At 39.9% G+C, this 71,060-nt stretch overlaps 4 protein-coding genes and 1 long non-coding RNA gene across 16 annotated transcripts in view; all 5 read right to left on the minus strand.

Moving 5' to 3' along the window:
* The window catches only part of LOC130438473 (protocadherin alpha-8-like), a 2,486-nt gene extending 1,096 nt beyond the window's left edge, over positions 1 to 1,390 (minus strand). Inside the window, exon 1 of the mRNA XM_056770404.1 lies at positions 1 to 1,390. This exon is cut by the window's left edge and continues 1,096 nt beyond it. Coding sequence (XP_056626382.1) covers positions 1 to 1,304 — 1,304 coding nt within the window. The 5' untranslated portion in view covers positions 1,305 to 1,390.
* A 3,925-nt stretch (positions 1,391 to 5,315) lies between these two features.
* On the minus strand, positions 5,316 to 31,248 carry LOC130437540 (protocadherin alpha-C2-like). Of its 11 annotated transcripts, none has more exons than XM_056768873.1 (3): positions 28,718 to 31,248; positions 9,418 to 9,453; positions 5,316 to 8,121 (listed from the first exon to the last, which is right to left on the minus strand). In XM_056768873.1, the coding sequence occupies exons 1-2, from the start codon at positions 31,103 to 31,105 to the stop codon at positions 9,442 to 9,444; spliced, it is 2,400 nt and encodes a 799-aa protein (XP_056624851.1). In that variant the 5' UTR covers positions 31,106 to 31,248; the 3' UTR covers positions 5,316 to 8,121; positions 9,418 to 9,441. The 11 variants fall into 11 exon arrangements, with proteins under 11 accessions (XP_056624851.1, XP_056624846.1, XP_056624842.1 ...); XM_056768868.1 differs by lacking the exon at positions 28,718 to 31,248 and adding an exon at positions 22,751 to 25,245; XM_056768867.1 differs by lacking the exon at positions 28,718 to 31,248 and adding an exon at positions 19,902 to 22,727 and having other exon boundaries at positions 6,604 to 8,121.
* Positions 25,178 to 28,319, minus strand: LOC130437539 (protocadherin beta-6-like). Its single transcript, XM_056768862.1, has 2 exons — positions 25,769 to 28,319; positions 25,178 to 25,285 (listed from the first exon to the last, which is right to left on the minus strand). Exons 1-2 carry the CDS (start codon positions 28,172 to 28,174, stop codon positions 25,193 to 25,195), a joined length of 2,499 nt encoding a protein of 832 aa, XP_056624840.1. The 5' UTR covers positions 28,175 to 28,319; the 3' UTR covers positions 25,178 to 25,192.
* A 4,010-nt stretch (positions 31,249 to 35,258) lies between the features above and the next one.
* si:ch73-233f7.1 (uncharacterized protein LOC100537710 homolog) lies at positions 35,259 to 42,716 on the minus strand. Of its 2 annotated transcripts, XM_056770211.1 has the most exons (5): positions 40,187 to 42,716; positions 39,980 to 40,093; positions 38,038 to 38,096; positions 37,562 to 37,677; positions 35,259 to 36,722 (listed from the first exon to the last, which is right to left on the minus strand). In XM_056770211.1, the coding sequence occupies exons 1-5, from the start codon at positions 42,497 to 42,499 to the stop codon at positions 36,388 to 36,390; spliced, it is 2,937 nt and encodes a 978-aa protein (XP_056626189.1). In that variant the 5' UTR covers positions 42,500 to 42,716; the 3' UTR covers positions 35,259 to 36,387. The 2 variants fall into 2 exon arrangements, with proteins under 2 accessions (XP_056626189.1, XP_056626188.1); XM_056770210.1 differs by having other exon boundaries at positions 39,980 to 42,716.
* Positions 42,717 to 61,882: 19,166 nt separating this feature from the next.
* On the minus strand, positions 61,883 to 66,313 carry LOC130438438 (uncharacterized). Its single transcript, XR_008909334.1, has 4 exons — positions 66,192 to 66,313; positions 65,972 to 66,114; positions 64,805 to 64,898; positions 61,883 to 62,198 (listed from the first exon to the last, which is right to left on the minus strand). It is a non-coding gene; the product is annotated as an uncharacterized LOC130438438 (long non-coding RNA).
* Positions 66,314 to 71,060: the final 4,747 nt, after the last annotated feature.

The following is a 71,060-nucleotide window of genomic DNA, read 5'->3' on the forward strand; positions in this document are numbered from 1 at the left end:
GGCTGGCCGAGATCTGTGGCTGTTATCGTGACATCATATTGAGACACGAGTTCTCTGTCTAACTTTTCTTTCGTCACTAGAGAGTACATAGTTTCCTTGAAGGACGGCTTTAATTCAAAAGGCACATTATCAGACAGCCTACAAACAACTTTGCCATTAATGTCAGAGTCTTTATCCGTAATGCTAACAAGCGAAATGACCGTACCTGGCTTAGAATCTTCAGGAACTATGTCAGACAAAGAGGTAACATCTATCTCAGGACTATTATCATTTTTATCAATTATTTTGATGACAACTCTACATATGCTTGCCTTTGGTGGCTGGCCTTTATCTGATGCCATAATACCGAATCTATAAAAATCACTTTTCTCAAAATCCACGTTGCCTTTTACCCTGATTACTCCAGTGCTGTCCAATTCAAATGTTTCAAAAACCATTTTTTCGTTATTTTTTACAAATGAATAAACTACTTCGCCATTCTGACCTTCATCCAAATCAGTGGCATTTAATTCAATGACAAGAGTACCGAATGGTGCGTTTTCTTCCAAAGATACAGAATAAAGCTCTTGACTGAATTTTGGCCTGTTGTCATTGTCATCAAGCACTGTGACATTAATGATGATGCTCCCTGTTCGCGGTGGATTTCCACCGTCTATAGCCATCACTAGGAGATTGTGATTGACCTGACGCTCTCTATCAAGTAATTTTCGTAATTTTAAGATTGGGACTTTTTTCTCATCCCCATTTTCGCGAAGCTCAAGTTCAAAATACTCGGTATTGTTCAGTTTATATAATCGAACTGAATTTATCCCATAATCAGGGTCTTGCGCCTCCTGCAACTGAAAGTCCTCACCAGGTGGGGTCGATTCTGCTATTTCTAACACTAATTCTTTATCAGAAAAAGAAGGTGCATGGTCATTTACGTCGATTACATCAACTTCGACATAATGTACTTCAAGTGGATTTTCAACAACAGTTTTTAAACTTATCACACAAGCGACATGTCCGTCACACAGCTCCTCTCTGTCGATATGGCTATCCACATAAAGCACGCCATTGTTCTGATTTACCTTAAAAAGAGCGTCATTTGATCCTGAAACTATCCGGAAACGTCTGTCGATCAATGTACTGACATCAAGACTCAAATCCTTAGCAATATTTCCCACAATAGATCCCTTTTTGATCTCCTCTGGAATCGTGTATTTTATCTGAGCAGAAACCTGAAGTCCGAGGCACATCAGGAGAGAGAAATAAAAAGCCATCCACCAGTACTCCCATGCGCGCCTTTGTCCTCCAGCATCCATTATTAAAACCTTCTATTGATGAAGAAGTATACTATTGAACTCTATACACAATTGGAGAACATCCTTAGCTAGAATCCACGACGACAAATCCCTTCTTTTTAAACGTGCTTGTTATCGTACACAGATTCTGAAACGTCTCTGCTCTTTATTCTGGGTTTATTCTAGCCCGACACAAACGGGGAGGGCCGTAATCAAAACAGTTTCCTTGTGTTATACTGACACCACGAGGTCCACTGCAGCGTAATGGGAAAACTTAAAAAAAACATTCGTTACTTCTTCTGTAAAAAATATATATACCGGAAGTGTTTAATTTACATTTACATTTACATTTACATTTACATTTACACATTTAGCAGACGCTTTTATCCAAAGCGACTTACAAAGAGTTTAGGAGCAATAAGCGATAGTTCATACAGGAGCCATAATACATTAGGTGCCAATACAAAGTTACTGGTTTCAACAAAAGCTAGACCACTACCTGTTGAGAGAAAGGTTTTTTTTCCTCATTTGTTTGTCAAGTATTCACAGAAGAGATGGGTTTTAAGTAGTTTTTAAATGTTGTGAGAGATGTGGTTGAACGGACAGAGATAGGAAGAATGTTCCACCAGGAAGGAGTTGTGAATGAGAAAGAGCGGGAGAGCGATTTACTGCCCTTATGGGAAGGCAATACAAGCCATCTACCAAATATGGCATTATTTTGTAATATTTTGAACGTTAACATTCGTTAATATAATATTTTTTGTGCCACGATGAAAACGATGAAACAAAACAACAAAATATCGCTTATAAATAATTATCTGTAGTATTTCCATTCCAAAAGATCAACTACATTTCGTTACACTGTACTTGTATATGTGTAATGACAATAAAGTTGAATCTAATCTAATCATCTAATCAAGAGTATATTTCAGCACCACTAACCTGGACAGCTCCAATGAAATAAATGACAACACTGAACAAGACTCTTTACCACGTGGGTGTTTTTATCTAAAATATTTTAGACAAAAAATGATTTAGGTGAAGTGAATATAATACAGTATAAACGAATTTACTGTGATCAACAACAACACTGTAAACAATCTTACCGCAACTCAAAAAATTCTAGTAATATTTATTTTGGCAGAATGTCAATTATCAAGGCAATACTAATATATTCCTTTCATTTTTAACCAGGACAAGTGAAAAAAATAAATGTTAAGTTGTTAAGGTCTGATAGTTTTATCAGTGAAAGCAATATGTGCCCACACATAAATAAGATTGGCATACAATTATCGATCATACATCATTTTTATCTGGATCACTAATGGGTTGCTGTAACTTGCCATAACTAAATGCTGAAATAAACTTATTTTGTTGAGGTAATGTAAAAACAGGACGCAACATATCGTATTGATCACACCATAAGCAGGGCATACTCTTCTAAATTAAAACCAAAAAATCCAAAACGTTCGTATTGCATTTATAGTATTATTATTGACATTCATTCGGAGGACTTCACAGTAGGCATATATGCATGATAAATATATGCATGACCATAACATGGCAGCTATCATATAAATATAAATAACCAGCTTTACCTCATACTACAATATACAAATCTTGAAAGTGGCCTTAGAAGTCGTATGCGGTCATCAACAACGTCATCGCTAACCTGGAAGTGAAGATAAAATCCAATTCGAGTCTTCTTAAAACCTTACAAATGTAAATTATAATTTACTAAAGCAGGATAGTTTAGGACAAATGCATAACAAACTAAATGCCTATGAATTAGCAACAACACACGTTAAAACATAAAAAGGGCCTACCCCGGAAGCAGAAATGAAACAGCATGGGGGGGGGGGGGTCGCTGTATAATAGTTTATAATTCTACATTAGGCTTGTTCGAGATGGCCAAATTCTGAGCAGAATCAATCATCGCAAGATGCATGCCGGTTAGAAACGTGTCACATCCACGTCCGCCTGACGTGTGCCAAAACACTTTCTCGGTGGCGAGGCGGCCTGGACGAGATCCTCAGATGAGCGAAGTTGCTTACCCCCGCCTGCGTTGATGAAAAGCACGATGGGAAACGACTTGCTGACGACACAGCTTCAATGCTCATTGGGCGAGAATGTCAGCTGATGTATTTTGTTTTAAGTGATCCATTAATAAGTCCATTAACCTTAAATTTTATTTGTGATTTGTTCGTGGAAAAAACACACCTAGGCTTTATGAATTCATCTGCGATAAAAAGCGATTTTCTTATTAAAGTATTACAAAAACTAGATGGTACACAGCTTACATTAAAAACATACATTTTAAGTATAACAAAAACCTAACAAAACAAGATGGTACACAGTTGACTTTAAAAAAAGTAAGAGCTAGGGTCTAAGACAAGAAAAAATAATAAAATATTACACCAACAAAACAACAAATAAGACAAAAAAAATCTAACATTTCAATCCATCCATATGAATAAATACAAAACAAGAAATATCATTTATATTATCGAACAAAATTCCTTAATTGCTTAAGACGCCTTAAAAACGTAAAAACAAAAGCATAAGTTACCCTGCTGAGATAGCAGCCTATAGGCAAAGATTTTAATAAAAGATTTTGCAAAAAATTATTTATTCACTTTCACTATTATAATCTAGGCTATCTATTTCCAAAGGTGATATTCTTTAAAATTCTAAATATGTTTTTTTTAATCAGACATCTCTAACTCTCACTTTAAAAAAAAGAATCTCAGCTATTTACACACAAAAGCAGAACAAAATGTGTGAGTGTATGTTATGTTCAATTTTATAGTGTACTTTGACAGGATACATTGAATCAACAAATTAAAAGACCTTTTGCTGGTCTTTGTTTTCTGTGAAACTCCTCTTTATCATGTTTCATACAAATGGGGCAGTTGTAGTCACTGAAAATGTTCTGATAATGTGGTGAGCAGTGACACCTTGTGGTTTAGTTACACAGATCACGTGATGACCTCGGCCCCACCCGCTCCTCTCTGTCTTTATTCCCCTTCCCACCACATCCTCCTTTGTGTGCGGATTCCAAGTTTTTCTCTTGTCTGTAAAAGCTGAAGCCTGAAAGGAACATAAAGGACACCAGGGGGCAGAGTGAAGTATCCCCAAGCTCATCTATCAAGGAGATTTTATCAAAATGAAAAAAGATTCAGCTTTTACTAAACAATATGTAAGGCATCTATATAAATCACTAAATGTTCAATACATATTTTGCATTTTAATTCTCACCAGTATTGCTCATGTTGTATTGTTTTTAATAAACGCAGTTATCCATTGACATAAATGTCTGCATTGCAAATGACTATAGACAGTGGAAGATATAGATTCTCATAGATTCATAGGCTATATTTGAGATGTCCGGATGCGGTGAGTTTTTTGTCTCTGCATCAGATTACAAGCTGCATCATGCACCCCCTACCCGCCTGCAACCCGTTTCCATGGCAACAGGCCTTCAGCGAGGTGGGTCTCTGTCTCTAGAGGGAAGGGGACACATTTCAGCCGAATATACCAGTGACAAAAAATCTCAGGAACAGCAGGTTCAGGTTTAATTCATCATCCCAATGATGAATGATGTGTTTTTTGTTTATTTTTATAAATCATGATTTTTCTTCAACACACCCCCACCATTTGTCTCTCACTCGGTTACAAAAGGAGACCGGCTCCCGTTGCCTAGAAACAGGCAGATAGCCTAATGTCATCAGTGTTTCAGAAAAGCGCTGATGTGATGTTAACAATGTTGTGGTTTATGAGAGATTAGTTAGAGTTAGAATAGTTAGAATTAGAGTTTCGTATTGGGCTAGCATTAACGTGTGAGGACCTGCATGGTAAAATGCTGACGTGTTTAGCTGAAAAGCTGTGTGTGTGCTGCAGCAGTTTAGATGGGTGCTGCAGTCTCTCTCTCTGCTGTAAGATGAGAAAGAGAGATCTGGGTCAAGAGGCAAATAAAGATAACAATTCTTCCTGTGTTCTGACACACATCATTTTCAAAGAAGCGGGCAGTAATCCAGTCAGTACAATATTTAATGCTTTATTATTTTCCAGATTGTACAGATGACATGTGCATGAATTACTCTCTGGTTAATGTGGTTGAATGTTGTTTAAGTGAAAAGGATCATAAGAAACGACACTGAATAACCATAACATGAATCTGATTGTATTTGGTTCACATCATATGCAGATCATATGCAGAGATGGTTCACATCATATGCAGAGATGACCTCATCATTACCCTCACCCACCCAGACAGAATCACGCTCACCCACAGACACAGCTGAAAATCATGCAAAGTAAGTGTATTTGTCTCAGATATGGTCCTTCTATATCCATAAAAAGCAAGAATATACTGAACAAACAATTGTTTTAGTGTTTACTCCACTGTGCTCAATCTACAGACTGATTGTTGCTCACATGTACCAAAAACATATCACATCTCATCACATGGAGAATGAGAAATCGCACACTTGAGGTTTATTCCATTGTTAACAATGCAGCACAAATATCAGCAGGTAATGATGAGCACAGAGAGTTTGGCAAGTTTCACACAGGCATATCAGATGTATTCAGCGGTGGAAAAGCAATTTATCTGCTTAAGAGAGTACAATTTATTAATTTAGGGATTATGTGCATTGTAATAATGGAAAAGAGGAAAGCGCCTTCTCAGAACTCACAACTAATTAAAATTATGAAATCCACTTCATTGGACAGAAGGGAATTAAAGCATGTGACAGTTCATAGAGCAAACTGTAACGGCTGTAGACCATATCACTATATTTAGTCCATTTTGATATTAGAAAATGAGGGTTTTGGGTAAATGAATCCTAGCAGTGACAGTGACCTACTTTTAACAGTGAGCAGTTGGCCCTCCCTCATGCTCTCTCACATGCAGTAAAAAAAAAAAAACACTCCAGCAGCAATCCATCTCTCTCTCCCTCTCTCTCTCTCCCTGACTGGTGTTTCACAACACTGTGGAACCGACAACATTAGCCAATGCTCTTACAGCTGTTATATTCTTAGGTCACACGTTATATTCAACAACTGTAAATATAAAGACATCTAATTTAAGTAAACCAACAATTGTCATCTAGTTAAAGAATTGTCTATCATGGGAAACAAACAGGCCAGTCTCTGCATTGACTCCATGAGAAGTCGACCTTACGATTTGCTGATCTGTGCTGCCTGAGAAAGTCGTCAAACCCTCAGAAAGCAGTGATGATGATGATTATTATTTTCCAAAAATGACATTTTAGAAAGGTAGTAAAATAACAATATCATAATGTTCATGACAAAAGAAAACATTTATATCCATTTATTGCACCACTGTAAAAAAAACGTATTTGAAGCAGCAGATCAAATCAGTACAATGGTTAACACCAGACTAAGAAAATAAAAAACAGTTTCACTGCTAAATGCAATGTACTTTTTGAACATTTTTGTATATACTATACCTTTTTTTAATTTAACTATCACATTCCCTAATATCAGATGAAAACTATTGAAATCGTCCCGCTTTAAAAGCAAAATCACCCAGCACCATAAACCTTCAACAAAACCACATTACACGCATCAGAATTAAATCTGCCTGGAAAGTAAAAGCTTTCAGATGGATTCACTACAGGACATGTGAATTAAACTTCAGGCCTTTTCAAATAGTGAACCAAGATAAAGTCATTTCGAGAATAGAATTTGCAAACACACCTTGACAGGTTCAGGCTTGAACACGTTTGGCTTCTTTAGTATTTAGTGAAGGCTGAAAAATAACTTTGGCTGTTTGTTAAACTGAACAGCAATTTTCGTCCTTTATGTTATCATCATTCAAAAGAGTGCTTTTTTTTTTTACAAATGTCAATGATGAGAAGCACCCTCATGAATGTACAAAAATTAAATACGTTCAGGCAGAAGAGTATGAAAAAATGGCCACTCATGACACTATGACATCATCAAGCTGAATTCCTAAATGTCAGCTGACAAAACAATGGAAGCAGTGGGTCAAAATGTGATGATGGAGGCAAATCATAACAGAAGAGCTCATAACAGTTCTCCGTGTAAGGGCATCATTCTTTAAATTCAAAAGAAATACTGACACAAGTAGCACCACAGACGTTATTACAACACTACAGACAAGAGCAGAGCATTTAAACAGCACCACAAGCTGATTGCTGTGACCTATTAAGTATATACTGAATAATACTTGATCCAAGCTAACACACATAAGAACTGCTTTATACAGGGAAAAATGCTTTTCAAGTCCAAACTCACTTGAAACTGTCATTGTCCGCTTTGTGCTTGGGTAATTTCACTTAATGTTCATTTCACTGAACTCCAATTCTCTCTAAGTGTCAATAAATTTAAGAATAATCTGAAGTTGAGCAGTATCATGCGAACACAAGCATTCTGATTTTACAGATTCTTTGATTAAGTAAGGAACTGTTCTGTTTGTATTTGTGGGATATATATGTGTGTTGTAAAAGCAAAAACGTCCACCTTTAGGGTTTGGGTTAGTAGTAATTATTGATGTCTCCTATTTTACCCATGTGTGTGTATGCTTACAGGCCCCATCCAAGTCCAATTCTGGTCGATCAGGTACGATGGTTTCTTTGTATCCACAGGCAAAAAAGTGTTATTCCTCCAGCCATGAGCTTCTTGGGCAAAGGAATTGAAAGCGAGGGCAATACTGCCAAACTCTCCAAACACTGGGAAGAAGATGCAAGTCATCGAGGGTCATTTTCATCTCGGTTGGATGGTGCAGGTGGGCAGACGGGAAGGCTGATACGGGTCCTCAGGTCGAACTGCTACTGGTGGTTGTGGATGCCTGTCAACGAGAAAGAAAACAGGAAAATAAGAGGCAGGACTTATGACATTCTTCTCTTTGTGACCAGTCTGAATCTGAACACGTCTCATGCAACCTGTCACTCAGATAAAAGGCTTCAAGCAAGACAGAAGGGGGGACCTTGGTTTGATTGACAGGTGGCGGAGGGTGGGTTTATCAATGAGAACCATGCTCAGATATTGGGAGGGGTTGATGGAGTGTTGAAAGGGCAAAGAGTGGGTGGCTGTTGTATTTTGTTCCCATCTCTTCAAATCATTTGTGAGAGGGGTATTGAGCAGAACGTGAACTGGAAACCCACCAGTCAATTTACCAACCATTCAAACACACAAGTTCCAACAAGTTGACAGACTGTCCAACAAACAGGCCGAGGAAGAGAGATAAATATTCAGTACACATCCATCATCAGAACCCACATCATGCAGTTGAGCCATATTTGCTAAAATCGTTTCAATTGTTTGTTGAAATAAGACACACATTTACTGGCCCTGAAGTTGTTCTAAACCAGACTTTTTGATGTCAAAATGTCCAAAAGTTTCTCATTTAAATAATGGAAATGAATTTCAATAAATGCTGTCGATTATATGTTCCCAGGAACAAACCCCAAATCTTTTGCATTGAAAATGTTCTCCCCATCATAAACCTTAAAACTAACCTGCACAGGAAATAGGCAAATGCAAAAGATTGTGAAGGGTTAGGATTCACTTTAACTCTATGCAAAGAAAAATAAACTTTATGTGTTTCACAGACTTAAGAAGGTCAAACAGTTTTTAAACAACATGAAGGCAGTAAATGATGAGAACATTTTGAGAATTAATTAATTTATTCATCTGGTCAGATTGATATGAGCAACATTCAAACCACCAGCGGCTGTCAATCAAACCACAGACATTGTTAGTGTCTTGTTTCTGCTGGTCACAGGTGTCTATGAAGGTTTGTGAGGCTGCAGACCATAAGCAATTAAAGTGGAAAGAAACATTTGTTTGAGAGATCTGAGTCTAACTGAAACTGCAAACTTTAATTCGGCCTGTACTGCCATGTTGCTGAATCGTATGCAATTGTATGCCTAAGGGGTTTTAAAAGCCTTTAGGAATAAAATAGATTTGGATTCAGTTGTATAAATTGGGTCCTTGGCTCCTCCTATAACAGTCAAACTCCACTGACAAAAAAACACCAACCACACAGAGAAACACAGAATCACACATATTTCAGTAAAGGTGAAAGGGCGCTTGGATCAGGCGCTCCAGAAATCGAGAGAATGGTGAAGTCAGATCTGCATACCTCCAGCGTGAGAAGGGACCTCGTTCATTTTGAGTACTTTAGAATGGAAACAAAAACAGAAGACATACAGTTTAATGTTTAGGTTATGACATAATCATCTATCACAAACTGAACCATGACATTTCACTGAAATGAGGATTTCGCACTATACTGTCAACAAAGTGTCATTTTTTAATGTCTCCCGCCGTGATGGGTGAATGAAGATCAACATTGAATAATCCCGTCACAAATAATATGAGAAAATATGTTTCATGATATTTTCCTCTAGCATTATGTCTGAAATATCACTGACACCAGGCACCTGCGAAACAAAATAATAATGTCAAAACATGACAAATGCATATTCATCACACATCTACTCATACAAATACTACATTATGTGTCTGCCTGGGAAGCAGAAAAATAAGAAATAAACCTAAAAAGGATAGAGAAACAAATAACAAGACTGAACATAGAAACTTATTTAGAGAGTAGATGTGTCCCTCTTCTGTACATCTGTCAACAACTTACCTGTCCTTGGTGCGACACTCTGACCATTAGCAAGATGTCATGAACCGCCACTTATCATTAAACAAACAAAACTTGTTACAAAAAACAGATATATAACTCAATAGAATAATAGTTTCAAATATGAAAAATACCATATCTGGCTAGTAAATCGTCATCCTCGGAATAATTTGAGTAAATACATTTTTAAAACTCAAAGACTAATTCTTCTAAATTCCATATGCCTGTGAAGTGATGTCAAACTCAATAATACATTGATATGGATCTAAAGGCTGAACCCGACAGTGAATCTGGACACTTTAGCCACACAAATGCTTGAATGCGGAGAACAAAACATCAAAATAAACTCCCGAACATTTGTTTTCGCATTTAAAACTTAAGAAAAATATAACTTATTTGATGTTCCATTGTCTAATGCAAAACTTAATATGACGTTCGGAGTAGTTTATGTGTTACAATGAATTTTGGAAAGATTCTAAATTGCTTCCTTGTATTCATAAATGTATTTATATCAAAATAATATATTTATATTTCAGGGACAACCGTAGCATTATTACAAAAATAGATTTAGCATGAGCTCATAATATTAAAATCCTTGTGAGCATCAGAACTAGGTGAAAAAGAAAATCAGTGAAGCAGGTCGACCTAAAGCAAGAAAGAGAAAGAGAGAGGGGCGACGTGTTACCTCCCTGCACAGATCTACACTCCACACACACACCAACACACACACACACTTCAGATCTCTCACTGTGGCAGCTGCTCCATGCAGATGAAAACTGAGAATAGATCAACAATGTAAAACAGAGTGCACTGTGGAATCATAAAAATAAGTGTTCGGAACAAAATTCTGACTGTATAGGAAAGTTCAGCTGAAAACACAAAAATCAGTGGTTTCAGAAAATCCAAAGAGCAGAAAATAACAAATATCCAAACATACTATAACAGTGACCCATAACTACTGAAGCAAAGTACAGAATTGAATACGACAAGCCAATACAAAGCTTGGAAGTTGGAAATATATAGCTATGAATGTGCACCCAAAGGCCACAATCTGAAGAGAAGATTTCATGAACAAGAACCATTTCATCGGCAAGTTCAAAACTAAAAACTCTGGTTTGAGTTCTTCGAAAGCCAACTTTACCTGGACAACCTGATCGATCCTGAGCCTACCTGTAGAGTAGATGCAGCAGAGTCGCTGGTCTCTGTAAGTCCGGTGCTCCTCGGTATACTGGACACGATGTATCTCGAGCCCTTTGGCACAGGCTGTCTCACCACTAACTTTCCTTTCCTTGTCTCCGCTAGAAATAAACTGTACCAGTATGCATCGTTGGACACGAGAGTGGAATCCGCGATGGTAGAGTTCCTCTCACTGATAACACTGTTCCTGCTGGGAGGAGCCGCTTTGCTGGGCTTTGGTTTCTGACACTTGAGAACGATGGTGACCAATATAGTGATAAGTAACAGAAATGACACAGAGCCCAGTCCGATCACCAGATATAGGTTTAAATCTGAGAAGATATCATATTCCAAAGGCACCTCAGTCATGTCAGCGTAGGTTTTAAGAGCGGTCTCCACCGTGGACAGTTTGATGGTCACTGTAGCAGAGAGCGCGGGCTCTCCGTTGTCTTTAGCGATCACCACCAGCCGCTGGTGACGCGAGTCTCTGTAACTGAACATTCTCATGGTCCGAATCTCTCCGTTGTACTGATCCAAGCTGAATAATGTTGTGTCGGTGTTCTGGAGAAACTGATACGTAATTCGTGAGTTGTGAACTGAATCAGAGTCTATCGCAATTACTTTGGCTATCAGAGTTCCTTTATCGGTGGATCTCGGGATCTTTTCCTCAACTACAGAGCCGTGCGCGCGCCATGGAGACACTATAACAGGAGTGTTATCGTTCTGATCCATAATTATAATGTGAACAGTCACGTTACTGTTGAGTGGAGGGACACCAGAGTCTCGGGCCTCGATGTGGAAAAGAAACTCCTTCTCTATCTCATAATCAAACGTCTTTAACGCGTAAAGATTACCGTTCTCTGGATTAATAGAGAACAGCATGGACATCGAGGTGTTCACTATTTCCTTCTCTATTATAAAATATACTAGATATTGATTTTCATGAAGATCTGGGTCTATAGCCGTTAAAGAGCTCAGTAAAGCTCCAGGTGCGTTATTCTCCATAACAGGTATAGTGTAGAACGTCTGAGGAAACTGAGGAACATTGTCGTTCACGTCCAGCAGCTCTAAAGTTATAGTTTCATTATCAGATAACGGTGGGTTGCCCCTGTCAGTCACAGTAATAGTGATGTCATATTCTGGCATTTTTTCACGATCTAACGGCTCTGAAACTATTAACTCATAATAACTATCAGATGATTCTTTAAGCGCAAAAGGTAAATGATCAGAAATATGAATACATACCTGCCCATTTTCTCCTGAATCTTTATCACTCACACTAACAACTGCAATAACTGTGTTTACAGGTATATCCTCTTTCACTGGACTAGACAATGACTTTATAGAAATTTCAGGATGATTGTCATTCATATCAGTGACTAAAATCTTTACTTTACACTTTCCAGAAAGACTATTGACTGCTTTATCTGTTGCTATAATTTCCATGTCATAAATCCTGAAATCCTCATAATTTATCATTTCTTTCACTCTGATTTCTCCATTATCAGGATTCAATCTAAATGTCTGCTGTGTTTTCTCTGAAGTATAGAGACTGTATGAGTAAACTATATCTGCATTTGAGCCTTCATCTCTGTCTGATGCATTTAATTTGACCACAAGACTTCCAATAGGTGCGTTTTCAGTTAGATTTATAGTATAACTGTCTGTATCGAATTGAGGGGTGTTGTCATTCGTGTCCAGTACGCGCACAATAATACTAGCTGTGCCAGAGCGCGCAGGGACCCCTCCATCTATAGCTGTGAGTATCAGATTATGTAAAGCTTGTTCTTCGCGATCTAGTGATTTTTTCAGTATTAAATCAGCAAATTTAGACCCATCTCTCCCTGTCTGTACTTCAATATCAAAATTTGCGCTCTCACTCAAGTAGTAACCTTTAATTGAATTTGAACCAATATCCGGATCGACAGCATTACTCAGAGAAAACCTCTCACCAACAGATGTAGATTCAGAAACGTCCAAATGTATCGTATCCCTACGAAAATACGGTGCATTGTCATTAATATCCATTATTTCCAATTCAATGTTGAATATACGAACCGGGTTCTCCAGTATGACTTCCAATTTTAAGTAGCAAACCGATTTTGATGTGCAGACATATTCTCTGTCAATCCTCTCCAAAATAAACAACTCGCCAGTGTCTTTATTCACATCCAGATATTTCTTATTCGCAAGGATGTCTAACCTGAGTTTGCGCATTCCCAGCGTTTGCACATCGATTCCTAAATCGGCAGCTAGATTAGCTACCACAGATCCGACCTCCATTTCCTCCGGAATAGAATAATGGGTGACAGAAGACGCTGTATAAACGACTGCCGAAACCAGAACAAACGTCGCAATGTACTTCATACTGGGCTGCGCCTCCATTACTGTTGTGAACCGTTTGTTCGTCACACGTCCAAAAAACAATAGTGATAAGATCACCAAGCAAAACGATTACGATTATCACAAGGTTTACAAAGTTTTAGCTTCGTCTAACATATGTATTAGATCGAAATTTAATGGTAAAAGAAAACTGCAGCATTTGCGATCGCGCACGCAGTGTAAGACCGATCGTAAGCGCCTACTGACATGAGAATAGAAAAAAAAAATATGAAGGAGAGACCCGTTTTGTTGGTGCACAGCGACACATTGAGCATTTTGTGAAGATCTGACTAAAAGGACAGATACATTTTCATAAAGTGGAACAAATTCTTACCCTCAATTTCGGAATGCCTCATCTGGAAAAATAATACTGAGAAAAACATAAAATCATGTAGTCTATTTAAAATTAATAAAAATATAAATGTGAATGTAGTGCAAACTTATATATATTTATTTAAGTTACCTGTAGAGTAGAAGCAGCAGAGTCACTGGTTTCAGACAGTCCAGTGCTCCTCGGTATACTGGAGACGATGTATCTCGAGCCCTTTGGCACAGGCTGTCTCACCACCAGCTTTCCTTTCCTCGTCTCCGCGAGAAATAAACTGTACCAGTAGGCATCGTTGGACACCAGAGTGGAATCCGCGATTGTAGAGTTTCTCTCACTGATAACACTGTTCCTGCTGGGAGGAGCCGCTTTGCTGGGCTTTGGTTTCTGACACTTGAGAACGATGGTGACCAATATGGTGATGAGTAACAGAAATGAAACGGAGCCCAGTCCGATCACTAGATACAAGTTTAAGTCTGAAAATATGTCATATTCCAATGGCACCTCAGTCATGTCAGCGTAGGTTTTAAGGGCAGTCTCCACCGTGGACAGTTTGATGGTCACTGTAGCAGAGAGCGCGGGCTCTCCGTTGTCTTTGGCGATCACCACCAGCCGCTGGTGACGCGAGTCTCTGTAGCTGAACATTCTCATGGTCCGAATCTCTCCGTTGTACTGATCCAAGCTGAATAATGTAGCATCGGTGTTTTGGAGAAACTGGTACGTTATTCTTGAGTTGTGAACTGAATCAGAGTCTATCGCAATGACTTTGGCTATCAGAGTTCCTTTATCGGTGGATCTCGGGATCTTTTCCTCAACTACAGAGCCGTGCGCGCGCCATGGAGACACTACAACGGGCGTGTTGTCGTTCTGATCCATAATAATAATGTGAACAGTCACGTTACTGCTGAGTGGAGGGACACCAGAGTCTCGGGCCTCGATATGAAAAAGAAACTCCTTCTCTATCTCATAATCAAACGTCTTTAGCGCGTAAAGATTACCATTCTCTGGGTTAATGGAGAACAGCATGGACATCGAGGTGTTTACTATTTCCTTCTCTATTATAAAATAAACCAGATATTGATTTTCATGAAGATCTGGGTCAATAGCAGATAAAGAGCTCAGTAAAGCTCCAGGTGCGTTATTCTCCATAACAGGTATCGTGTAGAACGTCTGAGGAAACTGAGGAACATTGTCGTTCACGTCCAGCAGCTCTACAGTTATAGTTTCATTATCAGATAACGGTGGGTTGCCCCTGTCAGTCACAGTAATAGTGATGTCATATTCTGGCATTTTTTCACGATCTAACGGCTCTGAAACTATTAACTCATAATAATTATCAGATGATTCTTTAAGCGCAAAAGGCAAATGATCAGATATATTAATCTCTACCTGTCCATTTTCTCCTGAATCTTTATCACTCACACTAACAACTGCAATAACTGTATTTACAGGTATATCCTCTTTCACTGGACTAGACAATGACTTTATGGAAATTTCAGGACGATTGTCATTCATATCTGTGACTAAAATCTTTACTTTACACTTTCCAGAGAGACTATTGACTCCTTTATCTGTTGCAATTATTTCCATGTCATAAATCCTAAAATCTTCATAATTTATAATTTCTTTCACTACGATTTCTCCATTGTGAGGATTCAGTCTGAATGTCTGCTGTGTTTTCTCTGAGGTATAGAGACTATACGAGTAAATAATTTCGGAATTCGAGCCCTCGTCTTTATCGGTTGCGTTAAATTTGACCACAAGACTTCCTAAAGGCCCGTTTTCTCTTAAATGTATAGTATAACTGTCTTGATCGAATTGAGGGGCGTTGTCATTCGTGTCCAGTACGCGCACAATAATGCTAGCTGTGCCAGAGCGCGCAGGGACTCCTCCGTCAACAGCAGTGAGTAAAAGGTTATGTAATGTGTGTTCTTCTCTGTCTAAAGCCTTTTTAAGTATCAAATCAGCAAACTTAGAACCATCTCGTCCTGTCTGAATCTCAATGTTAAAATGTTCGCTTTCACTTAGATAATAAGTCTTCACAGAGTTTGAACCGGTGTCAGGATCTACAGCGTTAGTAAGAGAAAACCTCTCTCCTACTGCAGTTACTTCGGATATGTCTAGATGCATTGTATCTCGTCGAAAACGTGGCGCGTTATCATTTATGTCGGTTATTTCAAGTTCAATATTGAACATTCGAATAGGATTCTCTAAGGTTGCATCCACTTTAAGCACGCATGTTGTGACTGATTTTGATGTGCATAGACTCTCTCTATCGATCCTTTCCAAAATGTACAGCTCGCCCGTGTCTTTGTTAACCTCAAGATATTTTTTATTAGCCACGACATCCAGTCGCATTGTACGTTTACCAAGACTTTTCAAATCCAGTCCCAAATCAGATACCAAATTTGCAACCACGGATCCTACGTCCATTTCCTCGGGAATAGTATAGTGCGTAACAGCAAATACTGTATGAAACAAAGCCACAGCAAAAACAAAGACGTACCTTATCCAAAGCAGATATTTTTGCTCCATAGTTTTGAATACCTCTCACGTGCACTCACAAGATCCCAAATATTTTTAAACGCAGAAATCGTACATTAGTACCTAATAATGAAGACTAGAAATGGACAGTTAGAGGGAGGACAGTCCTGTCTGTAAGAGAGACTGCAATGTTGTCGTGAAACTGCAATAGCTACAATGAACGTTTGGGGGATACGTGAAAGCGTATTTTGTTAGTGAACAGCGACTCTTTGCGCACAAGACCAAGGAGTGCAGAAACAATGAGTGTGAATGTAAAAGCACTGTACTGAAATAATTATTTCGGAAAAATAGCAGTATTTAAAAAACGACCACACAAATCAGAAGAACACCAAATATTTGCATATAATGGTTTTTAAATATAAACGGTATAAAAGTTATTGCACGGTACCCTCTTAAAAAGTGAGGCAAGTAAAGCAAAGCACACAACAGTAATATGTAAACATTGTTATACGAAAAACGAGAGAATCATTAAACTGTCACGTTACCTGACTGAGTATATTTCTAAGTTAACCCAAGAAAGTTGGTTTTATTACTGTAGGTTCGACATTCCATGTAAAACGCGTTTTATTTCCCCAAAGGAACAATATATAAGTAATGTACTTAGTTTTTCGTCATTGTGCTACATGTCTTACCTGTAGAGTCGATGCAGCAGAGTCGCTGGTCTCGGTCAGTCCGGTGCTTCTCGGTATACTGGACACAATGTATCTCGAGCCCTTTGGCACAGGCTGTCTCACCACCAACTTTCCTTTCCTCGTCTCTGCTAGAAATAAACTGTACCAGTAGGCATCGTTGGACACGAGAGTGGAATCCGCGATGGTTGAGTTCCTCTCACTGATAACACTGTTCCGGCTGGGAGGAGCCGCTTTGCTGGGCTTTGGTTTCTGACACTTGAGAACGATGGTGACCAATATGGTGATGAGTAACAGAAATGATACCGAACCCAGACCGATCACTAGATAAAGGTTTAAATCCGAGAAGATGTCATATTCTAAAGGCACCTCAGTCATGTCAGCGTAGGTTTTAAGAGCGGTCTCCACCGTGGACAGTTTGATGGTGACTGTCGCAGAGAGCGCGGGCTCTCCGTTGTCTTTGGCGATCACCACCAGCCGCTGGTGACGCGAGTCTCTGTAACTGAACATTCTCGTGGTCCGAATCTCTCCGTTGTACTGATCCAAGATGAATAATGTTGCGTCGGTGTTCTGGAGAAACTGGTACGAAATTCGTGAGTTGTGCACTGAATCAGAGTCTATCGCAATGACTTTGGATATCAGAGTTCCTTTATCGGTGGATCTCGGAATCTTTTCCTCCACAACCGAGCCGTGCGCGCGCCATGGAGACACTATAACAGGAGTGTTGTCGTTCTGATCCATAATTATAATGTGAACAGTCACGTTACTGCTGAGTGGAGGGACACCAGAGTCTCGGGCCTCGATATGAAAAAGAAACTCCTTCTCTATCTCATAATCAAACGTCTTTAGCGCGTAAAGATTACCGTTCTCTGGATTAATGGAGAAGAGCATGGACATGGAGGTGTTCACTACTTCCTTCTCTATTATAAAATAAACCAGATATTGATTTTCATGGAGATCTGGGTCTATAGCAGTTAAAGAGCTCAGTAAAGCTCCAGGTGCGTTATTCTCCATAACAGGTATCGTGAAGAACGTCTGAGGAAACTGAGGAACATTGTCGTTCACGTCCAGCAGCTCTAAAGTTATAGTTTCATTATCAGATAACGGTGGGTTGCCCCTGTCAGTCACAGTAATAGTGATGTCATATTCTGGCATTTTTTCACGGTCTAAAGGCTCTGAAACTATTAACTCATGATAATTATCAGATGATTCTTTAAGCGCAAAAGGTAAATTATCTGAAATATGAATATCCACCTGTCCATTTTCTCCTGAATCTTTATCACTCACACTAACAACTGCAATGACTGTATTTACAGGTATATCCTCTTTCACTGGACTAGACAATGACTTTATAGAAATTTCAGGATGATTGTCATTCATATCAGTGACTAAAATCTTTACTTTACACTTTCCAGAGAGAGTATTGACTGCTTTATCTGTTGCTATAATTTCCATGTCATAAATCCTGAAATCCTCATAATTTATCAGTTCTTTAACTCTGATTTCTCCATTTTCACGGTTCAGACTGAATGTCTGCTGTGTTTTCTCTGAGGTATAGAGACTGTATGAATAAATAATTTCGGAATTGGAGCCATCGTCTTTATCGGTTGCGTTTAGTTTTACCACAAGACTTCCTATAGGGGCATTTTCAGTTAGATTTATAGTATAACTGTCTGTATCGAATTGAGGGGCGTTGTCATTCGTGTCCAGTACGCGCACAATAATGCTAGCTGTACCAGAGCGCGCAGGGACCCCTCCATCCACAGCAGTGAGTATCAGATTATGTAAGGCTTGTTCTTCTCTGTCTAAAGCCTTTTTTAGAATCAAATCAGCAAATTTTGAGCCATCCCTCCCTGTCTGTATTTCAATGTCAAAATGTTCACTTTCACTTAAGTGATAGGTTTTAATAGAATTCGAGCCAATATCAGGGTCTACCGCATTACTGATTGAAAATCTCTCTCCGACCACTGTTGATTCTGAAATATCCAAATTGAACGTGTCCCTCCAAAAATGTGGAGAATTGTCATTGATATCAACGATTTCGATTTCGATGTTAAACAAACGCACAGGATTTTCAAGTGTCATTTCCAGTTTAATAAAACATGTTGTTTTAGTTGTGCAGAGATATTCTCTATCCATCTTTTCTAATATGAAGAGCTCTCCAGTTTCTTTGTTGACATCGAGATATTTTTTGTTAGCTCTAATGTCGAGACGCATTTTTCGTCTGCTCAGAGTTTTCACGTCCAGTCCCAAATCTGACGCTAAATTAGCAACAACGGTCCCCTCCTCCATTTCTTCTGGGATGGAATAATGTGTAACAGCGCACACTGAATCCAAATAAACGAACAAAATAAGTATCCATACATACCTCCATGTCTGAGACTGTCCGTTTTTGTCCATCCTGTAAAGTTTATAGCAGTATCACTGGAAATCCTAAAGACAGCAAAAGGAATAAACGACACGACAAAGCTCCTGCTCGAGCGCGCGTCTTTGTGCGATATCTTCCCATGAAAGTCTGTCATGGCGTCACTAAATATGACCAAAAGCATTTTGTAAGAGAACAGCGACACTCAGTGAGTTTAGTGTGAACATACGTAAGATCATATGAAATAGCTTACTTAATTTTCTATTTTTATTCTTTTAAATAATTACGTATGCTGGTTTTTGTAAACGTCTTGTCATTGTTAATTACGCGCAGCCAAAAATATTATAACCATCATAATTGAAAAAAAAGAGGAAAACGAAAAACGTCTTCTTTGGGTCGAAAAAAATAGAAAGTTAGAAAGGTATTTGTTGATCTTTAAATCCTTGTTCTTTATACGATATAACACTTTGAGGCACAAGATATACCCAAAGACCATGAATTGAAATTGTGATTTAGAAGTTATTTAAGTAAAAAAATGTGACATCAATTGTATTACCTGTAGAGTAGATGCAGCAGAATCGCTGGTCTCACTTAGTCCGGTGCTCCTCGGTATACTGGAAACGAAGTATCTAGATCCCTTTGGCACAGGCTGTCTCACCACCAGCTTTCCTTTCCTCGTCTCCGCGAGAAATAAACTGTACCAGTAGGCATCGTTGGACACCAGAGTGGAATCCGCGATGGTAGAGTTCCTCTCACTGATAACACTGTTCCTGCTGGGAGGAGCCGCTTTGCTTGGATTTGGTTTCTGACACTTGAGAACGATGGTGACCAATATAGTGATGAGTAACAGAAATGACACGGAGCCCAGTCCGATCACCAGATAAAGGTTTAAATCTGAGAATATGTCATATTCCAAAGGCACCTCAGTCATGTCAGCGTAGGTTTTAAGGGCGGTCTCCACCGTGGAGAGTTTGATGGTGACTGTCGCAGAGAGCGCGGGCTCTCCGTTGTCTTTGGCGATCACCACCAGCCGCTGGTGACGCGAGTCTCTGTAGCTGAACATTCTCATGGTCCGAATCTCTCCGTTGTACTGGTCCAAACTGAATAATGTTGCGTCGGTGTTCTGGAGAAACTGGTACGTAATTCGTGAGTTGTGAACTGAATCAGAGTCTATCGCAATGACTTTGGCTATCAGAGTTCCTTTATCGGTGGATCTCGGGATCTTTTCCTCAACCACCGAGCCGTGCGCGCGCCATGGAGACACTATAACGGGCGTGTTGTCGTTTTGATCCATAATAATAATGTGAACAGTCACGTTACTGCTGAGTGGAGGGACACCAGAGTCTCGGGCCTCGATGTGAAAAAGAAACTCCTTCTCTATCTCATAATCAAACGTCTTTAGCGCGTAAAGATTACCGTTCTCTGGGTTAATAGAGAACAGCATCGACATGGAGGTGTTTACTATTTCTTTCTCTATTATAAAATAAACCAGATATTGATTTTCATGGAGATCTGGGTCTAGAGCAGTTAAAGAACTCAGTAAAGTTCCAGGTGCGTTATTCTCCATAACAGGTATAGTGTAGAACGTCTGTGGAAACTGAGGAACATTGTCGTTCACGTCCAGCAGCTCTAAAGTTATAGTTTCATTATCAGATAACGGTGGGTTGCCTCTGTCAGTCACAGTAATAGTGATGTCATATTCTGGCATTTTTTCACGGTCTAACGGCTCTGAAACTATTAACTCATAATAATTATCAGATGACTCTTTGAGCGCAAAAGGTAAATTATCAGATATATTAATATCTACATGTCCATTTTCTCCTGAATCTTTATCACTCACACTAACAACTGCAATAACTGTATTTACAGGTATATCCTCTTTCACTGGACTGGACAATGACTTTATAGAAATTTCAGGATGATTGTCATTTATGTCCGTGATAACAATAGACAATTTACATTGATTAGATAGGGGATTGTTGCCTTTATCTGTTGCTATTACTTCCATGTCGTAAATTCTAAAATCCTCGTAATTTACAGTCTCTTTTACTCTTATTTCGCCATTGTTGAAATCTAAGCTAAATGCTTTCTGTGTCTTCTCTGACGTGTACAGACTATAGGAATAAACAAGGCCAGCATTAGATCCCTCATCTAAATCCGTTGCATTTAATTTAACGACCAGACTTCCTATTGGAGAGTTTTCCCTTAAATGAATGGTGTAGCTCTCTTGGTCAAATTTAGGGGCGTTGTCGTTTGCATCCAGAACGCGCACAATGATACTGGCTGTACCGGAACGCTGTGGGACCCCGCCATCCACTGCTGTCAGTACGAGATTGTGAACTGCTTGTTTTTCACGATCCAGGGCGCTTTTTAAAATTAAGTCAGCAAATTTGGAACCGTCCCTACCAGACTGAATTTCAATATCAAAGTGCTCGTTTTTGCTAAGATAATACGTCTTAACTGAGTTAGAGCCAACATCAGAATCAACTGCATTGCTGACAGAAAATCGTTCACCAACGGATGTGGACTCGGTGATATCTAAATTGACTGTGTCTCGTCTAAACTGAGGATTATTATCATTAATGTCCGTGATCTCTAGCTCTATATAAAATATACGCACTGGGTTGTCCAAAATAACTTCAAGTTTTAAAAAGCATGTTGTGCTTGTTTTTAAAGGACAAAGATGTTCACGGTCAATCTTTTCTAGTATATAAAGATCACCCCTGTCCTTATTTATGGCGAGATATTTTTTGTTAGCAATAACATCTAATCGGGCATTTCGCTGAATAAAAGTCTGTACGTCGAGCCCTAAATCTGTGCCCAAATTTGCCACGACAGATCCCACTTCCATCTCCTCTGGAATAGAATAATGAGTAACAGCCAGTGTCGATTGAAAAACCGCAGAGAACAGAAGAAAGAGCCAGACATACCTTCTCCATGACCGAGGTTTCAAATTGGACTCCATTGTGTGATCGAGGCAATATGATGAAAACTATGTAGTTTACGCAGTTTCAAAGCGTTCAACTGGACTCCAAAATAAGACGAAAACGAGCTGATAGTGATGAATAAAGGTAGAAAGGACAAGAAGAAAAACAGAGGCACACAAAACGAGGCTTCATCTCACAATGACCAACTGATATAGTGACGTAGACGCTGCACTGCTGAGAGACAATTTGTGGGACTACAGCGACACTTCGTGCACAGAGATTGAGGTGCCTCAAAAACATTGTACCACTTACATTTGAATATGGTGGACCAATACTGACAATGCAAACATGTAAAGAGTCGTATAGAGTAAATATAAAAATATATTAGCTGGAAACGAAAACTGTATGCCATGACGCAAATAATATGCTACACAAAACTCTAAATATTGAACTGAATGTTTTTAGAATGTGATCTTACCTGTAGAGTCGATGCAGCAGAGTCGCTGGTCTCACTGAGTCCAGTGCTTCTCGGTATACTGGACACAATGTATCTCGAGCCCTTTGGCACAGGCTGTCTCACGACTAGCTTTCCTTTCCTCGTCTCCGCTAGAAATAAACTGTACCAGTATGCATCGTTGGACACCAGAGTGGAATCCGCGATGGTAGAGTTCCTCTCACTGATGACACTGTTCCTGCTGGGAGGAGCCGCTTTGCTGGGATTTGGTTTCTGACACTTGAGAACGATGGTGACCAATATAGTGATGAGTAACAGAAATGACACGGAGCCCAGTCCGATCACCAGATATAGGTTTAAATCTGAGAAGATGTCATATTCCAAAGGCACCTCAGTCATGTCAGCATAGGTTTTAAGAGCGGTCTCCACCGTGGACAGTTTGATGGTGACTGTCGCAGAGAGCGCGGGCTCTCCGTTGTCTTTGGCGATCACCACCAGCCGCTGGTGACGCGAGTCTCTGTAACTGAACATTCTCATGGTCCGAATCTCTCCGTTGTACTGATCCAAGCTGAATAATGTAGCGTCGGTGTTCTGGAGAAACTGATACGCAATTCGTGAGTTGTGAACTGAATCAGAGTCTATCGCAATGACTTTGGCTATCAGAGTTCCTTTATCGGTGGATCTCGGGATCTTTTCCTCAACTACAGAGCCGTGCGCGCGCCATGGAGACACTATAACGGGCGTGTTGTCGTTCTGATCCATAATAATAATGTGAACAGTCACGTTACTGCTGAGTGGAGGAACACCAGAGTCTCGGGCCTCGATGTGAAAAAGAAACTCCTTCTCTATCTCATAATCAAACGTCTTTAACGCGTAAAGATTGCCGTTCTCTGGATTAATAGAGAACAGCATGGACATGGAGGTGTTTACTATTTCCTTCTCTATTATAAAATATACTAGATACTGGTTTTCATGGAGATCTGGGTCTATAGCCGTTAAAGAGCTCAGTAAAGCTCCAGGTGCGTTATTCTCCATAACAGGTATCGTGTAGAACGTCTGAGGAAACTGAGGAACATTGTCGTTCACGTCCAGCAGCTCTAAAGTTATAGTTTCATTATCAGATAACGGTGGGTTGCCTCTGTCAGTCACAGTAATAGTGATGTCATATTCTGTCATTTTTTCACGGTCTAAAGGCTCTAAAACTATTAACTCATGATAATTATCAGATGATTCTTTAAGCGCAAAAGGTAAATGATCAGATATATTAATATCTACATGTCCATTTTCTCCTGAATCTTTATCACTCACACTAACAACTGCAATAACTGTATTTACAGGTATATCCTCTTTCACTGGACTAGACAATGACTTTATAGAAATTTCAGGATGATTGTCATTCATATCAGTGACTAAAATCTTTACTTTACACTTTCCAGAGAGAGTATTGACTGCTTTATCTGTTGCTATAATTTCCATGTCATAAATCCTGAAATCCTCATAATTTATAATTTCTTTCACTCTGATTTCCCCATTTTCACGGTTCAGACTGAATGTCTGCTGTGTTTTCTCTGAGGTATAGAGACTGTATGAATACATAATTTCGGAATTGGAGCCATCATCTGTATCTGTTGCATTTAGTTTTACCACAAGACTTCCAATAGGCGCGTTTTCTGTTTGATTTATGGTGTAACTGTCTTTATCAAATTTAGGGGCGTTGTCATTCGTGTCCAGTACGCGCACAATAATGCTAGCTGTACCAGAGCGCGCAGGGACCCCTCCATCCACAGCAGTGAGTATCAGATTATGAAAGACTTGTTCTTCTCTGTCTAAAGCCTTTTTTAAAATTAAATCAGCAAATTTTGAGCCATCCCTCCCTGTCTGTATTTCAATGTCAAAATGTTCACTCTCTCCTAAGTGGTATGTTTTAATAGAATTTGAGCCAATATCAGGGTCTACAGCATTACTGAGTGAAAATCTTTCTCCAGCCGCTGTAGATTCTGAAATATCCAGATGGATGGTATCCCTCCAAAACTGTGGGGAATTGTCATTTATATCCACAATTTCAATTTCTATGTTAAATATGCGCACGGGATTCTCGAGTGTAATTTCCAATTTGATAAAACAGGACGTTCCTGTTTTGGTCGTACATAAATATTCTCTGTCTATCTTTTCTAATATAAAGAGCTCCCCCGTCTCTTTGTTGACGTCGAGATATTTTTTGTTAGATCGAATATCAAGACGCATTTTTCGTCTGCTGAGTGTTTTCAAGTCCAGTCCCAAATCGGATGCTAAATTTGCAACAATAGATCCTTCCTCCATTTCTTCCGGTATGGAATAATGAGAAACAGCGTACGCTGTGTCCAAAACAATCGAGAAAATTAGCATCCATACATACCTCCATGTCTGTGACTGTCTGTTCTTCTCCATTCTGTAATTTTTAAGATAGATGTACCCGACCCGTAATCCTTAAACACACAAAGTAACAAACAGGGACCCGACAAGCTTCTGGTGCGCGCGTCTTTGTGCAATATCTCCCCATGAAACTCTATCATGGCGGCACTGATATGACAAAAAAAGCATTTTGTTAGAGAACAGCGACACTCGGTGAGTTAAGTGCGAAGATGCATAGCATAAAAGGTAACATATTCTGAAAAGGCTGGGTTTCTTTTTAAACTGGGGCAAATTAACAAAAAAAGTTAACATTTGATTAAACAATCTATTGAAACAACTTTGAATTTTGGGTTGGAATCCATAGGTTAATTCGCAACCAAACTGTTGGATTCGTCCATTTTTGACCTAACTCTGGTTTGAAAACAACCACGCATTGTTTATTGTAATTCTCTATATTTATTCTTGTAATTAATTCAATTTCGTTTTCTCGTTGAAGTTTTTATTATTTTTGATTGCACGCAGCCAAAGATCCAATAAAACGAAACATGAGATGAATGTTATTTGTCAAACTAGAAACTACAAACCCTTTTTATTTACACAACGTAACATTTCAGCGCACAAGAATCAAAATTCCGAAAAGGACTTTATTACCTGTAGAGTCGATGCAGCAGAGTCGCTGGTCTCAGTCAGTCCAGTGCTCCTCGGTATACTGGAGACGATGTATCTCGAGCCCTTTGGCACAGGCTGTCTCACCACTAACTTTCCTTTCCTCGTCTCCGCTAGAAATAAACTGTACCAGTATGCATCGTTGGACACCAGAGTGGAATCCGCGATAGTAGAGTTCCTCTCACTGATGACACTGTTCCTGCTGGGAGGAGCCGCTTTGCTTGGATTTGGTTTCTGACACTTGAGAACGATGGTGACCAATATAGTGATGAGTAACAGAAATGATACGGAGCCCAGTCCGATCACCAGATAAAGGTTTAAATCTGAGAAGATGTCATATTCCAAAGGCACCTCAGTCATGTCAGCGTAGGTTTTAAGAGCGGTCTCCACCGTGGAGAGTTTGATGGTGACTGTAGCAGAGAGCGCGGGCTCTCCGTTGTCTTTGGCGATCACCACCAGCCGCTGGTGACGCGAGTCTCTGTAACTGAACATTCTCATGGTCCGAATCTCTCCGTTGTACTGATCCAAACTGAATAATGTTGCGTCCGTGTTCTGGAGAAACTGGTACGTAATCCGTGAGTTGTGCACTGAATCAGAGTCTATCGCAATGACTTTGGCTATCAGAGTTCCTTTATCGGTGGATCTCGGGATCTTTTCCTCAACCACAGAGCCGTGCGCGCGCCATGGAGACACTATAACAGGAGTGTTGTCGTTCTGATCCATGATAATAATGTGAACAGTCACGTTACTGCTGAGTGGAGGGACGCCAGAGTCTCGGGCCTCGATGTGAAAAAGAAACTCCTTCTCTATCTCATAATCAAACGTCTTTAACGCGTAAAGATTACCGTTCTCTGGATTAATGGAGAAGAGCATGGACATCGAGGTGTTTACTATTTCCTTCTCTATTATAAAATATACTAGATACTGGTTTTCATGGAGATCTGGGTCTATAGCAGTTAAAGAGCTCAGTAAAGCTCCAGGTGCGTTATTCTCCATAACAGGTATGGTGTAGAACGTCTGAGGAAACTGAGGAACATTGTCGTTCACATCCAGGAGCTCTAAAGTTATAGTTTCATTATCAGATAACGGTGGGTTGCCCCTGTCAGTCACAGTAATAGTGATGTCATATTCTGGCATTTTTTCCCGGTCTAACGGCTCTGAAACTATTAACTCATAATAACTATCAGATGATTCTTTAAGCGCAAAAGGTAAATGATCAGATATAGTAATCTCTACCTGTCCATTTTCTCCCGAATCTTTATCACTCACACTAACAACTGCAATAACTGTATTTACAGGTATATCCTCTTTCACTGGACTAGACAATGACTTTATAGAAATTTCTGGATGATTGTCATTCATATCAGTGACTAAAATCTTTACTTTACACTTTCCAGAAAGACTATTGACTGCTTTATCTGTTGCTATGATTTCTATGTCATAAATCCTGAAATCCTCATAATTTATAATTTCTTTCACTCTGATTTCTCCATTGTCAAGATTTAGACTGAAACTCTGCTGTGATTTCTCTGAAGTATAGAGACTGTATGAGTAAATAATATCGGAATTTGAACCCTCGTCCGTATCTGTTGCATTTACTTTTACCACAAGACTTCCAATAGGCGCGTTTTCTGCTAGATGTATAGTGTAACTGTCTTTATCGAATTGAGGGGCGTTGTCATTCGTGTCCAGCACGCGCAAAATAATGCTAGCTGTGCCAGAGCGCGCAGGGACCCCTCCATCCACAGCAGTGAGTATCAGATTATAAACCGTCTGCTCCTCGCGATCCAATGCTTTTATAAGAATTAAATCAGCAAATTTAGATCCATCCCTGCCAGTTTGTATTTCGAGACTAAAGTGAGAATTGTCACTCAAGTAATACGAATGTATTGAATTGCTTCCGATATCTGGATCAAAAGCGTTGTTCAAAGAAAATCTCTCTCCGGCTGGAGTAGATTCAGATAAATCCAAGTGCATTGTGTCTCTTCTAAAATGTGGCGCATTGTCATTGATATCAGTTATCTCTATTTCGATGTTAAACATTCGTATTGGGTTTTCTATCGTTGCATCTAGCTTCAGAAAGCAGGTTAATTTGGAAATGCAGAGAAGTTCTCTGTCTATTTTTTGTACAACATAGAGCTCCCCGGATTCTTTGTTAATATCAAGATATTTTTTGGAAGCAATCGTATCCAAACGCATCTTTCGTGTATTTAACGTTTTAACATCCAGCCCGAGATCAGCTGCCAGATTTGCAACCACGGATCCTTCCTCCATCTCCTCAGGAATAGAGTAGTGAGTTACTGTATTTACGGTTTTAAGGGATCCGAAGAGAAGAAGAAAAAACCAAACGTACCTTGGAATCCGGCTATGTGCAATCAAATTACACTCCATAGTTCGTGTTCACCGTTATATATTTTTTCAAATCACTAAATTCTAATGGTAAAAATGCATTGAAAATAGACTCCGTGCAATAAGGTCACTAGGAAAAATAAATAAAACATTCACCGTCAAAACAAAGGACGTGTGGAAGCTTTGAGCAAACGTTGTCTGCAGCGTTGTCTGCACAATGCATGTCATGGTGTTGACTGTTATATGGTTAGATATGTTTTAATGGTGAACAGCGACTCTCTGCGCATTCAAAGGAGGAGTGCACATCGATGCGCAAAACATCAATACAAATTAATGAAATAAAAATGGTCCACGTTGGATATTTATTCGCATTGTAGTGAGAGGGTGTTTAAACGTGAAATACATTGAAAAAATCAGAAATGAAAGAAAATACTTGAAGCAGTAAAACAAGAATCGTATATGCCATAAAAATAACATCACACCACTTAATTTGTGCAAATTTTTATAGTATTTTTATGTTTTTTAAGATGGAAAATAAAACAACAAAATACTAAGATATTTAGTAAGAAAAAAAATGAATCTTACCTGTAGAGTAGATGCAGCAGAGTCGCAGGTCTCACTGAGTCCAGTGCTTCTCGGTATACTGGACACAATGTATCTCGAGCCCTTTGGCACAGGCTGTCTCACCACCAGCTTCCCTTTTCTCGTCTCCGCTAGAAATAAACTGTACCAGTATGCATCGTTGGAGACCAGAGTGGAATCCGCGATGGTAGAGTTCCTCTCACTGATTACACTGTTCCTGCTGGGAGGAGCCATTTTGCTGGGCTTTGGTTTTTGACACTTGAGAACGATGGTGACCAATATAGTGATGAGTAACAGAAATGATACCGAGCCCAGTCCGATCACCAGATAAAGGTTTAAATCTGTGAAGATGTCATATTCTAAAGGCACCTCAGTCATGTCAGCATAGGTTTTAAGAGCGGTCTCCACCGTGGACAGTTTGATGGTCACTGTAGCAGAGAGCGCGGGCTCTCCGTTGTCTTTGGCGATCACCACCAGCCGCTGGTGACGTGAGTCTCTGTAACTGAACATTCTCATGGTCCGAATCTCTCCGTTGTACTGATCCAAGCTGAATAATGTTGCGTCGGTGTTCTGTAGAAACTGGTACGTAATTCGTGAGTTGTGAACTGAATCAGAGTCTATCGCAATTACTTTGGCTATCAGAGTTCCTTTATCGGTGGATCTCGGGATCTTTTCCTCAACTACAGAGCCGTGCGCGCGCCATGGAGACACTACAACGGGCGTGTTGTCATTCTGATCCATGATAATAATGTGAACAGTCACGTTACTGCTGAGTGGAGGAACACCAGAGTCTCGGGCCTCGATGTGAAAAAGAAACTCCTTCTCTATCTCATAATCAAACGTCTTTAGCGCGTAAAGATTACCGTTCTCTGGATTAATAGAGAACAGCATGGATATAGAGGTGTTCAATATTTCCTTCTCTATTATAAAATATACTAGATATTGATTTTCATGGAGATCTGGGTCTATAGCCGTTAAAGAAATCAGTAAAGCTCCAGGTGCGTTATTCTCCATGACAGGTATCGTGTAGAACGTTTGTGGAAACCGTGGCACGTTATCATTGACATCCAGTAAATGAACCGTTATAGTTTCATTATCAGATAATGGAGGATTGCCCCTATCAGTCACAACCAACGTTATCTCGTATTCTGGGACCATTTCACGATCTAAAGGTTTGGACACTAATAATTCGTAAAGAGAATCCGATGATTTGTTTAAAAAAAACGGTAACAGCATGTTCATTTTTAGGTTCACTTTACCGTTATCCCCCGTGTCTCTGTCACTAACAGCCACCAGAGCAATAACAGAGCCAACTGGGATGTTTTCCTCCACGGCATTTCTAAGTGATTTTATTGCTATTTCAGGATAGTGATCATTCATATCCTTGACATACACCGTCACTCTGCATTGTCCTGCTAATGGAATGGGGCTGTTGTCTTTAGCCTCAACAAACATTTCAAATATTTTCATATCTTCATAATCAATGGGGCCCTTAGCTGCTATTTCGCCACTGTTTGGATTCAAAGAAAACATCTCCTGCGTTTTCTCGGAAGTATAAAGCGTAAATGAATATGTAAGTTCCGCGTTCGAGCCCTCATCAGCATCCGTGGCGTTTAATTTAATAACGAGAGTTCCAGCAGGAGAATTCTCACTTATGTTTAGATAATAAACTGCTTGTTCGAATTGAGGGGCGTTGTCATTTGTGTCCTGAACGCGCACAATAATACTAGCTGTGCCAGTGCGCGCAGGGACTCCGCCATCAATGGCAGTAAGTATGAGATTATGAACGGCTTTTTCCTCCCTGTCTAGTTCCTTCATTAGAACCAAATCGACATATTTCGTTCCATCACTTCCAGAATGTATGTCAACATTGAAATGATCGCTTTCACTTAGTGTATAGGTCTTAACGGTATTAGCACCAACGTCCGGGTCAAAGGCGTTGGGTAAAGAGAATCTTTCCCCCGCTGATGCGGACTCTGAGACATCCAGTTCAATTTTGTCTCGTCGAAAATGAGGAGCATTGTCGTTGATGTCTGTGATGCCCAATTCAATATTAAATATTCGCAGTGGGCTTTCAATTATTAAGTCTAACTTTAGAAAGCACGTCGTGGTCTTTGTAGTACACAACGATTCCCTGTCGATCTTTTCAACAACAGTTAGCTCGCCAGTCTTTTTATTAACGTCAAGATATTTGGTGCTATGGAAAATATCAAGTTTTACCTCTCGCTGTGCTAGTCCACTAATATCCAGTCCCAAATCAGCGGCCAGATTCGCAACGATTGACCCGCGCTCCATCTCCTCTGGTATAGAATAGCGCGTCACACACCATACCGTGTTCCAAAGTACAAAGAAATAGGGCATCCATCGAATAACCACCTTCATCGTGGACATCCTGAAGAACAGAAAGAATCACTCAAATTAAATCAGTCACATATATTTGCCTCTAATTATATGTTCCACAAAACGTCTGTTCAGATTGCCTTTGAAAAGAATCTAATAATATTTTAAAAGCGCGTCCGCAGAAATGATGCTGCTCTCGGGCAACTCTCACTAGTGTGGCATAAAACGAGCCTTTAAATGGACTCTGTGCCATTTACTGACCAACAGCGACATGCTGAGGCGGTTACAAACTAGAACATGATCATAGCTTTCTTTCATGTACGACAAAGATGAAAGTAAAAGTTAAGAACATACAAAGTGAAACAGTTCCAGCACCACTGAACTGGACAGCGACATTTGAATCGTCTTTTCCCCACCGCTGTCCAAAACGGTAGTGCTGAAGTCACGCTCTCTCGCTCTCTCTCTCTCTCTCTCTCTCTCTCTCTCTCTCTCTCTCCCTCCCAATTTCAATGTACTTTATTGGCATGACTGCGTGTTCTTACATTACTGCCAAAACATTGAAAATATAACTAAAGCCATTCAATAAGTGCAAACATTATAGTGAAATTAAAATAAGGTGCTAAGTAGAAGATAAAATACAGAATAAATTAGTAAACAAAATAACATATTGACTAAAATATAAACAATTAAAATATATATAAAATATAAATTTTAGGCAGAAACATGAGAATGGAATAAAAGTAAACAGTGTATATATGCATTGTTTATAACCGATTAAGGCAGTAGTTTGTTTCTGAGGATGTGCAGCTGATAATTTTGCAGCATCTGATGTGTGTCCCTTCTTCCCCTATACATTTCCTCTGTTTCTGTACAAACTCTAGCATGAGCTTTGACATTTTGTTCAAAGTTTTTCCCTCTCACATCTTTAAATGTATCACAATTAGGGAGAAAGTGTGTGTCTGTGTTGACCTGTCCAGTGTCACGTAACAGACTTGTTCTTCTTCTGGAAGCCATGTTTATCGCTGTCTGCCTTTCTCTATGGCCAGGCTCTCTCTCTGAATAAATCACTGACTAAAATCTTCAGAGTATGTTGAAGTTCTTAATTGCACACATTTACAAACATTGTTCAAGGCCTTGTGAATGGGGAAGGTCAGAAAAGTTATTTATGGTTTTGTCACATATAATAGATTTTATTTATTTTAAAGTAATGAATGATTTTTCTAATCTAGTTTTGTATATTGTTCTGTGATTAATGTTGGAATCGACCTGTAGATGTTGTATATTGTAATAAAAGGGTGCTTGAAATCTAAAGTCTCTCTCTCTCTGTCTCTCTCTCTCTCTCTCTCTCTCTCTCTCTCTCTCTCAGGAGCTGATGTCAACCAGATGATTCAGCATGGAGAATGTGACTTGCATTGTGAATCTCATAGGGTCCCTTCACATGTGGTACACTGGTGACTGGTCTTTCTTTGCTAAATTATCAACTTTGCATTTCATCCTAAATCAAAAGCACAAAAAAAGAGTAAAACACAGAAACTGTCCGTTCTAATTACAACTTTTATAATATTTTATTTTATTAGTAGTAAACTAAATCAGTCAAGTGTGAGATGCTACAGATATAAACTGTCTACAGATTTATTAATCTTATTACATTTGGTTGAGCTATTTATACAATATTTCCTAGTATTATGCACGGATTGACTTGAAATACTTTTTAACTGGGTCCCCAGGTTCATTCCTGGACGGCCGGTGTCCTGTAGAGTTTAGCTTCAACCCTAATCAAACCCACCTGATCCAGCTAATCTCTCTAGGCACAGCAGAAACTTGGAGGCAGGTGGGATGAGGAAGGTTGGAGCTAAACTCTGCAGGACACCGGCCCTCCAGGAACACGTTTGGGGACCCCTACTTCATAAGATGTAATAATGAAAAATAAAAATAAATTACTATCCAAATTAATTTGTTATTTGTAATTTATATTTTTAAGTTAATTTAAAGTGTATTTAAAGTTACATATTTGTTTTATTTGTTTCTGTTTTATAAAACTAATAGTTGGATGTCTCAGCATTTAAAATGATGTATTTTGATGTGGTGCAGGCGACCTCTAGTGGTGTCTTCTGAACGGATTTTCTCTTTCGAATTCTACTTCAGTACAATATATCTAAATATTCTCTTAGTCTTTTACTTAACATATTTTTGTTTAATTGAAAGGTTGAAATAAAACAAATGAAACCATATTTTAGACTGTATGCTATATATTCATGAACACACACACACGTACACATTACACATGGTTGGGTCTGTATATACGAGTAAAATACTTAAGTTCACATTTTGAACCTTTAAAATGATCAGCTATTTGTTCAAACAAACAAGATTGAAACAACTAAGAATGAAGTTGCCTGACATCAATACGAAATTTATTGCAGCAACCAACAATATTACACCCCAGTTCAATTACCAAACATAATCAACCTTTCTAAATTACATTAAATTAAATAAAAAAATGGTAACACTTTACAAATACAAGTTCTATTTGTTACTTTTAAAGTTAGAAGAATTTAACATGAACTAAGATTAATATAGAAGAATTGCTCAATGTAAGATCACCATAATAAAATTAAATCTTATTGCTATGTGTTGCCATAAACATCTAGCCTGGATAACATGGATTTCATCCAATCAGTTAAGCCCAACCGGCAAACGTCACGTCCCCTAATTAATATTCCTGACCAAAGTTTAGCCTACTATTACATCCGTTCCAAGGCTGATGTCATTGTTTGAATGTGACACTCGGAGTTCCTCTAATGTCTGATCTGTAGTCTGGAGGGGAACGTGTGTAATTTGCTCATCTCCTCACCTCCGGTTCACGGGCCCTCGGAGAGATGAACTTCGATTTAGACAAGTGTGTTAGCACCACGGAGACCGTTTCTTCATTAGCGTTTGTAATCTGAAAGGACACGCGGCAAACCTAATTATACCCCCCTCAACCGGGCGATACTCATTTATTGACATTCTCAACTCATTTCCCGGGAAATGAAAACGGAAAGGGCACGGGAGAGATTGCGTCCAGGTGTGGCATTTTCAGAAAGAGCCCGGTTCCCCTCTTTAATTAAAATGATATTTAGACTCCAGAGTTTTCTGTTTGTTTAGTTAATGAAGCACGTCTACATTCATTGTGGGAATGTAGAAAGCTCATTTACATTTGTTTACTCTGTGGATGAGAGGAATCGCCTGGGTCCTTTATTTTTTTTATTTGCGTATACTCGCACAACTTCAAAAACAAGAGCCTCAAATGGATTAAGACAAGACAATGTAAATCTACATCCCACGGAGTGATATAATCCTCACTGTTGAAACGTAATTAAACGAGTTCATAGTTTAGATCTTACCTGAGCATGTTGAATCTTCTGAATATTTTAACTCTTTATCGATATGCTTACAAATATACTGCACTTGTTCCCTCTTTATTTAGTGAGTGCACTGAGCACAGTATGCGAAGTTGCCTGAATTTGCCAAAACGCATGATTTGGTGTAATTCCAAAGATGCCAAATTCGCAAGTTTACCTTTTACTTCCTGTGTCACAAGGGCTGGTGAACCGATGTGGATGTTTAAAACAATGTTGCTACCTTTTAATTTATAAAAGTTGAAGTAATAAAAGAGCACTACTTCTATGTTGTGTGGTGATATTGTGTGGTGATATGAAGTTGAAATTATTCTGACGAGACAAAGTAACGAAAAAACATGTTGCCATTACTTATTTATCACATACTTTTTAAAGTGTCAGGTTACAGTACATGCTCAATAAGGTTCATAGGCCTAGTTGGGGAGGTTGGGGCCTTATGAAACAGCAAGTCCCAAACTTAACCTTTAAGCCACATAGGTTTAAAAGAGTTGGACTTAGCATGTTGTAATATCAGAGCTGAAAAATTGAGTTACCTGATACAAATGTACTTCATGTTTACCAATTCATACTACAAAAATATACAGAAGCCAGAACTGTAAAGGCATGTAAACTATAGGCTATAAAAAACTACACTATCACAATAGCAGGTTTAATAACCTTTTTGGCAGGTATGTTCTAAAAGCATTTGTTTATAAAGCTCATAAAGATTTTAGAAACAAAACTGACGCTTTAATTCAGAAAAAAATATTTTATTCTCATATTTTATTTACACATTAAGAATGAATAGACGTCCATATTCTGAACTCCCTCATGAGGCAGTGATGTGTCTAAAAGCTGATCCATACGTTCCTTCATCAGTAATCATATACAGATCGATGAATGGGATTCATTCATCATTTTTTTCCGTCAGCCACTAGTGACCATTCTGTTTGTTCATTAGTTCACATTGTGTGCAAGGGCATGTAATAATCGCATTTTGGCTGCAATGATTGTCAAAGTAACAAGAAAATCTAATAAAAGAATAATCATGTTCATATTCAGGATTGATTTCAGGCCTGGCATTACTTTTTACTGCTACTATTCTATTGGTAAATGACATTTTACCTCCAAACCTGGTGTGACCGAGACATCAAATCACAATCAATTACAAAACAACGTCAGATGATGCTTCATTCTGTCCCTGAAATAACAAAAGAATGGCTATTAAATGTTTTAGTGTTTTTGTATCTGGTCCAGCAGCTCAGTTCAACTATTTCTCTCCTGACAGATGAAATACAACAGTCCTTCTTAAGCAAGCCTGCAAATGAACCACACAGACACATAATAAGAGAAAAAGTGCATTGACAGAGTGAGCACAGCGTTGCCAAACACAACCATCAGAGTGCCATTGTGACATAGAAGTTTGGTTTTCTGCCCATTACATGAGAAAACGTTCAATCTGGTTGCAACTTGGCAACTTGAGAATTGCTCAGGAGTTCCTTGAGTTGTACAAAAAATTTTGGGGGGTCGGGTAATATATTATACCATAATAACAGACCAGTGCAGAAAAAAAAAACATTTTAACATGGCTTGTTGGTCTATGTAAAACCAAAAGTCCATCAAGTAAGAATTATTTTGCAGCAGAAACAAAGCGGAATATACAGTTCTGCTCATGAATTTCTATTATTATTATTTTTTAGCCTCACATAAAACGCTGAATATCTTGTAGAGATTTAAAGCTTCACAAACCCGGGATCCCTTTCAAACCCGATCTTGCACTGCAACCAAACTATATGATTGGAATTCCTGATTTCCACGAGTGCTGTTTTGTGTGCAAAACGTATCAGTAGGTTAGCGAGCGACGGTTGCTAAATGATGATTGCTATGCTTTGGTCAAAATAACAAGTCGCCTCTTTCTCCATCATGTCATTCCAACACGTCATCCAGGTAATTCTATTCGTTATATAAGTCATTGTTGATGACCTCTGCCCCTGTGTCGTCACACGGGTCGAAGCTGCTGGGCGAGATGAACCTTCGTTTCTTTCCAAAGGTTGAGAATGCGTTGTGAACATCAAGCTCGCTGCGGTAACTTGGGCGCAGGGTACAGAAACCGGACGGCGTGCCAGGGATATAGACGTTATGCTGGTAGTCTGGCGGAGGGTGTGGGGGTGCCTGCGCTGTGGGCTGCTGCGGAGGAGGAGGAGGATGGGTGGGGTTACGTGGAGGTGTGTAATGAGGGGTCCACACCCTCTGAGAGACCCCACCTGCTGGAGAATGCATCCGGTACTCTGTAGGTGGAGAGAAAGTCTAATGAATCTTTTCCTGCTGAGACTGCTGAATATTTAAAGCAGAGCTACAGCAGGACTTTCATGACTCAGTCCTGCTGGAGATCCAATATAAAATGCTGCTAATGCAGATTTTTAGCTTAATTCATTGTTTTTCATTAGTGTGAAAGAATTATCTCCAGTAATCTCTGCACATACATAAGGGATCATTCACTTAGATTGCTTTACAATGGAGATTCTCGTTTAAAGGTTTTTTTCTTTTAAAAATTTGTCTTCCTTTTATATTCAATGTAAAACTTTGACATTTGTAAATAAAAAGACACTGAAGTTTCATAATATCATTTGAATCTAGTATGCTGCACAGATTTTTTATATAAAATGGTTTCTAGAGTTTAGAGTTGGATTTATCTCCCCAGTATAAGCGCTGTAATTCAGACATATTAAAATCGTTGCTCCGTTTGTTTCAGAATCCTGACATTTTGACATCAATTCGATCAGTTTGACTTTTAGTATGTCTGACTTAATTGTATGTCAAATCTGTTTAAATAAATTGTAATCCGACTCTGTTTGCTGATGTTTCTGCAGATAGTCTGAATGTTCAGTGTTTACAGTTCTGGAACTGCCGCAACTGTAAACAATTGTGAATAAAAAAACGAATCTGTTTTCTATAACTTTCAATCTCTAAAGTTATAGCTTTTTTGCATGTCTGTTTTCTATTTAAAGTGCTTCTGTGTTGTTATTTTAATTCAACATTTGTAAAAATTGTGCTTTATAAATAGTGTGACATTGACATTACTCCGAGTTAAATCTGTGTGAATTGGGAAGTGAATATATAACTGTACCTCTCGAGCGGTTTCCCCACGTCCAATACTGTCCTGTAGCCATTTGGCTATAATTTTCTGGTTCTGCCTTCATGGCCTTACGCATTACAGTTCCGTCCATGTTAATAGAGTTACAGCTGCAGACAGATGAAAGGACATTAGAGCAACCTGTGATGTACTGCTGTGATATTTAAAAAAATATATTCTTCATACACACACTATGAACAAATGCATGTGTATGAGAATATCAATGTTTTTATATAAATGTTTGTGTTTCATGTAAATTAAAATTTGGTTAGAGTTAGTCCTATAACAAGCATTATATAAAAACAATAGAAGAAGTCTGTAATGTATCTTGATTTAGACAGCCAAGTAATTTTGCAAAAAGTTTCTCCCGCAGGTAGTTTTTGATTAGGGTTGTAGGAGAGAAAATATCACTAACTAATTGTTAAAACAACAGAAATGAATGCAAAAACGTGTATGTGCGTGTGTGTCACCTTTTCAGAGAAGAGGTTTGGTTCTTCATGAGGGCCCAGTCTGTGTTTGCTTGCTTCAGCTGCAACAGAGCAATTAAAAATATTATTAGAGAATAAATGACATATTGACTGAATCAGAGTAACAAACATCTTAGACAAACTGTTTACACAGCTTCAAGATTTTTTCGCGAGGTTTAAGACCATAAATTGCTGCACTGAGTTGATCAGCAGGGACTTTTAATGATAAAATTCATCACACATTACAAGAGTCCTCGCTGCCTCCCTGTGGGCAAAAGTGTGAATTACACGTTATTTCTCTCTTAGCTGATGAGCCTTGAGCAATGACTCTAGAGTCACGGTCTTCTCTTTCATCCTCTGAGACGCTGCGGGGGTGGAGGGGGAGGAAAATGGGGGTGTTATTTATTCCATGTCAGAGAGAGAGAGAGAGAGAGAGAGAGAGAGAGAGAGAGAGAGAGAGAGAGAGAGAGAGCATGGATTCCACGCTCTATTAATTCGCTTAGAGACTATCAAAAGGAGCGCATGTAAGCATATTACTAGAACCGTTCTTCAAAATACCTTCCGTAGATAATTAGAACACCGACACACGATGTTAATCTTCAAAGGGAACCGCAGCGGGCAGGATATTAATTTCGAAAACGAGTTTTTCTGTCCGACGAATTCAATTTAATTTAATTTCTTGTTTTATTTTAGAAACCACTGTGCGCTTGCATTTTCCACGGCGGCTTCAGTGAATTTATGACGAAAGTTTGAGCTATAATATATTCCCAAAACGAATCCTGCGAGATCTGCTCAATGCTTTTTTCCACAAAGAAAGTGGCTGCATAAGAGCTCGGCATCTCTTTGAGCTAAACTCAAACCCTCAAGGGCAGAATCTGTGTCCCTGCGCCTCTTTGAAATATGCTGGCCAGTGACCTGCAGGAGACAAAATCTGTGATACAAAGAGGCTTTCATGAATATTCTATTTGGGACTTTATAGCCACGGAGTCTAGGGACATCACTCCCTCGTTGTACGAGTTTATTCAGATTTTATTATTCACATGCGATAAGAAGTTTGTCTGGCGCACTGACCCGAGGCAAGGTGACACTTCGCTCTCCAGTAGGTCACCCTGACTATTGAACAATGACTGACCCCAGCACGTTTACATTCTACAGACTGACGTTTCCACCTAGTGGATATTAACAGAATCTCTCTCTCTCTTTCTCAAACACACACACACACACACACACAGGCTCTTCCGCGCTCTATGGTTCTCATTCTGTGAGGGCAACGTGGCCGAATCTACAGGCTCGACACGTCTCCGTCGCCCCCTGCTCTCTCCCTAAATGCTTCCATTTCCCAGCACCATTATGGATAAAACCAGTCCGTGTATCTGTGACATTGTGCACTGGATAATTAGCCTGTAGTGTGCGTGTGTCTGAAAGTTGACAAAGGATGTGTGGACCTGCATGCAAAAGAAAAGAATATGAGAGCTTGATAACGGTGAAGGTTAAAGACAGAATAAGTTAACATCAAGATGCAGACTAACAAAATCCAAGATTTGGGTATAATTGTGTATTTTTGTTAAGAACACTTTTACACAACATTTTAAACAGATTTTGATAATATGGGGAATACTGTATTGGAAAGATAACAAACGCGCAATGTGAGGTCGCCAGGTTTCTGTAGAAGATGATTCCGCCTTGACGCGCACAAACAAGGTCATTGATTGACTTCAATGTATTAGATTTCTTCTGTCTCACAATTGATAGTGCCCTCCAGTTTTTCAGGGGATATTTATAAATAATCGATATGGTCCGTTTATTTCTTTAATCAATAACCAATATAATGCCCTTCAAAAAGTGACAGACATAATCAACTGACAAACTCAATTAACAAGTTCATTTAACACAAGGAGGGAGGGACAGAGCTGAGCATAAGAATGAAGGGGAAGTGTAGTTTTACCTCGTTTGGTGTAGTCGCACCGTTGTTCACGGACGAGCAGCGGCTCTGTGAGCTCAGCGCCAGGTTATCCGCTCCTTTCGTCGCGTTATTTCTCGGCGTACCGGGACTGCAAGGCTTAAGAAACATAAAGTCGCTCTTTGCAGATTCGGGCGTCAAACACACTTTGTAGCAGTAAGCTTGAGAGAGATTTCCAGTATTGCTGTTTACCTCCACGCAGTTCGTGGGTACTTTCGCGCCGGCGGAGATCTGCAGGTTGATGTTAGACTTTTTGAATACCTCAGCGGGCGGCTCCGATTCAAAGCTGCAGCAGGCGGCACTGAGCGAGGAGAGCGCGTAACCGCCGAGAGAATCTCGATCCTTGTAGCATTTCACAGCCGCCAAAACGATTATGGCCACCAGGAAGATGAGCGAGACCGTGCTCAGTGACACGATTAAATAGAGTGCTAGATTAGACGAGGGCTGGGGGCTGAGCGAGAGGTCACCGAATTCGGACAGCGACTCCGGCACGCTGTCAACCACCGACAAAATGATGGACACGGTGGCCGAGAGCGGAGGCTGCCCGTTGTCCTTGACGAGTATAACAAGTCTTTGCCTGCTGGCATCTTTGTCCACTAAGCGGCGGATCGTCCTTATCTCGCCGGTATATAACGCAACGCTAAACAGTCCGGGGTCGGTCGCCTGGAGCACCTGATATGATAGGCGAGAGTTTTGCCCTGCGTCCGCATCTAGCGCCGTGATTTTAGACACAAGATAACCTGCGTCCACCGACCTGGGCACCACCTCATTAGCTACACTACCGTTTTTCGGTAGCGGTGAGAGGATGACAGGTGCGTTGTCATTTTGATCCAAAACAAAGACGTTGACGGTCACGTTGCTGCTGAGCGGAGGAAAGCCCGCGTCTTGCGCCTGTACGCGTATCTGGAAGTTTCGGAGCTGTTCGTAATCGAAAGAGCGAAGCGCGTATATGTTCCCGTTATCTGAATTGATCGAGACATAAGTGGACACAGGCATGCCCTGAATCTGATCCTCCAGTATGGAGTAGGACAAATACGCGTTTTGGTTAGAGTCTGGATCGACTGCGGTCACCGAGCAAATGGATGAGCCCGGGGCGTTATTCTCGGTCACATATACAGTATAGGACGGCTGGATGAAACGCGGAGGGTTGTCGTTTATATCAGACACTTGCACTAAAATCGTTTTCCTGGTGGACAGCGGCGGCGAGCCCAGATCTCGAGCGGTCAGGGTGATGTTGTACTCGGTGACATATTCTCTGTCCAGAAACTCACTGGTTACAAGTGTGTAGTAGTTTTTAAAAGAGGAGTGCAGCTGGAAAGGCACGTTACCGGGAACCTGGCAGTCGACAGCCCCGTTCTCTCCAGAGTCACGGTCCATAACGCTTATTACGGCTATCACAGTGCCCGGTGGCGCGTCCTCCTGAACAGGTGTTGACACAGAGGTTAATATGACCTCGGGCGCATTGTCGTTCACGTCTAGAATATCGACCAGTACTTTACAGTGCACAGCCACGGCTGAAGGCCCTTTGTCTTTTGCCTGTACGTAGAGCTCATACACACTGGCTTTTTCGTAGTCCACTATTCCCTTCACCCGAATCTCACCCGAATGAGAGTCCACGCTGAACAGCTCTCGCACCTTCAGCGGCGCGTGCCCGCTAAACGAATAGGTAATCTCGCCGTTGGCTCCTTCGTCCAGGTCCGTGGCGTTCAGTTTGAGCACGAGCGTGCCTCGTGGTGCATTCTCCACCAAGCTGACCCGATATACGGCTTGGTCGAACACCGGTACGTTATCATTCGCATCCAGCACAGTGACCGTTATCTGAGCCGTGCCCGAGCGCAAAGGAGAGCCACCGTCCACAGCCGTGAGCACCATCTCGTGCGTCTTTTGTTTCTCTCGGTCTAACGGCACCTGCAGAATAAGTTCTGCGAATTTGCTGCCGTCGTTACGAGTCTGAATATCAAGCAAGAAGTGTTGGTTGGAGCTCAGCAAGTACGAGCGAAGAGAGTTCGAGCCCACATCAAGATCCTGCGCGCTCTCCAGCGGGAACCGAGAGCCCAGCGTAGCGGACTCCGTGATCTCCAGATTAAACTCGCTCCACGGAAAACTGGGAGCGTTGTCGTTGACGTCTAAGATTTCAACTTCAACCCGGTACAATTCCAAAGGGCTCTCAATAACGACTTGTAAGTGTAAGAAACAAACAGGACTTTGTTCACAGAGCTCCTCACGGTCAATCTTTTCATTCACAAACAAAATCCCGTTCTCCAAATTCACCTCTAAATATTGTTTTCTTGCCCCGGACACTATCCGAAATCTCCTTGAAGATAATTTGGCCACGTCCAAACCCAAGTCTTCAGCGATATTCCCAACAAAAGCCCCGTGTTCCAACTCCTCGGGAATGGAATATCGAATCTGCGCCAAAACCCGGTCCAGTGCGCACGCACACAAGAGCAAAAAGACAACCTGCCCAGTGAACGTCCATCGCTTCCTCGTTAGCCACCGGTCCATTGTCTCCAAAGAAGATAGTCTCAGCAGCTATAAATGAGCATAGACATGTTGAGTTGTAAAAGCTTTGTAAAGAAAAATATTGGCACAAAACCCAATTGTCTTATAAAACTCAATCAAATTGTCTTAAAAGTGCATTTATTTGGTTTAGAAGAAGCTTGAAATTCAGAGCAAACTTGGATCCTTGTGTTGTGCTCCTCACACGCAGCTCAGACAGTGTCAGCATGAGAGCGGCGAGCTTTGATTTTCCAGTGTGTTTGACGCTTTGAGGAGTGTGAGAGACCAGGGAGGGAGGTGGTGTGTGTGTGGTGTGTGTGTGGCAGGGAGGCATCGTATTGGTGGACGGGGTATTAGAGCGAAGATAATAATTACTGTACGGATACATTTAACTCGCAAGCTGCCGGGCACGTAATCATTGCATTACATGTGAAACGATAAGCCAACGACCAGAGTTAATACTTGAAAGCGAACATGTCACTTATTTGTATGTATCAAATTCTAAAACACGTGCGCTTTTCTTTGTCCAGCTTATTCTTTTAACTTCATATATAACTTTTAGCTACGTTTTCCTATAAATGCTTTTGTGAATTCCATGTAATAGAATTACTGCGTGCGCGTACCCAGCTTCAGATTTCTCCAGGCGGACTCCACACAGGTGTATAGTTAATTTAAAAAGCATATGAAAGTAAACAAGGATGAACGCATCTGCTAAACAACAACTTCTGTATTTTGTCACGAAATATAAAAATGAGATTTTATATTGCGTATTTGTAACCAAAATAAATGTGACAAATAGAAAATCCAATTGTACCCGAGATTCCCCGACTGTCAGACTAAAAGAGCCGACCAAGAAAGAAAGGGTTAAAACACGGTTAGCACAGACGGGGCCGGATAACACACAAGTTATAACGTAACGCGATATTATTTTTTTCATAAGATTCGTCGCACCAAGAAAGATCTGGATTTTTATAAGATTCCGGATTGTGGAAGTATTTGTTTTGATAAGACAAAGCCACATCGTGTTTTTTGATCAAGTGACACATGTTTTTAAAATTGTAATCTTTATTTTTCATATAAACCCTTTTTATGACCACTATGCGCGCGACCCACAAGCCTCCTCGGAGGAATCCTGTACGCGCACCGGTCTCTCTCTCTCTCTCTCTCTCTCTCTCTCTCTCTCTCACACGAACACGGGCGCACATTTTAGGGACTAAAAGCGAATTTTAGGGTTGTTTGCTGTCCTTAGCTGTTTGTGTTTTAAAGGGGGTCTGGGCACTTGTCAGATGGTCAGGCTGGGAGATCAACACCACCTAGACCAGTTTAAGAGAGAAGCTTAATTATACTAGACCACGAGCAGAACCATTGCAAGAGTAGCATACCACATTGGGATGGACAACAGTTTTTTCCATGAATAGCATACTCCTAGATTTCTGGGGCTTTAGCCTCCTCTGACCCTACTCGTATCTGTAAGAAGGATGATATTCTTCACCCAGGTTTAAATTCCCGCAGAATACAATCTGCTGCAGACTTAAACTCCAGCAGATGGCAAAGCTCGAGCAGAAATGATTACATTTGAACAAACAGCGGTTCCTTCGCTCTCGACTTCTTTTTAATTAACGGAGAGAAGGATTAGTGCGCAGCTATACGGGATCAGCCGTTCTCCAACAGAAGAATACAAATGTTTTCGGATAAATAATCCCCGGCGCATTTCACGGTGCCCGTCACATTAAGATGCATTACACCAGGCCTTAAACCCCGTTTCATCCTCCGGCTTATTGTCCGCGGGGCGCGAGAGTGCCATTACTTCCAGCACGAGCTCAATTTATTCTCACTCACGTTAACCTCTCAAAATACCGGTTTGTCTCCGTTAAGAACACTACTTTAGAAAGAATAAAGAAACAGTAGATAAGAATAGTGAGACTCGGGCCCGTCATTTCTAAAATAATAATTTCAGAACACATGCATTGAATTTATTTGATATAACCAATGAAGACGACAGTAGTAAATAAACAACAACATTTTTACACCATTTTAAGTATTAAAGTTAAATTCTAAGACATCTTAGAAAATACATTTAGGAAAAGCGTTAAAATGTCCAATTTAATTGAGCTGTATGTTTCTTTGGGCCCTTCACACTCAAATATGATCCTTGCGCGCTCTCTAGTGTTTACCTTGAGGTGTTACACCTATAGCACAGACCAAAAGAATAAAAATTAGAAACACGTAAATCCAAAACCTAAAAATTAAAGTATACTTAACACAGTTTAAAACAGTATTCTGAAAAAGACTAAACAATATAGCTCAAAACCAGACGTTTTTATTAAATAGAAAGCTTTAAGGGGCTTTTTCTTTTCTAAATTTTTTATTTATTTATTGTAAACATTTTACGTTTAAAAATAATTTTGCGTTCCAAATTTAATAACTAGCTTTATGCATTTAGCTAGAAATGCAAGAATGTTGAAGAAAATGTAATAAGGCTGACTACACTATGTCTAGTATGAAACGCAGTTATGCATCAAAAGAAAAATACATAATGATGCACAATATATTCTATAAATACAGACATAAAAAAATGATTAAACAAAAAAATTGGCAAAACGCTGGACAGTGCCCGTGGTTCGATCCCAGGCCGTTGGTTTCCCTCCAGCCGGGAGAATTCATACAGAAATGATAGAAGTAACCACTGAGCTACACCAGCGCACTTTGTTCAAGGCAAACAAAGACTTTAAAACTAAAAATCCGGAAGCCCGAAAGTGAAAGTCACCTTCAGGGACGACAACAACATCATTACAAAACGGCATGAATATCGATAAATGAAATAGTAAATCAGACAATTATAGAACGACTCTTGCTAAAAAATGTTGTCTTTGATTCACTACATTGAACGCACATTGTCTGCTTTACACGATCTCATTTCGCCATCTTGTGGACATCCATGGTTTGTACAACTTGTACGAATTGTTTACGTCATTTGTGATGCTTTCAATAAACCGGATCAGCATTGTTCACACCCAATTGCTCTTTTTGTCATAAGTGTGAAGAAACAATTATTCTTTTATTTTAGGATTGTTTTTATTGTCAAATATTTGGGGTTGTCTTTTCAAACTTTGTTAGTAAAAAAGTATCCTCAGATTTTTCTTTAAATCATAAAAGTATGCTCTTTGGAAATTCCATGAAGGAAGAGTAATGAATGTTTATAATGAATGTATTACTTTTCTTGCTACGTTTTATATTCACAAATGTTTTTTATTGAAAGATGTTGATATATATTTAAATACAAAACATGTAATTCTATTTTAGACTATATATTTGTATTTTATTTCACTTTTATAATTTTTTGTAACCCATCTTGCTGTTTTACTGTATGTTTAATTTGTATTTGTCGTGTTGCATTAATAAACAATACAATAAAAAAAGATCAGCGTTGTTCACTTCAATTTAAACGTTAAGAATAACTTATTTTGAGATTATTTGTACACATTTGACATTAAATACGATGAAAACTATGGAACAACAAGGAGAGGCACACAAATAAATTACAACTGTGTTATATTTAAGAATCTTCAGTCTTGTCGTCTACTGCAGTTTAGAATTTGCTTGGCATTTTATCAACCAGATTTTTGATGTCTAAGTCATAATTTATCATTAAAACGCTTGCTGTCCAATAAAATATATTATATATATATATATATATATATATATATATATATATACAGTTTAAAAACATTCAAGGTTTTTAAGATCATGAAAAATAATAGTTGACAGTATCAATTTCTGTCCAACAGAGGGCAGCAAAGACCATCAAACATCACCACGACCAACTGATAGTCCTTCAAAAGTTATCTTTTTCCATTTAAACTACAGTAATGCAATAGTACACTGTTAAAACAAGTAATGACAAGACATATGTGACACAATAACTAACAATAAGGTGGTATACTGTTTTTCAGTTGATAGGAATGTGCACTTACTGTGTCCTCTGTATGCAAGCACAGGATGTTTAGTCCATATCTGAGAGTCTGGTAGAGTCCACTGGGGTCTTGTGTAACCAGAGGATCATTCCAGCCAGACAGAAAAAAAAACATGTGTTTTCTTTAACCAAACAGGTGAGATAAACTTACAGTCACAAATGTGCACATGTGTAAAGTCGCTGTTCTGTTAACAGGTGTCAAAAGCCTAAATCGTGCAATATAAATATTTTTTGTTACTTCTCACCACAAAACCAACCGGTGACATTTTAGAGTCTACAGAGAGTTGATGCTTCATGTAGTTGAGAATGAGGTGACCAATCAAAGCTCTTTAAATGAAGACCAAAGAAAATGTTTTGTTTTTTGAATGCAGACTTTGGTATATCGGTAAATGTGAGAACAACTTGAGACCCTGTTGAGATCTCAAATGAAATGCTTTATAAACGAAAGTCATTTTCCAAAAGATATATCAAACAGGATTCTTGCTCTCATTTTTCTCTTCGGTTAATTTCAATGCAGTTTAAGAGATTCTAGAGAGATCTCGTCTGATGATGTATATGAACCTGAGAGCAGTGTGTCTGTGTGGCCGAGCACACGCGTGTGTGTGTGTTTGTGTGTGTGCAAACACCCCCTGTGGGGTGATAACCTGTAATTACTGCACCAGATGTGCAAAAGAAGCGGAGAGAGAGAGAGAGAGACTGTAAAAGACTAAAAGAAGAAAAAGGCCTTGTGCTTTATGCAGTCCGCATCAGCATCTACCTTCCAACACAGCATGGTAACTAAAACTAAACCTTGTGACCAGATTTTGAACGCTCTAAATTAACAGAAACTCAGTGAAACACACAGAAGGCAAATAGATTCCAACAAATCCTATGAACTCTATTTTAAAAACTTTATCCAGCATTAAAATAGTTGCTTTTAATACGATTTTCAATGATTCGATGAAACATAACTTCAGCTCTGTCTGTCATTTTGGATTCATTTCTTCATTAGGCTTGTTGTATTTAGCAATGTGATTTTGCAATGCAATACGCTAGAAGCCACAATACTTTAAAGCCTTTCAGTTGTCCATGATGCCTCAAAGATTACCTGTTGCTCACCAAGTTCTGAAACAGAGAAAACGGAGAGGAAAGTGAGAAATAATCTATAAAGAGCCAATACAGAATGTGATTGCGAGACAGACAGCAGTGAGTAATAGAGAGAGAAATGAATTCATGAAAACCAGACAAAGAAAAGAGTGAAAATGAAAAGGGTGGGTGTGGTGAGATGGGAGGTGTTTCTGTCTGGGAGAGGTTAAGCTGGAAGAATAAAGACAGGCAGACGGGCAGAAACGACGCGAGTTTCTTACACATGTTATTCAGCTGTGTAAACGGGCGTAAGGCTGCTCTGGGCTCTCGGGTTGCCAGTGAAAGGGCTCATATTTATAAGAGACTGGCAGCCCCGACACCTCTTACACACGTTAATATTATTATTATTACTGAGCACTCAAAAATGGAAAATGGCAGCAACCTGAGAGGCTGGGAGAGAAGTGTGTGCGTTCGTGAGAAAACGCAAGTATGTCTGCGAGAATATGTATACATAAGCAAGAGCAGAAGAGAGAGAGAGGGAGAGAGGGATGGAGCGAGAGACGGCACAGCGCCGCTGGAAAAAAGGGGGCAGCAAAAGAAACAGAACGGTTGCAGAAAGAGAAGTTTGGCATGAGAGAACGGAGAGAAACGCAAGGGTGTAACGTGATCTACTGAACATATTAGTGCTGTCAAAGAGGAGAAAAGTAGGAGAGGGTGTCAGACGCAGGCATGTATTCCAGGACAAGATTATAAAATTCCCGCAAGAAGGGCACAGGCATGTCGGAACATTCCGCGCGCGCACACACATATGCGCTAACCAAAGTAAATTCTTAACAGGTGGGTGGGGCCTCTCATATCACTGACAGATCCTTGATTTCCCTCAGGGTTGCGTTTAAGCAATCGCAGACCTGCTTACATAACAAGATCACAGAGCCGTCCAACGGTGTCACCGAATATTAGTCGAAGTTCAGCAGGTCCAGTGTGACATTTGCAGAACTGCGAGTGAGTAACACGTCAGTGAGGCTTGTACAGCAGATTTTGTGTGTGTAATGAAACATTACCTGTGTTTGGAATACGCTATGCTAGTATGTACACTGCATGTAGTGTGAAACCATACCTAGTCCAAACAATAACCCCTGCTCTTTATGACCACAAGGGGTGTCTGGTTATCAAATAAAAAGTATTTCCGTCTTTTAAATCAAACTTTGGCAATACAAAATGTCTCAGAGATGCAGTGTGTAACTAGTCCACCATTGCTCGGACAAACAGGCAAAACCCACTTGAACTTCCTTCATCACACGGACAACACAAAGTCAAGTGCATTGGTCTGGTTGTTCACTGAACATTTTGTTTGATAAATGTGTATTTCATGCTTACCAAAACATGCACATACTTAACATACCACATATACGAATATAAATAATATATACAATGGTAAACAGGTTTGCCAAACTTACCTGTGAACACAATGCAGAGAATCTGCAGAGGTCCATCCTGAAAATTCCCTGAAGGGGGCAGCACTCTCCGCTGATGTCTTCTGCCATATCATCAGCTTCTTCATCCTCATCATCTTCACCATCGCACACTCCGGAGGTGAGGGAGGAACAAGGACAGCTGAGGAAAGAAAAGAAGGATGTTTTGAGGAAGAGGCGAAGAAATGTTTTCCGACCTGTGTCTCTGAGATGTATGGGTAATCCCCGGCGTGTTGAGGTGATAACATACAAAGAACAGATTTCCAGATTCACACAGATTTAATGGAGAAATGAAACAGTTGACTAATAAACAATGTGGAATGAAAGAGTGTTTTCTCCAGTGATGAGGACATGAGGTCAAGTCTCTCTTTGTCACATTCAGCCTAAATATGAATCTATAAATAAGAAATGAAGCTTATTTAGTCGGTGGAAACAGCCTAATATATTACATATTATTAAAATATGTTTTAAAATATATTTAATATTTAAGTCTATTCTATGACCCTATTTAGATGAGTGAAGGTGTGTTGACAGGGCATCAGTATTTGAAGAGTTTGGTTTTCAAAATGAGATGACTCTGTTTGAATTTTTTCTTTATTATGTTATCATTTTATTGTTTTTTATTGTGTAAGTTAGCTGTATTTTTTTAGTTATAATGGCTTAAATCAAAACAAACCAACCACAGTTTGATTGATATTAATTGGAATGCACAATAAAAAAACATGAATTTTGATCTTGGAACCGCTCTTCATTTGTATATATCTACAAAGTCTAAAAAGTCCTGACACAGATGCTGAACACAATCAAAGCTGTTAGGTTGTATGCTATACATGAACCTGCTGAGGGCAGAGTGCAAATGTTGCAGATGCTCTGTGATTGGCTGGGAAAGAGAGATGATGGATGGTTTCTACAACAGGGAGTGACAACGTTTATGGAAAAAAACGTGTTAATTGGCCCAGAGGAAGTTCTGTACTGCTCATTTTCTGCTGAGTAAACTCAACACATAATCATGCTTTCTGTAAAATGTATTAATTAACAGCCACAGGCAATGACAGAGAGAGAGAGGGGGAGAGAGAGAGACTAGTATATGGTGTGCTCAGATAATTGTGTAACTCGTACTGCACATTGGTAATAGACATGAATGATCTTCACATCTTGTAGTTTGATTGACAGCTGAGCTGTTACTTTGAGTAATTTTTCGACTTAAACATGGAAGATGATCAAAAGAATTAAACCATCCCATAGATTTACAATGAAAGAGGGACAGAGATCATAATAACATAACAAGAGGGGAGGGGGGATGCTCACCTAGCAACCATCATAAACACCTTAGAAAGGACCTAGCAATTAGAACACCTTGGTAACTGCATAGCAACGCCCCGCCAACCACAGTCAAATCACTATCAACTGCTGTTCAGAAATGATCAAAAATATACTTTCATGTTATTTTTTAAGCTACATCTAGTTAATTCTTCCCAACTCTCACTTTTCTCTTTCCCAAACTAATGTTATGGCTAAATGCCCTATGAGTCACAACTCTGGTAAAACCATCAGAGAGAGAGAGAGAGAGAGAGAGAGAGCAAGCAGGGTTCATTCTCAACTTCCAGTCCAGTAGTTCATATGTGCATGTTACTAGCATATTATCTTCAAAGAGAAGCGCACGCTCACGCGGCCAAAAAACATTACAGCTCTGTATCACCAGAACATGCCTTGCCCATCACTCCCTTCTGGTTGCCATGGGAAACCACACAAACAGCTCTATTGGGCAATAGCAGAAGTGAACCGACCACGTAACATTCCCGCTATTGTGTGTTAGACGGCATGCGCATAAATATGCAAGCGTGTGTGTGTGCTATTGTCTGGATTACATTTTAATTCTTACATTTATGTGAAGTGCGTGTTTGGCCTTAAAAATGTGATGATGTCAAATTCTCTGGCAGACGGCAACACAGTGAAACAGCAGTTGTGTGGAGAAACCTTTCTCGAAACTCTTCAAACCACGCATAATGTTTTTACGAAACATCAAAAGTGTCAATTTGACAACCCCAGGGAGGTTAACAACATGTTTTGCTGACCCACATGCAGGGTTCACTGAGTGACCCACAAGCGTCCAGCATGCGGTGTCAATGTGTGTGTTTTTCCTTCTGAAAGATTCAACAACAATTACAATTTACACACTGACAAAAGATATGAGAATGAGATTACAAAGTGGCTTTCATATCATTCCTCCCCTCCATGTTCTCTTTTAATCCTCTTGACATCTGACCCCTCCTTCCACCTCAGTGGGAACAAAACTTCAGGCCTAAATGACTGCGGGAGGCTGATTTCTCGGAGCACCGTACCAACCGATCAGCTCTCTCCCCCGGGGACACTGTTCAGGATTCAGGCCTTCCCAGAAAGCCAACAAAACTCCTCCAATACAAACACTGGAGCCGCTGCGACAGTCCGCTAATCCTCATCCACTCGAGCACATTCGCCTGTCAATGCGTGTGAACAAAGGCAAAGAGGGTCGAAAAACAACTACGGTAAAAAATGACTAATTTGTCACAGGCTCTGAAGTCGTTTTCGCCTCGTTCTCTCCTCACTGCTTTGTGTTTGTATCCTTTCTTTTCAAAGTCACTGTAATTACAAACAAAAGGGATGATTTCTCCCCAGCTGAAGGCACGATAATGGAGGATCTGAAGGAAATCAAAGATACGCGCACACACGCCCGCTCGCATCGACGCGAAGTGACGAGAGGTTTACACAATTAAGCGATCGCACTTTTCGTATGCGTTCAAACACAGCTGTTCTCGCTCGCTGAGAGGCGTCAGAGTGAATCAATACAGTAAAACATCACACACAAGCGCACGCATGCAGATCTGCATCTGTCGGTGACATGTGGCCCTCATCGGGGTAATACTTTGATACCCCGGCAAGGAGAAAATCTAGAGGTGCAAATCTTACCTGATCCTTCATAACAACCTTGTTCACGCGTTACAAGCGCACGCGAACGCAAGTGCACAAATGTGCAGCGTGCATCTGAATGCCATCATGCGCCTTGACAACCCGCCAAACAGTAATGACACCCAGATCACCTACATATGACTGCCAAGAGCAAAAGAGACCATGTGTGTGTGGCATAAACACCCATCACATATTAAAACACACACACGTTCTGTTGCCGTACAGTTCCAACAAGAACCTGGCCCCTTATGAGTCAAACATGTTGTTTGTTTGTTTGTTTGTCTAAAGCATCGCCACAACCGCGTGTGCATGTGTTTGAGAAAGAAGTCAACGCAGCTGTTTTGCAGCAAAACACGGGTATTTTTGTCCTTCTCCCATCATCTGCTTTTGTCATCCCTCCATTTTCCATTTTTACACGCAGCTCCAGATGTTGAAGAAGTGAAATATTAAATTACAGAAATTGGCTTGTTTCTGCAGTTTGGCTGTATCAAAACAGCCCTGCCCCAGCTCTCTCTCGCTCGCTCTCTTTTGCTGTACGGCAGGAACGTACTGCAAGTATGCAAATGCAAGCGTTGTAACTCGACCGATGCATTGCAAGAGTGCATTCGTACCGTAACCGTGGCGGTACCCAACGGGGCGATAAGTGTTCCCTACAAACGTCCATTCCACAGACAAGCTATTATTTAGATTTACGTTTATAAGGTGTCACCCCTCCGCGACAGCAGTGACCTGACAGAGAAAACAGATATTGGAAGCAGCGACGTGTGAACGCAATAAAAATCTCCGGGGGTGAGGTTTCATGATTTGACTAGTAGATGGTACCCGTTTAGATTTTTTAGATGTTGGTTTTGCGACGAGGCTGTTGTAGATTAATTCAGAGTGACTGTGGAACGCTGTGACTCCTGAAGGTTGAGACATTTTCTGGGCCAGCTGCTCAGAAACATTACAAAAGACATTAGCTTAGCCATAAATTAGGGCCTGGCTACATCAGCGGATTGTTAATTCACTTTGAGTTCCTGTAACCAGGTGCAAAAACAAAACAAGAGGCCTGAAACAGAGCGTGCGGGACACCGAGGTGCTCACTCACTGAAGTCTACTGAGAGATGACTCAAGCCTCTGAACATTCACACACACATACGCACACTACCTGCGGCCATTGTTAAAGAACGAGCCGTTTTCCTCGCTCAGTAAATGGTGGATATGGATTTATAAGGCTAGTAGTCATTGGATGGTTTGTGTCCAAAGGAACATGATTATGCGTGTGCGTCGGTGTGTTTTTTCTTGTAATCATGTGTTTATGTACACACACGCACTGAAGTGTGGAGACTCGGGTACGGGCCGTGTGTCAGATGTTTGTTTATGTGCATGCGTGTGGCACATGTGTTATACAGTATGTGTGATGTGTGTGTGTTGGTCTGCTCAGGGCATTGGTTGAATTGTTTCCACATGTGTCTTAATGCAGAGTTCGAGGCGCAATGGGTGGGGGAGAGAAAGTGTGTGTCTATGTGTGTTTTTTGGGGGGGCGTCAGGTTTCATAGCACCACGGACCACATCTGGGCCTCTATGAGCAGAGGTAAGGTTCCCACGACTAACCACCTACAACACACACATACAGACGCACACGACGCCAAAAGATGCAAAGCATGACGTACACGTATGAAACGCAAATGTCACAGGTTAACATGTGACCTGCAAACACGCATGCACAATCACACATGACTGAACACCTCGAGCACACATGTAGTCCTACACATGTGATAGCAACAGCAACAATAACAAACACACACGCAGTACACACCCTGGCACAGCTCATCTTTCTGCCATGGGCATGCAGGCGTTTCACTGGCACTATACACACCGAGGGAAAATGTGAATGTGTTCAGTAATCATTCCTTTATTATACCCAGAATAAGAGAGAGAGAGCGTTCCTACATCTCATTTACGCAACAAACAGAGAAGCAGAGAGAGTTAAAACAGAGGGAGGAGAACAATTCTAATAGACTGCAGTCGGGCATGTCTGGACCGAGATTAAAGTGAGCGAGGGCAGAGGGAGAAAGAGAACATGAGACAGGGAGGAGAGTGTTGAGGTGGACAGGGAATGAAGAAGAGATGGATGGATGTAAGTTGAGGCCAAAAAGGGTGTTTTTGAAAACTTATGAATGCCATTGAATTACATAACAACATATTAAAGGGAATGTTATTTATGTAAAGACTTTTATAAGGAAGACATTTTACAAAGAGATGTCAGATGTTAGTAGAACGGAGGTGACATGGACCTGCTGTCAAGAGCAACTCGTACCTATTCATGAAAGGGGCAACAATTTGATTAGGTGCCCAAACAAAATAACATAATAAAACACACAACAAACTTGGTTTATTGTGTAAATGAAATGTGTGCTGGTCTAGTGTTCTTATTTAACGTGCCATTTAAAAACTGCCCAAAATTGGTAACGCTTTACGATTAAGTAGTATTTGTTAACATAAGTTAATGCATTAACTTACATGAACTAACATGAACTACAATGTAACTATATATTTGTTAAAGGGAACCCAGAAACAATGTTGGTCAGAAACAATACAAACATACATATTAATGACGGAAATCACTGCGAATTTAAAATATACACAATATTTTTTAGCCATTATAACATGCATTTTATCCAGATTTTGACTTCTTTGATTTATCAACATCAGTAGCCTTTTGTCTTGTCTCTCTTGTTCATAAGCTGACGGGGACAAATATTCATGTGTGCTCTAATAGAGAAAAAATAACCAAACCAAGTCTTATTACTTTGTTTATCAGTATATTCTCAAAATGTATAAAGTATGTGATAATGGTGGGTGATGATTTCTTAAACAGTCTTAACTGTCTTAAAGACGGTCGTTTAAAACTATAATTTATTGCATGGTTACCGTGAACAGACGCTAATGAAGGCATTCTTCTTTTATGGCAGGCAGGCTGGCTTGTGTCAAGAGGACAAACCGCCACCAACTGTCCCTGCGTATTTATGTATCGATCTTATTGTTGACGTCTCATAGTTTACTGTTATATATGGAAAACGTGTGTGCTTCGTTGTAGCGTTAGGAGAACAGGTTTAGGTTGCAACCATTTGACGTCACGGATTTTGATACAAAAAATGGCAGCCTCAGAGTAAATAATGTTACAGTTATGCCTACACTGTTTTCTAAATTCACATTTACAAATTGAATGCTATTGTTAAAATATTAAGCCATACATCTCTCTATACCCAAGGTTCCTTTTAACGTTAGTTAATGCACAATGAGCAAAGATGGTCAATTGTTTTGAACCATTCACTAACATAACAAAATATTAACAAATCAAGAGTTCATTTGCAAAAACAGATAAATTCGTTTCAAAATGTTCAGAAATCATGTTTGTCATTGTGTATTCCAGTTAATATCAATCAAATATAATAACCCTACAAATAAACCCTTGAAATGCCGATAAACTTCATCGTCATTTGATAGTTTGTGTTTGCTAATGTATAAACTGCTGGAAAGGGATACAACCTTATTATAAAGTGTTGCCACAAAATAAACCATTTTCACAGTACAGTATACAGAGTTTAGACTTGAAAAGTTTCACTTCAAATGGAAATCTTTGAACAGTTTGATACATTTCTGAGATGAGATGAAATTCTAGAAGAGACTAATGTGAGATTATCGAGGTCTCCTGCTTTCAATGAGAAACAGTTCAAGTATTAAAGAGATCCAGTTTGTGATGGATCTTCCCGTGAGCTCAGCTGTCCACACCCTCTCACTCTCTTTATCTTCACCTCTCACCTTTTTTCCTGTCATTCCCTCACTCCGCACTTTTTCTCATATTTATCTCGTTTTCGTCACACCGACGGCTCCATCAACCTGTAACACACAATCTCTGTCTCACATGTTTGTCTGATTGTAGTTCAGGACAGTTTCTCCAGTAGTTTTGTAAATCTGGGCAAGTGTTTGTAAACAGATCTGGGATCAATCTGTGTGTCTGATTTGTTTTTCTGCTTGACTGAATTTATCAACAACACACACAAACAAATTCACAAAGCTCTCAGAGGCTATTAAGTTTGTACTTATTAATATATGCACATATTTCTACAGCAGTTGCAGCTTTAAGATTAATTTCAGATTTAATAGTTTTTTTTCTCCCTTACACAGATTATGGTGTTGAACCATCAGCCAATTTGAGACAAGTACAGCTCTGTATGTGTGTATTTGGCAAAAATTGGCTGGGACAGTCACAATTACCCTGTGGCCGACCGAAGCATTTCCTGGGTAAGTGTGTGTGTGCCGCGAGACTCTGCTGCGGTGGCCGACATCGCTTTTAACTGCTTGGTTTACTGAAACCCTAAAAACACTGAGCTGTCAGACCACATCCACATCACGGGAGAATATCTCCACAGTGACTTTCGGCATCAGCGATATTCGAGCAACAAATATGAGCAGAAACACATTAACTATTGCTCAAAAGCAATCAAAAAAAAATTGTTTCTAATCTAGTATCACCTGATTTGAATTTTGAATTTCCATCCGTCTATCCAATGGAGGTGAAGAGTGACCGTACTGTCTATCCTACTGACAGCATAAGGTCTGGTCCACATCGCAGCTGATTCTGGAAAAACAGCATAAGATATGAAGATAACAATATGTAAAGCACTTTATCTGATTCTCTCTCTCTCTCTCTCTCTCTCTCTCTCTCTCTCTCTCTCTCTCTCTCTCACCAAACAGAAACTCAGGAGATAAGTAAGGGATAAACTATGACTAGCCGTGCTAGTAAACTAACGGTACTCTTTAACGTGTTGACAAAATGTTTATATTCTCTCCTACTTGTAAGTCGCTTTGGTTAAAAGCGTCTGCCAAAATAATAAATGTAAATGTAAAAGATTTTAATGCACGACATGAAGCACATTTTGCCTTCCAGCCAATCAGAATCGAGTATTCAAACAGACCATGGTATAAATTAAAATGAATCATGAATGACCCTTTGGTCAATTTTGATAATAACCTTAAAATATCTTTTACATTTTTGATGTCAATAATGTTGCACGCTTTGGTAAAAGCAGCAAGTGGTTCTTTTAAGCTTTCAAGATTAACATAAGACATTATATTCCAGTTCAGAAAACATATGCAAGCATTACCTGAACCTAAACAGACTGAAATAAGTTATTCACCAAAAAATGTCTTATGTGTCCTTGACTACAGACAACATGTACATGAAGCTGCAACCGATTCAACAACTTATATTAGTATAGAAAATGTCAAAATAACAACCTAAAATAAAACAAAACTAAAGTAAATTAAAGTGAGCAGCTGACGACAGAATGTTCATTTTTGGGGTGAACGGTTCCATTTAAACAGGTTCAAACGGGCTTTGCTGCTCTTGTTTGCGTTTGTAACCCAATCGGGGCACCTGGTACAGCCAAACCACGTTTACCCTCCTACTGTAGCGGGAAGATCACAGACGTCTGCAGGTGAGACGGACTGAACGGTGATGAGAAGAACAGCTGGTGTTCCCACAGGAACACCTGTCGCCATGACACACACACGCACGCACACACCGGTGAAGAGAGGGAATTAGTAGGGGAAAAAATGTGTGTCTCTGTGTGTGTTGGTTTGATTCCACTCCTAAGCAGCCTAATGGCTTCAATAAGGCTGTGGTTTACAACGCACACACACACTTCTTTCTGTTACTCTGCTCCAGGAAAGAAGGACCCAAAAAACAGCCATTTATTTACTTTCAGCTGAGACATATTGAGACAGAGAGAGAGAGACAAAGTAACTTTGTCAGAGAATGTAGCAGAACAGATTATTCCTATACAACAGAAAACATTTGTAAAAGTAAAAGTGTGTCAAAGTTTGGGAGTTTCTGTGTACTTGATGCTTTGAACTAATCTTATAAGAAAAAAATAATGGACCCAACAGCAAACAAGTATTAAAGAGACAGCAGCAAAAAACAATCCAGGGTCATGGAAAGGTTGAAAAACCCCATAAAATCTCAATCTTAAGCATACATCCAGAAAAAGCATTAAAATAAAAATGTATGACCTCTTTAAAACCCTTTTTTGTTTAGCAATCATAAAATCTGCTAACTCTGTACTGTTGAGATGCTGACAGGTAGAGTTTTTGTTTGTGTCCGTGACTCCGCCCTCTGCATCACTTGCTCCCCCAGAGACCGTCGTTACCGCGGTTACCTGCTCCCTCGCTCCTTTCTCTCTTTCACCCTCATGTTTCTGCTCTGTCTCCCTCCTTTTTGTTCTTCACTAATCTATTCCAGAGCATTCTATGATCACATGGAAAAACATAGCAAGTGCACATATTTCTTCTGAAGCCAAGAGAGGGAAAAAAGAAAAACGTCAAGAGAGAAAGAAGGAGAGAAAAAAGAGAGAAAGAGAAGGAGGGGTAAATAGTTTATTGAGTCTGGGAACAGAGCCCTTTGTTGTGGTTGAGACCTGCATTTTATTAGCAGCCTGTGCTGTCTTCAAAGCCTGGAAAGACAAACGACAAGCCAAACGCTGAAGAATACACGAGTCGGCGAAAGAGACGGGATAAAGAAGTATGAGACTCATTGAGATTGACTTCAATCTGGTCAGCTGAGACACGCTGCTAGCTGCAGGTGATCTGGACCAGAGAGAGAAAAAGAAAGAAAGAAAGAAAGAAAGAAAGAAGAGAGTCACTCGACAACCTCAACCAGTCAAATCATGAAATCAAGTGTCAGCATGTGTGTTGTGTGTGCATGTGTGTGTGCGCGCAAATCGTTCTGCTTCCAATAAAGACTTCAAATCAGCAAAGTGGCAGTAATGGATGACATCATCACAGCTGCACCCCAAGAAAATATGCTTGTGTGTGTATGCTTGTGTGCACGAGTGTGTGTGTTACTCAGCTATACTTTGGGGACAAATTAGTCCTCAGAAGTGAGCAAAATCTGACAAAACCTCCCTTTTGGGACATCCTTAATTGGAAAAAACGAAATATCAATCAAGCAAATAATGTTTGTATAAATTCTTCCCCTGTAAAACATTTTATTTCGGGTTAGAGACTGGATTAGCCTGTAGTCATTATAATGAGCTTCATATAAAAACAGCCATCTACATTTCGTCCTCATTAGCTAAGTAAGCTAAATAAACTCATATGCACGAGTATATGACTTCATATACTGAAAATAAAAGACTGGAGAATACAATATGCTTCACATGCAGCTGGGACTCTAGTCAACCCAGTTAATTTCCATAATCTGATGAATTTTTAAGATATGCAACCAGAGAATACTTTTACCAGTCATGAATTGACTGCATTAAGTGGCCTGAACTGAATGTGACTTTCCAATGGATTGTAAGGGACACAGTGAGCCCCCAGTATGCCTGGCTTTTTGGCTTTAGATTAACATAATATCTGGTCTAGGTGACACCGTTTATAACACGCTCCAACTACTCGTCTATACGTTCACCAGGAATCAAGAAATTTAGGAAAGAATAACATTTAAAAAAGAGCACATCTATGCATCACATCATGGATACTGTGCCATGTGTTTTCTCCAGCGTGGAGCTCAACTTTCTGTGACTGTATTGGCACGGTCAGAGAGAAAAACACAGTTTTCATCAGACATCAGTTATTCTAATAAATAGTATCATCTGCTTTCAAAGTACATAAAAGCCAAACCAACGGCATGGAGTTCTCTCAAAACCAACTCCAAATTTGTGTGTGTGTTGGGTGTGAATAGATTTTCCCACTTTTTGGTCATCCAAGCAGGAAAATTTTGGTCATAAACAACATACAGTACAAAGTAAAAAGCCAACACACACACACACACAGCTACAGGACACTACACAAACTGTTTACAGCCTTTCTCATCTCAGTTCTCTCTCTCTTTTTACCACAAACTTCACATTATCTCAGATGCTCTCTCTGAGAAGTGCCCAGTTACCTAATGTGTCCTGTTCGAGATTTAGAAGAGATCTCAAGATCTTTCAAACTGTGCTCAGATTTGCACACGAATCGCGTAGCTCACACAAAATGCACGTCAACATCTGACTCATTTGTGTCATTTATTTAGAGATTTTACGAGAAACATGCACTTAACACCTCAAGTAAACATAACCGAGAACTACATAAAGGCCTCAAGAGTGATCAAATTTTCCTCTGGCAGCCTTTTTCTGTTTGAAACGACCCGCAAACATGCATCTGATTATTTGATCGCAAACTACTACGGGGCGAGTTTCCCCCCATCATACATCAGAGGCTGATCACAAACAGACACCCAGATGAAGATACAGGCATTCTCACGCATGTAACTATGACGCGCCTGTGATCTACCGCTCAAATGAAACCACAGCGCGCGCCAAACACGCAGGATGTCTGAAGCCAGCACACGCCGACCTTGAACAAAGCCAAGAATCTTGCGTGTGCATGTGTTTTAACACAACGGTAGTACAACACACATACAAACAGACCTACTATCTGTGCCACATTTTAACATATTCTGTCAGCACAATAGAAAACTACTGTTGTAATGTAGAGGTTATGTCGGTAAAAGGAAATAATGAAATTGACTTTGGCTTTCGGTGACTGACATCCATCATCCTAAAAAGAAATAGTTATTGTGAATCAAATCCAATGCACGTATTTTTGCAACCTGCTCAAATAATGAAACAAATATGTATAAATAAAGTAGCGTTCAATGGTTTAGAAACACTTACTCGTATATTAGTTTTATTTTTTTCTCTTGTCCTTTTATCAGTGATCTTCTTGAGGTCTCAACCTGTGAAGCTTTTTAATGGTAAACAGATTTTGAACGGAAGTGTTTGCTGAATGAATTAAACACGAATTAAACCAAGATTCACATGTCCCGCACAAATAAGACAACTTGAATACTTGGTGCTTGTAATTTAAACAGTCCTCAAAATCCAAGTATGATCAACTACAGCTAATATCGTTACTTTAGTGAACACTTTAAAATACATAAAGGCCTGCAAAACCACTGTAAATCCAATTATTGGCACGGGGAAAAAATCTAGGTCAGGATAACTGGCCCAAACATAACACCGCTCACAAATTGTCAAGCCGCAAGTAGCAGTTCATAGTTTGTGCTGACTGGCTCTGAGATCCGACCTGGCGAATGGGTCCTGTGAGTTTGTGTGAGCTACGGAGTCAAATTAGCATCATTACAGTAACAGAGCAATAGCACTTGACCTATGACCTCATCGCTGACTCATTCCTGAATGTCTGACAGGTGTATCTGCAAGAACACTGTGAGGAACGCACACAAATTTCCTTCATTTACAATCTACAGTATATAATGACGTGACAAACTCAACGTCAAACATTTATGAAATCCCTAGTCAAAAAACAATGCATTTAACAAGTTTATTTTAAATGTATTAACATATTTACTGACATGACTTACTGATTTAAATTATAATTGAACATTATTTGGAGAACTATTTGTAAACAAAGCTCATTTCTTCATATTAAGCCTGTGTTTAAATAAAAATGTGTTCTAATGCCACCTTTGATAAGGATTTGTTTTTATCAATCTTTCAATGCAAGATATTTAAAGTGTACCTGAAGCAAACTTGCAATAGTTTCACTTAAGCACAATCAAATACACTTAAATTATTTTTTGGTTGGACTTCAGCACTATTTCTGCAGAATTAAAGTATATTTGGTACAAAATTAGTTGGTTCCAATTTAGCAGACTTTTAGTACACCAATTTATTATACCACAAATACAATCGCAGTGTATTTTCATTTAGTACAGTACATACAATGTTAATGGATTTGCAAAATACTTAGCATGAAATAACTTTATTTCAAATACATTTTAGTATATTTATTTTTCACTAGGGTTGGTTTTGGCTGCTGCTCACTTTTTCAGACTGTTTGAACCCCAAAGCAGGGTTTCTATTTTCTTTCCCTGTATTTCATTCCAGAATATTCTTCAATCCAGAATTCTGTCATATTCCATATTTCCATACAGTCCTATAGGGTTCAGATGACCTGCAGGATTCCAGAACTCTCTCACCATTTCCTTTTTTGTCACCTTCTAAGATTTCGTCACATTCCAGATGACTGTTGGCCTCTTCTCTCCGTCACATCTTATATTCCCAACCCGCTCTTCGCGGATCCCGCCGAGCTCCTTGCGAGTGTGGAAAAATCCCATCCGCGATACAAAGGAGGAGAAAAAGATTGAGGAGGTGTTATCCGATTTGCACTTGGTTTCTCCATCTGTACCTTTTTCTTTCTGTAAAAGAGAGACAAAGACAGATGAATACAAAATAACGTCTGTTTTTCTGAAGATCGGACTGTGTTAGCAAACCAGTTGTGTGGGATTTTAAACATCTTTAAGCATATAGAATATTTCATTTAAAAATAGACATCCATAATGTTGGCCTTGAAAGTTCATGTTATTCGATGAGAAAGTAAAATGTCAACAAATGGAATTGCGGCAGGTGAAATGTGACAGGGCCGTGGGGTGCTGGGGGGTCCAGCGCCATCATGATTCAGGACGGGCCACACCGCACAGGACATGCGGCAGCACTTCCCGGCCCCTACAGATGGAAGGCGTTAGAGAGCGCCGCTAATGAAACACAGGCCGACATCAGGCCTGTCGCCCGCACGCCCATTCTAATGTTGCTTAATTTGTTAAATAATTTGTTGGACAAACGAGTGCTCTCTCTCTCCTTCGGCCCTCCAGGGGGATTCAGCGGTCACGCTGCGGACCGGGAGCGAAGCATGACAGCACGTTTAAAATCCGGAGAGATCAGAAACACATCCAACACAACACACAGTGAATTCTGCTTGATCTGGTTTCAGAGGCTGTTCTGAACGTTACAGCCCAGCTGTGTTGACGGCCGTCAGCGATCAGAGAGTGAAAGATATCCATCCTAAAGCCCCTAATCTGTGGAGTGCTAAGTGACTGTGGTTGAGCCAGTGAAAGGGGCATGCGTCAACCACACACATCATTTCAATGGTGAGAAGAAAAAATATGTGATATCTTGAATGAAAAAAAACGACCATTAAGATGTAAGTGAGCACAATTTAACTTTTGAGTTATGAATAATTACTGCCATTAGATTCTCAATACTGTAATTCATTGCGTTTTACTGTAATACATTTTTAATTAAATCAGCATGAATTAAACACAGGATTGCATACACAACAATGACATTAACTAGTTTTACACCTAAACTATCTTTTACTTGTTGCAAAAAATCTGCCGAACTGTCATGAAAATAATATCAATGCAAATAATCTAAATGGTTAAAAAAAGGTTCATTTAAACAAAATGTTGTTCTTGGCCTTCCACAATCCACACAAACACCCAATTTATTATCTATAAGAGACAACTAAGCAAGGCGCAAAAACCAAAGGAGGATTTCAGAAACACTCGAAATTAAGATTTGGGATTCAGAAAGTAAAAAATCTCATTCTTTGCCTGAAACATGTCTTACACAAGTACAAGCAAACAAGCTCTACTAGATACGCATGAATTCCCAGCATTGACACAAGGGGCGCTATAGAGTCATGAATCTCACCGGGATTTGATTCAGGACCAAGGTTTTACGTCAAGCTTACACTTACATTTACATTTATGCATTTGGCAGACGCAAGCGACTTACATTGCTTTTTATCCTATACATTTTACATAGGTATTTGCAATCCCCTGGGATCAAACAGAGTTGTTAACGCAATGCTATTACCACTGAGCTACAGGAAAGCTAAGCTTCACTTGACCCAAAGCTGTACCAAAATTGTAAAGAAGAATGATTAACGTGATGTACGTAAAATACATTCACAATTTCGTTTTCTTAACGTCTTTCTCGAAATGTTTTTCTCCTCTAAATGTCATGTTCTCAGCAACAAATAATTCACAGCACAAAACTGAACCTGTATTTAATATAACCTGGGTCGACTTTTCTTTGCATAGATTTGTTTTCAAGGATGAGAAGATGTAAAGCAGCCTTGCCATGTGTTAGGCGTTACGTTAAAATTGGCTTAACTTTCAATCAAGTGACGGATAAAATTGCAGCGGGATACTGTAGCGTACGCTTGCAACATGCTGGCCAAACAATTTGCGTACTCGTGTGAAGTATGTTTCTGTACTGACGTGACTAATGAAGGGAGTCAAAGCCAGAGTAATTACACAGCACATTAAAGAGTAACACTACAGTTCCTCTTCTGCAAACCAGAGAGATGATGGAGAGAAAAGAATTAAAGTAGAGAGGGAAAAGACGGAATAAGGTTATAACCTGAAAGATGAAGAGCAACGTTAAAAAAGGAGTACGGACGAGGAAAAAAACGACATTCGGGGAATCCAACATAAACCACATCTGCTCTCCCCATCAGCAGGCTGAAATCCTGACCTCATATTCCAAATATACACAATCATCATACCATACACCTTACAATCCCAAACACACACTCACACACCTGCAACACACGCCATCAACCTGCAAACCCACACACACACACAAACACACACATCCGTCTCATAATAAACATATTGAGCACTTGGCCAGGACAATCTGGAACAAGTTGACAATATACTCTCACAAACATAATTCAAACACACAATCACACATTCGGGGTCAAGCAGAGGTGACGTCGTCCGTTCCATGGATTGAGTGACCGCATTACAGTGTGGAGACGTGGTCTGACAGGTACATAACACGCTATGCCATTCATAAACGTGTGACACAGGTTCGAGGCTCGTTTTTGGAGCCGTAAGAGCAATATGAAAAGTTTGTGGGGGGGGGCACGGTACAAACCTCTCATGAATATAAATTAGGTGAGGTAACATTCCTTCTCATTTGTTGGATGGTGTACTGAACTAGCATTATAACTTACCGCTTGTGCAGTTACTGGAAGAGGTTTCTGCTTGGTCTGCATCAAAACCACATGCAGGACCTCAAAAAGCTGTAAGCCAATCTGTTACCTCCACCTGATGAAAGATAAATAAAGCTCATGATTGTTGCAGCTTAAGGTTTTCTTGACACTTTAAAGTCCCTGTGAAATTCAAAATTACAATTCCTAGTTTTCAGAAAATATTCTGGCGTTTATTGTAAAAAGCTTACCAATGTGTGTCATTCGCTTTTTAAAATTCATGTGCCCTCATAATCGTCTGTTAAAATCTGAAAATGCACTTCTGCCCTCTAGTGATGACATAAGTTAGTGGGCTTGGGCGGAGCATCCATTAACCCCTCCCCTTAACTGTCAGTCTGCTCCCAGCAGGATGAGGTCACAACTAATGACATCCAATCAAATAACAGTGAAAAAACAAGTCACATCCATTTTTTCTCATTTAGAAATTCCTTTTCACTCAGAAATGCGTCAAGATACGCAAGTAAAAATTAGTGCAACTTCCGGTTCACGTGGACTTTAAAGCCGGCATTAAATTAAAAATGATCATTCTGATTGTTTTACACAGTGGTGAAGTATTTATAAATTATTTATCTCCGCACATCATCATTTTTTTTAAAATACAGTTGCGCTTTCAATCTTTAATCAGAAATTTCCCTGGTAAAAACGACCTCTCTTCCCTTCTGGTCACGAGGAATGGCATGAGGGCAGGGCTGCAATGACTGACAGATTGCAAACTTCCGTTGAAATCTTACACCTTTTAATGATCCAATCAGTTGTCGGTGGATGAAATCAAGTCCCACCCTACATGTTTTACCCGTTTCAGAAGTCATTTTACTCGGGTATACATCACGATACGGAAAAAAAGACAATTGCTACTTCCTTTTCATGCTGACTTTAAGATACAACATGTAATAATTGTTTCCCAGAAGATGTGTCAGTGTTCCTGTAACACAACTGGTAAGGTTGAACACACACTGATGAAGCAATGTATACCCAACATGCGCAAATCAATCTGGATAAAAGCATCTGCCAAATGCATAAATGTAAAGATGTGCACGGGGGGAGTGGGGGTTATAATGCTATTTCCTTGCTTGGGTTATTTCCCAATCGCACCCTAGCGTATGTGAACAAAAATATGAAGGGAGCACATACTTATATGCATCCAGGATCCGTTCTCTATTACTTCCTGAATTTAGAGAAGTAATAGAAGCAACTTCAGAGTTTCTTGCAAAGGACAAATGTTTCCATTCCAGCTGCAGGAGGTCAAGACTGTGATGTAAGTTTGTTGGTTCGGCCTGTGGACACATGTCAGAGTTAGTCAGCCATTTAAAAACAATACCCGCTACTAATTATACAATTACCTACTAACCACCTCTGCCTGCACTCTTCCAGCGAGTCAAGGAGAACACTGACACGCTTCCAGGATTTCAACCCTGCGGCCCCCCTGCAACAAACACCAACAGCCGTGCCGCTCCGGTCCGCAGTGCCATACCCGTTAGTAACTGTTGGCAGGAATTTCGTCCATTTAGACAAGTTCATTTGGCTTGTCAAGCCATTTTCTCAAGCCAACGGCAAACATTAGAACTCTTGTGTTTGCTGGGGAATGTTGGGTCTCCACGCCAGGAACGTCAGGAATAAATTTACTCCAATTGCCGGTATTTGCAGCGAAAAGAAGTTTACACTTGCTAAAGGAGCTTCGTGAATTAAGGTCGCAACTGACGTTCATTGGGTTTGGCAGCAGAAGTGAGGCGATACCTGCGAGGACATACGGCCCATGTCAGATTCACACCGAGGACCAGGTGTTTAGCCAATCCGGTCGTTTGTTGCAAGGAACCTGCGGATCTGGTACCAGCCTCCAAAACAAACACACAGTGTATGTACTGTACTGTACAGAGCGGTGCTGTCCCACAGGTAAACTTCATTGCAAGTATCAACATGATTTGAGATGATTTTCCACTAAATGCCCTCTAAAAGTCACAAATGGGTCAATGGTTGACAGTACAGTAGAAGTTTGTAGCTATAACATTGGTTTTAAAAGCATGGCTCAAATGATTTGGTTTTGGGGAAGTTCGATCAGAAATGCTTTACTGATCTTTGCAGACTTTGGTGTGTTGGCAAAACGTGCCCAAGTTATATATATTGAGATCTCTTCTCAAACTCTAGTAGACACATCGATGGGCTCCCTTTCACATGAGAAATAAACGAAGAAAGGCTGTCTAAGATGAACAACAAAGATGTAAAACAACACCCTTGAACTACATTGTAAACGATTAAAAAAGAAGGGTGGAAATTTGATGAATCGGTAATAAAATGGTTTGTAGGCAAGGGGTTGAAAACTAAGAGTGCCATGTTGATGTCAGCGGAAAAAGAAAGTTGTTTGAGAGGTGCCACAAATGTACTGATAAGGTTAAAAGGATTTTCTTTAGAAAAACACCAGGAATGCTTATTGCAAGTCCGATCTGCATTTCTATAAATATACTGCTTAAGAGTCGATGAAATGGCACTGGCAGGCGTTACGTTGCACTTTCGGAGCACTCGAGAGAAACATACGTTGTTCCGTGTCGCTGGCATCGTGTTGAAGTCATCACATTCAACACTTCACACTCTCTTTTTACAAGAACTGCACGGCGTTAGCGAGAAAAGCAAAGTTATCCTTCATCACCAAGACAGCTGTGATGGATTCCAAACATGAAGCAAAGTGCGCACTCTCCGCGGATTGATCTCGCTCGCACCCCGCCACCTACATCGCCGCTAATAAAAACAATATTTCATCTCTCATTCCCGCTCACTCGCTCTCCTCTCCAACCGCCTTCATCTCCTGCCGATGATATCACACACACACGTCTTGCTCTAATTAATTCCTGACTCGTTCTCTTCGCAGCTGTCCCGTGCTTGCGGTACAAGTGGCTAACAGGTTCTCATTTCAAAGCGCTGCGCCGCGCAAATTCCGCAGCTCCGCAGCACTCGCAGTTTTCGCCAGAGTCAATCATCAAAGACACTCAATAATGTGTCTCATACATTTACACATTGGGGAACGGTTTAGATTTAGAGACTCGCTGATAAAAGGGGTTTCGTTGCAGATAACGACTTTATGATGAGACGTGACGTTCTAGTTCAACAGCCTTTCGATCAAGTGCAGCTCTAATGAGAACCATGAGACTGTGGAACGAGACTATAATCACGGAAGAACCCGCCAAAAGGGATCGTCCGGGAACACGTGCACACGTATGCTGCTACGGTACAACTTAACCCACAAAACCACAAACCACGTTACCACAGATCTTAATACAGTTTAGTTCATGTCTGAGAGGGCAACAGCTAGAGCTGAAGGTTTGTAAACCAATGTGAGCTGCTCTTTTATGGAGGTGCTAGAATAGTCCTAGTTGTGGCAAAAACAATCTTGTTTCATATCTATCAACCACAGGTCTTTAAAAAGACGTGCGGTTTCCTTGTGCGGTTTAAAAGTGGTCCTGCAGACCAATCTGACCGCAGCGGAGCTGTAAAGCGAGGAAGAGAGAGGCCTGGTTGTGCTGGTGCTGTTTCTCCTGTTGGAAAACAGCTCTGATTTGTCAACAAAGTGTTTAACATCACACATTCAAGGTTGATTTTTTTTCATTCCTGGCAACTTTCTACTGTTTTGTACAGGATTTTTTCTAATGAAAATCATAAAAGTGCTTGATGTTGCTGTATTTAACTTACAAAACTCAAAACTTCCTTCATTGTCTATAATCATTTACTGAAACAAAAATGGCTCGTTCTGCAGACAAATGAAAACATAATTACAAGTATGGTCACACGACCACCCACATTCATGCCAGGGACACTGATTGGTTAATGAGAAACTTGGCTCCACCCAGTCATGTTGAGCATGTCTCAATCCTCATGTACACCCATCAAGACAAGACTGCAATAGGTTTGAAATTTAAATGTGTTTGTGTGTGGGATGGGGGGTGTGTGCGTGTGTGCATGTGTGTCTGCGTGTATACCTACAGACACACACGCACAGTACAGACACACAAATACACACTCACAGCTGGTCTTAAAGGGATAGTTCATCCAAAAATGAAAAACCTGTCATCATTTACTCACCCTCAGGTCTTTTCAGACCTGTATACGTGTATTTTTTCCAATAAACATAGAGAAAGATTTTTGGAAGAATGTTCAGTTCAAACAATTTTCAGTTCTGGGACATCATCCACTACCACAGTAGGAAAAAGATATTGTCTTCTTTGTTCTACTGAACACATAATGTGATATTTTGAGGAATTTATGAAAACCAAGAGTTCTTGGGCACCTTTGACTACCATTTAATACTTCCTATGGTAGTCAATGATGTCCCGGAACTGAAAATTACTAACATTCTTCCAAATATCTTTCTTTGTTTTTTCTGAACAAAGTAATTTATACAGGTGGGAAATTACATGAGCATGAGTAAATGATGACAGAATTTTCCTTTTTGGATGAACTATCCCTTTAAGGCTTTTTGCCTGACTCAGGCTTTATTGAACTGAAGTGATTGATGTTAATTGTAGAACAGAATGGAGGTGAAGAGAGAGAGAGATTCACAGCCAAACACATTGCCAAGACAGACTCATTAACCCACAGTTCTTCCTCTCTTCTCTTAACCATCCCAAGCAATCACAAACATGAGTAAGTGTGTGTGTAGCTTCAGGCAAAGATCAATAGCCCAAAGCTGCAAATGCAAAGACTTTGGCGATCAATACTGCCACTACATGCAGCACACAGGCCCGGAAGAGACGAGGAGGACAGAATTAAAGGGACAGGACAACACGAAACATAATCTTTACAAATCCAAGAGTCCATCCCTCGCTTTCGAAGATCTACGGCGGCTGACACAGAACTAGGATGTCGTCAAATTTTTGTTTCTTTGCCGAAGGAGATCGCGTATTTACGACACGCGCTCTGTAGAGCAGTTTGTCCATTTAGAGCTGCTGTAGAAACAACAGGGTGAATTCCATGCAAGGGGACCCGCGGTGTATGTAAATAGAAATTGCTCATTCTAAGGTAATAAAAACATAACACTTCTTTATGTAAGGTCTTTACACAATCTGAACACAAAATTGTGTATTATATTGCATTTCTGTCAATAGATCCTCCAAAAAACTACACACTGAACCATTAAAGCATTCGCTGAAAAGAACCAGCTCAAAACATCGGGCATCAAACTGGGCATCTACAGTATATGAATTAAGAGCAAGCTTTACTTTGTACAAGGCAAACAGCAGCTAGATAAAAATATCTCAGCAGATCATACAGTGAAATCGAATGGCAACCCTGTTAGCAAGCAAAACAAATACTTGATCTTCAGTCTCACCTGAGTCTTTCCAGCATCTGGTCATCCGGTCCAGCAACGATTTGAGCAAAATTACCTACAGACCTCTGAAGAGCTGAAGAACGCAGGAGGCACAGAGACACCTTAAACACAAATAGAGTATCATAGTGTGGGTTCATAATGACTTCTACAAGAACATACAAGCCTGTTATTCTTTCATTTTTAAAGCATAGCAAGTAAATCGACAGATAGAAGAATAGATTTGTTTGTTGCACACAGGTTGAGTGGATGTTTGAAGGATGTATTCATCCTACTTAATTTAAATACGATGCCCAGAATATATACAATCTACTGCAGAGACACTAAAAGTAGTATAGTATTTCTGGAACCTAATTATTAAACCGGAATATGTTTGTGGTGTGAATGAGGACAGAGATCCTAGTGGCGCCGTCTAGTGGAAGTGAATCATCACGGAATAGGAAACAAGCAGGGAAATGATCTTAAAATGTCAGGTGGATTATGAATGGTCCTTATCTGGCTTCTCCTCTCTCATCCCTTGACAAACAACCTTCCTGCCAACAACACATCCTTCATAAGATGGGAGAGGCTGAACAAGAGGCAAACATGAAGATATTTGGATGAGAAAACTCTTAGCAGTGTCTGTGTGCGTGTGTGTGTGTGTGTGTGTGGGGGGGGGGGGACAAAAGCGACACCTGCAACCCCAAATTAGTAAATATGCGTCCCATTATTTACAGTACTTATAATACTCTCAACTCACTCAAGTTATTGTGTTAATGTGTTTAAGTGTGTGCATTCGCATTTAGTGGGTTACTAACATAAATAAATCTTAAATGTATATTATCCTGGATGAAACTCGTAATTAACATTATGTGCACTTCTCGAAATAATGCAAAATGTTTTCTTCCAGTGCTAGAGTTTAGGTTTGTC

This window comes from Triplophysa dalaica, chromosome 16, assembly GCF_015846415.1.
Source record: "Triplophysa dalaica isolate WHDGS20190420 chromosome 16, ASM1584641v1, whole genome shotgun sequence".
In the NCBI taxonomy this organism is placed as follows: domain Eukaryota; kingdom Metazoa; phylum Chordata; class Actinopteri; order Cypriniformes; family Nemacheilidae; genus Triplophysa; species Triplophysa dalaica.

Bases quoted from the DNA above. Each gene is read 5' to 3' on its own strand.
- LOC130437540 (XM_056768863.1), bottom strand. From the start codon at position 22,310: ATGGAGTCCAATTTGAAACCTCGGTCATGGAGAAGGTATGTCTGGCTC. The intron at 8,122-19,901 runs GTAATACAATTG...TCTCGTTGACAG, and splicing joins CTGCTGCATCTACTCTACAG to GCATCCACAACCACCAGTAG.
- LOC130437539 (XM_056768862.1), bottom strand. From the start codon at position 28,174: ATGGAGTGTAATTTGATTGCACATAGCCGGATTCCAAGGTACGTTTGG. The intron at 25,286-25,768 runs GTAATAAAGTCC...TTGTCATATCAG, and splicing joins CTGCTGCATCGACTCTACAG to TGCCGCCATGATAGAGTTTC.
- si:ch73-233f7.1 (XM_056770210.1), bottom strand. From the start codon at position 42,499: ATGGACCGGTGGCTAACGAGGAAGCGATGGACGTTCACTGGGCAGGTT. The intron at 38,097-39,979 runs GTAAAACTACAC...GCTCTGTTGCAG, and splicing joins GTGCGACTACACCAAACGAG to CTGAAGCAAGCAAACACAGA. The intron at 36,723-37,561 runs GTACAGTTATAT...CTCCACCTACAG, and splicing joins GTGGGGAAACCGCTCGAGAG to AGTACCGGATGCATTCTCCA.